Source organism: Pelophylax lessonae (genome assembly GCF_965119305.1).
Source record: "Pelophylax lessonae genome assembly, chromosome: 8".
NCBI classification, from domain to species: Eukaryota; Metazoa; Chordata; class Amphibia; order Anura; family Ranidae; genus Pelophylax; species Pelophylax lessonae.
This window is the reverse complement of record NC_138775.1, coordinates 295,407,751-295,479,839: the sequence shown is the minus strand read 5'-3', so window position 1 is coordinate 295,479,839 and position 72,089 is coordinate 295,407,751. Positions and strand designations below refer to the sequence as shown.

Below are 72,089 nucleotides of genomic sequence, written 5' to 3'. Positions count from 1 at the left end.
ATGTAGCAGAAAACAAATTGGCCTTAAATGTTAAAGAATTTTGATTTTAAATTTTTTTTTTTTTTTTTTTCTTGGAGAATGTCATATAGCAGAATGTGAAAAATATTGTGTTGTTTGTTTTTTTTTTTTTTTTTTCAAAATTGTTGCTTGTTTTTTGATTGTTGCGCAAAAAATGAAAATCGCACAGGTGATCAAATACCACCAAAAGAAATCTCTATTTGTGGGAAAAAAAGGACGTCAATTTTATTTGGGTACAGCGTCGCACGACTGCGCAATTGTCCGTTAAATTAACGCAGTGCCGAATCACAAAATATGGCCTGGTCATTAAGGGGGCAAATCCTTCCTGTCTTAAAGTGGTTAAGGGGCATTAAATACCGGGAGTGCATTATGTACAGAGTGCAGAGTTTGGTGGAGTTACACACAGAGTGAAGAGTTCAGGGGAGCTCTATGTGCAGAGTTCAGGAGTGTGCTAAACACAGAGTGCAGAGTTCAGGGGTGTTCTATGCGCAGAGTTCCGGAGTGCACTAAACACAGAGTGCAGAGTTCATGGGTGCGCTACACATAGTGTGCAGAGCTCAGGGGTGCTCTATGCGCAGAGTTCCGGAGTGCACTAAACACAGAGTGCAGAGTTCATGGGTGCGCTACACATAGTGTGCAGAGCTCAGGGGTGCTCTATGTGCAGAGTTCAGGAGTGCACTAAACACAGAGTGCAGAGTTCAGGCGTGTTCTATGCACAGAGTTCCGGAGTGCACTAAACGCAGAGTTCAGGGGTGCTCTATGTGCAGAGTTTTGGAGTGCACTAAACACAGAGTGCTGAGTTCCAGAGTGCGCTAAACACAGAGTGCAGGGTTCAGGGGTGCATTACACATAGAGTGCATAGCTCAGCCTTCTTCCACAGCCGCTTACCTCTGCATCCCCCATCCACATCTCACTTTCACCTATCTTCTTTTCTAGTTCCTCTCCGCACACTGTGGGTGGCTCCACCTCTCTCTCTCTCTCATTTGCGGGGAGATCATCCAGTTGGCGTGTCCGAATCCCCACTGCGCCCCGGGCACCTGCGTCCCCCTTGTCCCTATCCTGCACTCAGTGGGAGCCTCTCAGGAGATCAGATCTATGGAAGCTGTTGGGAGACAAGCTGTAACTTGTAAACCCAGAAGCCGGAACCATGTGTTTACAAGTGAATAGTGGTGAGCAGGGAGCAGAAGACCTGAGTCAAAGGTGGTGGAACTGAGTTCCACCAAGTTCCAGCTGAAAAAAAACCCTGCCCTGCTCTGCTCTATTGGTGTAGCATGGGCCAGGTAGACCATAGAAGGTGGAGGGAAGAGGAGTAGGCGCTTGGCGCGGAGCCGCCGACCATGCCACTAGATAATCTGAGCCAGGGAGGGGAAGAGCTCATGGCCGAAAGCAACCATCATCCCTCCTGACACAAAGGTGTGCTCCGACAGTGCTGCAGAGAGGAGGAGCACACGAGCTCCGATGTCTGCGGACGATTAGGAGATGTGATGTTGGAACATTTTCCATCTGCAGTGTCAATGCTGCTGCTGTGAAGGAAGAGGAGAAGGAGCTCATCTTCTGCCAGGTAAGATCTGATTTGGGGGGAGTGCCACTACCTGACTCATACCATTGGGGGGGGGGGGGGATGAGGAGATGATTGGAAAGTGCTGGCACCTTTTCTGCCTAAAGTTCTGTGCCGGGGGGGGGGGGGGGGGCAGCTCCACCTGCACCTTCTCCTGGCCATGCCTGCTCACCTGAGATCTCTCTGCTCTTTCTCTCTGCCATGGCATGGCTCGTATTATGGGGGTTCAGGGCTGGACCAGCTCACTGAGGTTAGAGGAGCAGGGCTGCGTCCGGGGAGATAACAACATTCCGGGTCATGGCTCCGCTCCTCTCCAGGCTCTCCTCTCCTGTCTCCCGGCTCTCCTCTCCTGTCTCCCGGCTCTCCTCTCCTGTCTCCCGGCTCTCCTCTCCTGTCAAATGTATCCACTTTCTGCTCCCTTCACACTCCGCTCCAGACAAAATAACATTTTGCTGTTTTATTATATCAATACACTGCATTTTATTCTGGTACCAGTAAAGTCTGTATTCCATTCCCCTTTTTCCCCACATTTTTTTGTCTCTCTCAAATCAGGATGTGGTACCATCTTGTAGCCTCTTTCTTTTTTTCATTTGTATACAATGTAATGAACAGGAGACAGACGCTCCTGTCCAATAAATGGAAGCATAGTAAACATTGTTTACTATGTCTTAGTTATGAATGAACAGAGTCAGTGATAAAGAAAAAACCCATAAAGAAACAGCTACATAGAAATTTAACAGTTCAAGTATTGTAAAGTAAAAGTAGTCAGACTTTATTACAAAATCCAACAACAAATCCCACAGAAGGGAGTAAATTGCAAATGTAGAAAGCACTATACAGTTTAAAAACTTGGTATAGACAGCTACAGGGTGATTCATGTTATCACAATAGCCCAATATAGCCATTCCCTCAGTATTATGGTTTAAGAATGGAAAGTGGCAGTTGTAGCCAGAATGGAAAGTGGCAGTTGTAGCATCTTGGTTGTTTCTTCAACACATTTCACAGGACAGAGCCTTCTTCTTCAGAAAGAGCAGCTTTGGTAGCTATAATTGTCTACTAACATGAAAACAAACATATACCGTTGAAGCTGTAAACAACCAATGCAAGCAAATACAAGGCCATGAAGGACAAAAAGCCACATGGACGAGATCTCCAATTAGGATGACCAAATAAACAATCCAACGATGTGTTAACCACTTGCCGACCAGCCGCCGTACATAGCTGTAGCATGTAAGCAGCAGCCTTATATAGTGTGGGGCGTGAACTTAGCCCCTAAGCCATGATTGGCTAAAGGCACCCTGCCTTTGGCTAATCATTGGCTCTGACAGGACATTGTGCTGTGATTGGCCAAAGCCTACAGGTCAGGTGCAGGCTTTGGCCAACAATCAGTAATTAATTCACTGCACCAGCGCAGTGCATTATGGGGCGCTCATCGGTGGGCAAACTTCCCGCCGAGCACCCCATTTGTTCATGTGTTTGGCGAACACATGAACAGCTGGTGTTCGAGTCTAACATAAGTTCGACTTGAGCATCAAGCCCGTCCCTAGTGCCCATTAGTGTTGCCTCATCAGTGCCGCCTCATCAGTTCCCATCAGTGCCCATCAGTGCCGCCTCATCAGTTCCTCATCAGTGCCCATCAGTGGTGCCTCATCAGTTCCCATCAGTGCAACCCCATCAACGCACATCAGTGAAGGACAAAAATTAATTAATTTCTGTCCGAAAATTTAGAAAATAAGAAAAACGTTTTTTTTCTTCCAAATTTTTCAGTCTTTTTTCTTTTTTTTTTTTAGAAAAAACTTAAAAGAGTTCAAGCCGTTTCTTTGTTAATTAAAAGTCAGCAGCTATGTCCTCCTTGTTTAGATTAGAGCAAAATGATTTGGAGGTTCTCCTCCGGGATGACGCTCTCAAAAAAAACACTTTCTGTGATCTATAAGTCACTACTTCCCTCCGATCATGTGGGACTAGATGCCCTGCTAACTACGTGGCGTTCGGAGGAGCAGGACTTGGACAATGAAGACTGGGAAGATCTCTGGGAAAACCCATTTCAAGCACTAATATCGACTAAAGACTGGCTTATCCAATATAAAATAGTGCACAGAATATTTTTTTACGCCACAGCTACATCGAATATACCCTAATTCCTCTTCTTGCTGTTGGAGATGCTCTAATGACCCTGCTGGATTTGCCAATATCTTTTGGGAGTGCCCCCAGTCCCCTGTAGCTACTGGCCGGAAGAGACCCAGTTTATATCTACCATAACTACTATACAGGTCCCTGTAAATGTTGGTGTTTGCCTTCTGGGGTTAGTTGACTCTGGGGGTTAGTAGGGCGATGCGTACTCTCTTGGGTCTCTTATTATTTTATGCCAGGAAAGCGATAGTCCTCAAGTGGAAATCAGACACAGCCCATAATCTGCCCTTCTGGAAGCGTTTAATTAATACGTTTGTACCCAGTAGCGTCACGAGTGGGGTGCGGGCCGCACCAGGGTGTCCGCCGGGTGGAGGGTGACACCGTGACCGCTCTGCCTCTCTTGTCTCTTACTTCCTCATCTAACTGTGCGGGCCGCTGGGCCGGCATCGCGCCGCCGCATACTAGTAGACGTACTGTGTCAGACAGTGAGTGAGTGTGTCACTCAGTCTGCTGCCAGCCAGTGCCTAGGCTGGACTTCTTTGCTCCGCCTCTCTCTGGGCCGAGCCGAGCCGCGCCGCGCGCCCTGAGCCTCCCCTCCCTCACTCCCTGCCCTCACGTTCAGGCAGAGCGGGCGGGCGCGGAGCCAGTCGCGGTGACGTCAACGCTAGGGAGAGGAGGTGAGTAGTCATGTGCGGGCGGCCAGGCCGGGTGATGTTGAAAGCCAAGCCAGCACATTCCCCCCTCCACACTCGTTTCTGCAGAGACACGACAGAAGAGGAGAGAGATATTGACTTTCTCCTCCTCCTCCTCCTCGCACCCCTCTTCTCTGTGTCTTCCCCACCCACACTCCAATCTCCGGATAGTGCTGTGCCTGAGAAAGGGGTGTGGGTGGGAAATTTGAAGTACTGCAGGCGGCAGATCCATCTAGCTTTATGATTGCCACTATCTGAGCTTGCAGAGACCAGCCTGAGGTGAGTGAGCTCTGCACTACTATGGACTCTCCCCATTTCCCTCCCTTCTCTCCCCCATCTAGCACATAAGGCAACTGAACTCTGATGTAAGGAGGCACTCCACCGGGCTATGATTTAAGAGCAACATCCACCAGGCTATAATATAAGAGGGCACTCTGCCACGCTCTGATGTAAGGGAACACTCTCCAGGCTCTGATTTAAGGGCACACTCCACAATGTTCTGATGTAAGAGGGCACTCCACCAAGCTCTGATGTAGGGGGCAACTCTGCCAAGCTCTGATGTAAGGGGGCACGCCAGCCGGATTCTAATGTAGGAGCAACATCCACCAGGCTCTGATGTAAGGGGGCACTCTGCCAAGCTCTGATGTAAGGGGGCAGACAACCAGATTCTGTTGTAGGGGTGAACTCTGCCAAGTTCTGATGTAAGGGGGCACTCTGTCAGGCTCTGATTTAAGGGCACACTCACCATGTTCTGATGTAAGAGGGCACTCCACCAAGCTCTGATGTAGGGGGGCAACTCGCCCAGGCTCTGATGTAAGGGGGCACACCAGCCGGATTCTGATGTAGGAGCAACATCCACCAGGCTCTGATATAAGAGGGCACTCTGCCAGGCTCTGATGTAAGGGGGCACTCTGCCAAGCTCTGATGTAAGGGGTATTCTGCCAGGCTCTGATGTAAGGGGGCAGGCAACCAGATTCTGATGTAAGGGAGCACTTTGCCAAGTTCTGATGTAAGGGGACACTCACCATGTTCTGATGTAAGAGGGCACTCCACCAAGCTCTGATGTAGGGGGGCAACTCTGTCAGGCTCTGATGTGAGGGGGCACGCCAGCCAGATTCTGATGTAGGAGCAACATCCACCAGGCTTTTATATAAGAGGGCACTTTGCCAGGCTCTGATGTAAGGGGGCACTCTGCCAAGCTCTGATGTAAGGGGCACTCTGCCAGGCTCTGATGTAAGGGGGCAGGCGACCAGATTCTGATGTAGGGGTGTACTCTGCCAGGTTCTGATGTAAGGGGGCACTCGGCTAGGCTCTGAAGTAAGTGGACACTCTGCCAGGCTCTGATGTAAGTGTACACTCCACCAGGTTCTGATGTAAGGGGGGAACTGCCAGGCTCTGATGTAAGGGGACACACCATCCGGATTATGATGTAAAGGGGCACTCTGCTGGATTCTGACATAAGGGGGCACTCTGCTGGATTTTGATATAAGGGGGAACTCTGCCAGGCTCTGATGTAAAGGGACATGCTGCTGTAAGGGGGAACTCAAAGTAAGGAGGGATTGTCCGATCTCTGATGTAAGGGGGGACTCTGCAGACTCTGATGTAAGGTGGTGGCACTCTGGGGACACTGATGTAAGGGGAAACTCTTATGTATGCTGAAGACTTTGGTGTAAGGGAGGACTCTGATGTGAATGTGGCACCCATCCTTACTGCTGCACTGTATATATTGTTTTGTTTGTTACTTGCTGCTGACCCCTGTAATTTATACATTATGTTGCAATGAATAATTGGTAAATATTGGGGGTGACACCATGTTTTACCGCACCAGGTGACACTAACCTTAGTGACGCCACTGTTTGTACCCCAATACAAAGCTACTTATTTGTCCCGGGATTGCCCTAGGAAATTTGAGAAGGTCTGGCACTTGTGGACAGCCGATGGTCAGGAATCCACAGACTGAATTCACCCCCCCCCCCCCCCCGGTTTAGTTTATGATATGAATGAATTTATTCCTCTGCAGGGACTCACCCTACATTTGTTCAGGTAGGATTCTAAACACGAGTTAATATTCTTACGATACATTATCCTGATGGTTGAGAGGGAACAGGAATCTCCTTATAATTCATCAACCCTTGAAGGGATTTTATAAGAGAATGACAGAGCAAGGTGTATGGAAGGTGTGATGTTTCTTCCCCCCTCCCCTTTTTTTTGGGGGTTCTATAATAAGAGGTGTTATTACTAGTTATATTTTTTATGTGACAGCCAAAGGCGATGTTTTGTACCTATTAGGGATCGACCGATTTATATCAGGGGCCTATATGCACTTTCCCAGATATGTCGGAACCGACCCGGAGGTTGCCGACAGGGGCGTACCAAGGGGTTGGCGAGACCGGCACCTTCCAGGGGCGCAGGCCGAGGGGGGGGGGGGGAACCAGGAGACTGACTGCCTCTGACAGCCTCCCCAGCACACCTCTGGTCTTACACACACTGCTGCAGCCTCAGCATTCCTCCGGCTCTACCGATTTTTTTTTCCACTCTAGTAAACGAGCAGCTCCTGCACATGATACATCCATCCTCGCTTCCATCTCTGGTCTCTCACTCCGGGTAAGCAAGGCAAGTGGTTCCCTCATTCCTCTTTCCCTGCACCGATTCCCTCTCAGTGCCCTACATCAAGTCCTCTGTGAGTTCAGGCCCCTCTCTCTCTGTTACCCCCCTCTCTCTGTCACCCCCCTCTCTCTCTGTTACCCCCCCTCTCTCTGTCACCCCCCTCTCTCTGTCACCCCCCTCTCTCTCTGTCACCCCCCTCTCTCTCTGTCACCCACCTCTCTCGCTGTCACCCCCTCTCTCGCTGTCACCCCCTCTCTCTCTGTCACCCCCCCCTCTCTCTCTGTCACCCCCTCTTTCTCTGTCACCCCTTCTCTCTGTCACCCCCTTCTCTCTCTGTCACCCCCCTCTCTCTCTGTCACCCCCCTCTCTCTCACCCCCCTCTCTCTCTGTCACCCCTTCTCTCTCTGTCACCCCCCTCTCTGTCACTCCACCTCTTTCGCTGTCACCTCCCTCTTTCTCTGTCACCCCCCTCTTTCTCTGTCACCCCCCTCTTTCTCTATCACCCCCTCTCTCTCTCTGTCTCCCCCTCTCTCTCTGCCCCCCTCTGTCAACCCCCTCTCTCACTGTCACCCCCTCTCTCTCTCTCTCTCTTTCTCTGTCACCCCCTCTTTCTCTGTCACTCCCCCCTTTCTCTGTCACTCCCCCTCTCTCTCTGTCACTCCCCCTCTCTCTCTGTCGCCTCTCTCTGTCACCCCCTCTTTCTCTGTCACCCCCCTCTCTCTCTCTCTCTCTCTCTCTCTCTCTCTCTGTCACCCCCCTCCTCTCTCTGTCACCCCCCTCCTTTCTCTGTCACCCCTCTCTCTCTCTCACCCCCCATCTCTCTCTGTCACCCCCATCTCTCTCTCTCTCTGCAACCCCCCCTCCTCTCTCTGTCACCCCCGTCTCTCTCTCTGACACCCCCTTTTTCTCTGTCACCCCCCCTCTCTCTATCACCCCCCTCTCTCTCTATCACCCCCCCTCTCTCTCTCTGTCACCCCCTCTTTATCTGTCACCCCCCATCTCTCTCTCTGCAACCCCCCTCTTTCTCTCTGCAACCCCCCTCCTCTCTCTGTCACCCCCCCCTCTCTCTTTGTGTCAAACCCCCCTCCTCTCTGTCAACCCCCCCTCTCTCTCTCTGTCAAACCCCCCCTCTCTCTCTGTCAACCCCCCCCCCCTCTCTCTCTCTCTCACCCCTCTCTTTCTTGTTGTTCACACCTGACACAATGTTTGCCCACTAGAGAGCTCTACACTGGGCCAACAAGGGACACATCAGAAACTTTCAATTCCCTTTTATACATTTTTTTTAGTTAAGTTTTTTACTTTTTCATGGGGGGGTCGCCGGTACAGCTCCTCGCCAAGGGCGCTGGAGACCCTAGGTACGCCTCTGGTTGCCAATATTTCGGGAAAGTGCTTGTAGTGCAATGATGCCTGCAGCTAGAGGCATCACCCCGGTACCGTCCATAGCCGACGGTCGGCTGTCTTGTAATGACAACCGATATGGCTGAAAAGCCGCTCAGCTGTCATTACAAGGAGCAGGAGGGGAATTCCCCCCCCCCTCCCCTCCCACCACCTTCCACATCTCATCCGGGTCTCCCGTCCCACTGGGAGACTCGGGCAACCAGCCTGCAGGCCACCGAAGAGAAGATCCGATCAAAGCCGCATTCGGCTCTGATCGGGTCTCCATGTAAAAACCCAGAAGGGATGTCATGACATCCCTTCCGGGTACTCTGCGCCAAATTCAAAGAAATTACGGCATTCAAAACAGCCAAACTTGGCGTTTTGAAGTGCAGAGGAGGGGTTTGGGGGCCAATACCGATATGCGATGACCAAATAAAAAAAAATATCAGTCAATCACTAGACTACCTATACATCTCAATTTATCAATAAAAATAAATTTTCCAAAAAAAAAATAGTCAGCAGCTACAAAAAGTGTATCTGCTGACTTTTATTAACCACTTCCCGCAAACCGATGTACCTGTCCCTGTTCCTGTACCTCGGCTCGGGGAAGTGGTTGTAGCAGGATGATCTGCAGCTGCAGGCATCACCCCGGTACCGTTCTTTAGAGCCGGCGGTCGACTTTCAGGAGATAACAGCTCAGGAGTCGGCCGTTATTCCAGCGAGCAGGAGGAGACGTTCCCCCCCTCCCCCCCCCGGCATCTCCCATTGCCTTCCGTGGCTCTGCCCGGGTCTTTGTCCCACTGGGAGACCAGAGGAACCAGCTCGCACGTTCACCGGCTGGTTGGTGTCCCGAACAGTGCCAGATTCGGCTTTGATCGGGTCTCCAATGTAGTAATCCGGAAGCGATGCCACTTCTGGTTTACTCAGCGGCTAACAATGCCAAATTTAAAAAACTGTCAGTATTCAAAAATGCCAAATTCTGCATTTGCAGTGGAGGGGTTTGGTGTCTTTTAGACCCCAGATCCCTCCATAAAGAGTACCTGTCACTGCCTATTACTGTCACATTCCCCCCGATCCCTCCATAAAGAGTACCTGTCACTCCTATTACTGTCACATTCCCTCCCGATCCCTCCATAAAGAGTACCTGTCACTAATATTACTGTCACATTCCTCCCGATCCCTCCATAAAGAGTACCTGTCACTGCTATCACTGTCACATTCCCCCCCCCCCCCCCCCATCTCTCCATAAAGAGTACCTGTCACTGCCTATTACTGTCACATTCCTCCCGATCCCTCCATAAAGAGTACCTGTCACTGCTATCACTGTCACATTCCCCCCCCATCTCTCCATAAAGAGTACCTGTCACTCCTATTACTGTCACATTCCCCCCCGATCCCTCCATAAAGAGTACCTGTCACTAATATTACTGTCACATTCCTCCCGATCCCTCCATAAAGAGTACCTGTCACTGCTATCACTGTCACATTCCCCCCCCCCCCATCTCTCCATAAAGAGTACCTGTCACTGCCTAATACTGTCACATTCCCCCCGATCCCTCCATAAAGAGTACCTGTCACTGCCTATTACTGTCACATTCCCCCGATCCCTCCATAAAGAGTACCTGTCACTGCCTATTACTGTCACATTCCCCCGATCCCTCCATAAAGAGTACCTGTCACTGCCTATTACTGTCACATTCCCCCGATCCCTCCATAAAGAGTACCTGTCACTGCCTAATACTGTCACATTCCCCCCGATCCCTCCATAAAGAGTACCTGTCACTGCCTATTACTGTCACATTCCCCCGATCCCTCCATAAAGAGTACCTGTCACTGCCTATTACTGTCACATTCCCCCCAATCCCTCCATAAAGAGTACCTGTCACTGCATATTACTGTCACATCCCCCCCCCCCCCCCCCGATCCCTCCATAAAGAGTACCTGTCACTGATATTACTGTCACATTCCCCCCCGATCCCTCCATAAAGAGTACCTGTCACTGCCTATTACTGTCACATTCCCCCCGATCCCTCCATAAAGAGTACCTGTCACTCCTATTACTGTCACATTCCCCCGATCCCTCCATAAAGAGTACCTGTCACTGCCTATTACTGTCACATTCCCCCCGATCCCTCCATAAAGAGTACCTGTCACTCCTATTACTGTCACATTCCCCCCGATCCCTCCATAAAGAGTACCTGTCACTGCCTATTACTGTCACATACCCCCGATCCCTCCATAAAGAGTACCTGTCACTCCTATTACTGTCACATTCCTCCCGATCCCTCCATAAAGAGTACCTGTCACTCCTATTACTGTCACATTCCCCCCCGATCCCTCCATAAAGAGTACCTGTCACTGCTATCACTGTCACATTCCCCCCGATCCCTCCATAAAGAGTACCTGTCACTCCTATTACTGTCACATTCCTCCCGATCCCTCCATAAAGAGTACCTGTCACTGCTTATTACTGTCACATTCCTCCCGATCCCTCCATAAAGAGTACCTGTCACTGCTATCACTGTCACATTCCCTCCCGATCCCTCCATAAAGAGTACCTGTCACTGCCTATTACTGTCACATTCCCCCCGATCCCTCCATAAAGAGTACCTGTCACTGCTATTACTGTCACATTCCCCCCGATCCCTCCATAAAGAGTACCTGTCACTGCTATCACTGTCACATTCCCTCCCGATCCCTCCATAAAGAGTACCTGTCACTGCCTATTACTGTCACATTCCCCCCGATCCCTCCATAAAGAGTACCTGTCACTGCTATCACTGTCACATTCCTCCCGATCCCTCCATAAAGAGTACCTGTCACTCCTATTACTGTCACATTCCTCCCGATCCCTCCATAAAGAGTACCTGTCACTGCTATCACTGTCACATTCCCTCCCGATCCTTCCATAAAGAGTACCTGTCACTGCCTATTACTGTCACATTCCTCCCGATCCCTCCATAAAGAGTACCTGTCACTGCTATTACTGTCACATTCCCCCCGATCCCTCCATAAAGAGTACCTGTCACTCCTATTACTGTCACATTCCTCCCGATCCCTCCATAAAGAGTACCTGTCACTGCTATCACTGTCACATTCCCTCCCGATCCCTCCATAAAGAGTACCTGTCACTGCCTATTACTGTCACATTCCTCCCGATCCCTCCATAAAGAGTACCTGTCACTGCTATTACTGTCACATTCCCCCCGATCCCTCCATAAAGAGTACCTGTCACTGCCTATTACTGTCACATCCCCCCGATCCCTCCATAAAGAGTACCTGTCACTCCTATTACTGTCACAAGGGATATCTACATTCCTTCTCACAGCAATAAAAGTGATCAGATTTTTTTAAATTTTTTTTTTTTAGATCCATTTCTTTTTCAGGTGGCCCTCAGCAAGCGGATGGCCTAAAATTAATTTTTTCGATTTTGAGGCCGGAACTCCGCTTTAAGTGGGAAAACACACACTCCCCTGTCCCACGATGCAGCGATGCGGCCGCCTGAAGCCTCGCTTCTCTCCCTCTCCTCTCCCCGGCATCACTAGCAGGTGCGCACTGCGTGAGCCACGCTGCGCATCTTGAGTGGCTGGGCAATATTCTGGGACCTCTGACGTGTCCCAAAAGATTGCAGGGAGGGAGGGGGACAGGAGAACTTCCGCTGGAGCCGCCTAGGTGGCCCCCCCCCCAAAAAAAATGACATGCCAAATGTGGCATGTCAGGGGGTGAGGAGTCCTTCAAGCGGAAGTTCCACTTTTGGGTTGAACTTTGCGTTAAATAATGGTGATTAACCACTTCTGGACCGGAAGGATTTGCCCCCTTAAAGCGGAGTTCCGGCCTCAAAATTGAAAAAACTGATTTTGGGCCATAGCGCCATAGCGTAAAACCCCACAACACAATAATTGAATTTGAATAACGCGTTGAACTCACAAAATTCATGTATTCACCAGTGTAAACCAAACTCTAGTGATAAGTCCATAACTTATGATAAGATGTGCTTATCATAACAAACAAAGTGAAAAAGTGAAATCCACCACCGATAATTGCGCTTCTTACCAGAACACAAATTAAATAAACATATAAAAGGTGTGCGTCAAGAAGAGTGGAGCCCAGTAGCGGAAAGGCACATGTAGGTACTCCTTACCAGAAAGTGATCAAAGCAATCATATATTCCACAAATGACAGACAGGTGTACTATCCACCACCGATCTTATCGCCTCTTACCAAACTTCAATTGTGATTGCATTTGTAAGAAATCCTGGTGTTGGGGAAATATCCCAGGCTCCACACGTATTGCTCCAGGAAACAAGCCCCAAATGGGCATCACCACCATAAAATGAAAAGAGGCGCCATAGTGTAAATTCCAAGAGACTTTATTAATAGGTAAAACAAACTGTAAAACTCACATTCAGGAGAGAAATGCCGCCAGCCGGACGGCTGCGCACGTCCGCACTTCCTGGACGCTCAAGGGGATGACGTCAGCACGCCGTGACCTTACGCCGTTTCATCACAGATGACGTTTTCAAAGGTGCGGACGGCGTGCTGACGCCATCTATTTATGGAACCACAAAGCATAGCGTCCGGAAATTAGCGATGCTAGTTCAGCCATCTTGTTTGAGGGAGATGACCGAAACCAATAAAAGCTGGAAGATCACCAACAACCGGAAAACAGCTATATCAGCCATATTGACATAGGTGTAATAAGAGAGTAAACGGGTACTGAAGGGGAACATATATTAAAGTTACGTCACCCTCAGCAAACCGACCCTCAGAAGAGTAATAATATCAAATTATATGGCAAGAGTAGTTGATATTCAGAAATGTAAACAATATAATTAAAATATAAAAATGACCGCGCAATTGTCATTCAAAGTGTGACAGTGCTGAAAATCGGCCTGGGCAGGAAGGGGGTGAAAGTTCCCGGTAGCCAAGTGGTTAAAGGCTTAATTTTTAAAAAGAGTGCCTATGGCCTCCTGCACACGGGACGCTTTTGCCAACTCAGCAAGGCGCCTTTTTCCTGGCAGCTTAAAAAAACTCTTGACACTTGAAAGTCAACTCATTTAATTGGCCAGGATATTCATTTATTTTGCCCATTGAAAGGAATTTACATTTAAGCACTAAACATTTTTTTCCAGTTGTCCATGTGAATGAGACCTTAAAAAAAGGGATGCTGCTGTAATGTTCTGGTACCTTTGGGTACCCTAATTACTCTTTCATAAGTGTATGCGCCCCACCATTCTCTTTTGGTAAGGTGCGCATACACCTTTAAGACTGATGCTGTCATCACTGAGCGCCGGACTGATGGCTATTTAGATCGCCGGCTCTCACTCACATGTGTTCGTTCAAACTGCTTTGTGCCTTGATGCTAACCTGTCTTGAAGCTCTCATGCTTGCAAGCATACCTCGCTGTCGGAACCACGCTGCGCTGATCCCTGTATCCCGCTACCAGATCATCCGCTCTTGCCGAACCTCTCCTCTGCTACATTGCTATTAGTGATAAGTACCTCGTAGGGGAAACCTCTATAACTTTCATACTAAAGCTTACACTATCTAGCTCTGCATACTAAGGACTATTACTACATCTGCATTATCTAAGATTGCTAGCTCTTGAGCCTACTATCACCTGTTCTTGCACTGGGTTGATCTCTCTTGTATGTCCACCTGCTACTCTGTCATCTGCTACCATACATGATTGCTAAACCTATCTGCATCTCATCTGCTACTATCTTACTTTCAAGAACATTTCCTTTCAAGTGTCTGTCATCTACCATCTCTACCCAACCTGTCTCTTCAGCCTATCATCACTGTGTTACTATATACATGAGTCACTCTAGGAAACATCTTATTGAGTGTGTGTATTTACTTGCTGAATTGAGATCCTCCACACATGATGAGTCATTGAGAGTTGGGAATGGTGTCTCAGCGTTTCTCTACATGACTACTGAAGTGGAATATTTCTGCAGCTGAAAATCCACATCATACATAAAACGCAGGAGCGTTACAGCTGCAGAGCATGGATAGACCACGGTAAAATTGTAAAAAATATTATTTAAACCCTTAAGGAGCGCCCCCCGCGTACATATACTGCGTCGGGGTGGCCCTTAAGCACAAATTACATACCTGTAGGTGATATTGTAAAAGGGCTCTAGGGGGCGCACGCATGTGCCACCGGAAACGCGCTTCCGCTCTGGTTGGACACAGCGGGAGCCAATCAGCGGGTCCAGTGGCTGCGATCGCCGCCGCCCACCCGCGATCGTTCAGGAGAATGACAGTATGGCGGTCTGCCTATGTAAACGAGGCAGACCGCCGCTCTGTCAGACAGGAAGAGAGAGAGATCTTGTGTTCCTACTAACAAGGAGCATGAATCTCTCTCTTCCTGCAGTCAGTCCATCCCCCCACAGTTAGAAAGCACTCCCTAGGAGCACACATAACCCGTTAATCAACCCTGATGTTAACCCCTTCCCTGCCAGTGTCATTTATACAGTAACAGTGCATATTTTTAGCACCGATTACTGTATTGGTGTCACTGGTCCCCAAAAAGTGTCACTACGTGTCAGATTTTGACCGCCGCCGGGATCTTACCAGTGTGCACCATGTTACACACAGAGCAACACATACCCACCTACAGCCACGTTACACACAGAGCAACACATACCCGCCTACAGCCATGTTACACACAGAGCAACACATACCCGCCTACAGCCACGTTACACACAGAGCAACACATACCCGCCTACAGCCATGTTACACACAGAGAAACACATACCCGCCTACAGCCACGTTACACACAGAGAAACACATACCCGCCTACAGCCACGTTACACACAGAGCAACACATACCCACCTACAGCCACGTTACACAGAGAGCAACACATACCCACCTACAGCCACGTTACACACAGAACAACACATACCCACCTACAGCCACGTTACACACAGAGCAACACATACCCGCCTACAGCCACATTACACACAGAACAACACATACCCACCTACAGCCACGTTACCCACAGAGCAACACATACCCGCCGACAACCACGTTACACATAGAGCAACACATACCCGCCTACATCCACTTTACACACAGAGCAACACATACCCACCTACAGCCACGTTACACACAGAGCAACACATACCCACCTACAGCCCACGTTACATACAGAGCAACACATACCCGCCTACAGCCACGTTACACACAGAGCAACACATACCCGCCTACAGCCACATTACACACAGAACAACACATACCCGCCTACAGCCACGTTACACACAGAGCAACACATACCGACCTACAGCCACGTTACACACAGAGCAACACATACCCACCTACAGCCATGTTACACACAGAGCAACACATACCCACCTACAGCCACGTTACACACAGAGAAACACATATCCAACTACAGCCACGTTACACACAGAGAAACACATACCCGCCTACATCCACTTTACACACAGAGCAACACATACCGTCTACAGCCATGTTACACAGAGAGCAACACATACCCACCTACAGCCATGTTACACAGAGAGCAACACATACCCACCTACAGCCACATTTCACACAGAGCAACACATACCCACCTACAGCCACGTTACACACAGAACAACACATACCCACCTACAGCCACGTTACACACAGAGCAACACATACCCGCCTACAGCCACATTACACACAGAACAACACATACCCACCTACAGCCATGTTACCCACAGAGCAACACATACCCGCCGACAACCACGTTACACACAGAGCAACACATACCCACCTACATCCACTTTACACACAGAGAAACACATACCCACCTACAGCCACATTACACACAGAGAAACACATACCCGCCTACAGCCACATTACACACAGAGCAACACATACCCACCTACAGCCACATTACACACAGAGCAACACATACCCGCCTACAGCCACATTACACACAGAGCAACACATACCCGCCTACAGCCACATTATACACAGAGAAACACATATCCAACTACAGCCATGTTACACACAGAGAAACACATACCCGCCTACAGCCACGTTACACACAGAGAAACACATACCCGCCTACAGCCACATTATACACAGAGAAACACATACCCACCTACAGCCACGTTACACACAGAGCAACACATACCCGCCTACAGCCACGTTACACACAGAGAAACACATATCCAACTACAGCCATGTTACACACAGAGAAACACATACCCGCCTACAGCCACGTTACACACAGAGAAACACATACCCGCCTACAACCACGTTACACACAGAGAAACACATAACCGCCTACAGCCACGTTACACACAGAGAAACACATACCCGCCTACAGCCACATTACACACAGAGAAACACATACCCGCCTACAGCCACGTTACACACAGAGCAACACATACCCACCTACAGCCACGTTACACAGAGAGCAACACATTGCCGCCTACAGCCATGTTACACACAGAGAAACACATACCCACCTACAGCCACGTTACACACAGAGCAACACATACCCACCTACAGCCACGTTACACAGAGAGCAACACATACCCACCTACAGCCACGTTACACACAGAGAAACACATACCCACCTACAGCCACGTTACACACAGAGCAACACATACCCGCCTACAGCCACGTTACACACAGAACAACACATACCCGCCTACAGCCACGTTACACAGAGAGCAACACATACCGACCTACAGCCACGTTACACACAGAGCAACACATACCCGCCTACAGCCACATTACACACAGAACAACACATACCCACCTACAGCCACGTTACACACAGAGCAACACATACCCGCCTACAGCCACATTACACACAGAACAACACATACCCGCCTACAGCCACGTTACACACAGAGCAACACATACCGACCTACAGCCATGTTACACACAGAGCAACACATACCCACCTACAGCCATGTTACACACAGAGCAACACATACCCACCTACAGCCACGTTACACACAGAGCAACACATATCCAACTACAGCCACGTTACACACAGAGCAACACATACCCACCTACAGCCACGTTACACACAGAGCAACACATACCCACCTACAGCCACGTTACACACAGAGCAACACATACCCACCTACAGCCACGTTACACACAGAGAAACACATATCCAACTACAGCCACGTTACACACAGAGAAACACATACCTGCCTACATCCACTTTACACACAGAGCAACACATACCGTCTACAGCCATGTTACACAGAGAGCAACACATACCCACCTACAGCCACATTTCACACAGAGCAACACATACCCACCTACAGCCACGTTACACACAGAACAACACATACCCACCTACAGCCACGTTACACACAGAACAACACATACCCACCTACAGCCACGTTACACACAGAGCAACACATACCCGCCTACAGCCACATTACACACAGAACAACACATACCCACCTACAGCCATGTTACCCACAGAGCAACACATACCCGCCGACAACCACGTTACACACAGAGCAACACATACCCACCTACATCCACTTTACACACAGAGAAACACATACCCACCTACAGCCACATTACACACAGAGAAACACATACCCGCCTACAGCCACATTACACACAGAGCAACACATACCCACCTACAGCCACATTACACACAGAGCAACACATACCCACCTACAGCCATGTTACACACAGAGCAACTCATACCCACCTACAGCCATGTTATACACAGAGCAACACATACCCGCCTACAGCCACATTATACACAGAGAAACACATATCCAACTACAGCCATGTTACACACAGAGCAACACATACCCGCCTACAGCCACGTTACACACAGAGAAACACATATCCAACTACAGCCATGTTACACACAGAGAAACACATACCCGCCTACAGCCACGTTACACACAGAGAAACACATACCCGCCTACAACCACGTTACACACAGAGAAACACATACCCGCCTACAGCCACGTTACACACAGAGAAACACATACCCACCTACAGCCACATTACACACAGAGAAACACATACCCGCCTACAGCCACATTACACACAGAGAAACACATACCCGCCTACAGCCACGTTACACACAGAGAAACACATACCCACCTACAGCCACGTTACACACAGAGCAACACATACCCACCTACAGCCACGTTACACAGAGAGCAACACATACCCACCTACAGCCACATTACACACAGAGCAACACATACCCACCTACAGCCACGTTACACACAGAGCAACACATACCCACCTACAGCCACGTTACACAGAGAGCAACACATACCCGCCTACAGCCATGTTACACACAGAGAAACACATACCCACCTACAGCCACGTTACACACAGAGCAACACATACCCACCTACAGCCACGTTACACAGAGAGCAACACATACCCACCTACAGCCACGTTACACACAGAGAAACACATACCCACCTACAGCCACGTTACACAGAGAGCAACACATACCCACCTACAGCCACATTACACACAGAGAAACACATACCCACCTACAGCCACGTTACACACAGAGCAACACATACCGACCTACAGCCACGTTACACACAGAACAACACATACCCGCCTACAGCCACATTACACACAGAGCAACACATACCCGCCTACAGCCACGTTACACACAGAACAACACATACCCGCCTACAGCCACGTTACACAGAGAGCAACACATACCGACCTACAGCCACGTTACACACAGAGCAACACATACCCGCCTACAGCCACATTACACACAGAACAACACATACCCACCTACAGCCACGTTACACACAGAGCAACACATACCCGCCTACAGCCACGTTACACACAGAACAACACATACCCGCCTACAGCCACGTTACACAGAGAGCAACACATACCGACCTACAGCCACGTTACACACAGAGCAACACATACCCGCCTACAGCCACATTACACACAGAACAACACATACCCACCTACAGCCATGTTACACACAGAGCAACACATACCCACCTACAGCCACGTTACACACAGAGAAACACATACCCGCCTACAGCCATGTTACACAGAGAGCAACACATACCCGCCTACAGCCACGTTACACACAGAGAAACACATACCCACCTACAGCCACATTACACACAGAGAAACACATACCCGCCTACAGCCACATTACACACAGAGAAACACATACCCGCCTACAGCCACGTTACACACAGAGAAACACATACCCACCTACAGCCACGTTACACACAGAGCAACACATACCCACCTACAGCCACGTTACACAGAGAGCAACACATACCCGCCTACAGCCATGTTACACACAGAGAAACACATACCCACCTACAGCCACGTTACACACAGAGCAACACATACCCACCTACAGCCACGTTACACAGAGAGCAACACATACCCACCTACAGCCACGTTACACACAGAGAAACACATACCCACCTACAGCCACGTTACACAGAGAGCAACACATACTCACCTACAGCCACATTACACACAGAGAAACACATACCCACCTACAGCCACGTTACACACAGAGCAACACATACTGACCTACAGCCACGTTACACACAGAACAACACATACCCGCCTACAGCCACATTACACACAGAGCAACACATACCCGCCTACAGCCACGTTACACACAGAACAACACATACCCGCCTACAGCCACGTTACACAGAGAGCAACACATACCGACCTACAGCCACGTTACACACAGAGCAACACATACCCGCCTACAGCCACATTACACACAGAACAACACATACCCACCTACAGCCACGTTACACACAGAGCAACACATACCCGCCTACAGCCACATTACACACAGAACAACACATACCCACCTACAGCCATGTTACACACAGAGCAACACATACCCACCTACAGCCACGTTACACACAGAGAAACACATACCCGCCTACAGCCATGTTACACAGAGAGCAACACATACCCGCCTACAGCCACGTTACACACAGAGCAACACATGCCCGCCTACACTCATGTTACACACAGAGAAACACATACCCGCCTACAGCCACGTTACACACAGAGAAACACATACCCGCCTACAGCTGTCTGCATGTATTTAGATGGCAGTACGCAGCACCAGGTCTCCCAGGCACCAAAATACGCAATGTGTTTATGCTACAAGTAGAGCTGTGAATGAGATTCACCGACACGGTGCAACATTTCATCAACCTCATTTATTGAGCCGATGGTATAAATACAAAATAGAGATTTGTTACAGACAACACACAAGACGATTCTTCAAGTAAAAAAACATTCGGCTGTGATAAAATTCCTGAATAAATCCCTCCAGGAGATCTGCGGCGCTTGGAATCACTGCTCGGATCTGTGGCAGCGAATCACCTTCCCGATAATAGCGGGGAAATTATGTTTTATAAGGAATCTGCAGCCATAATATTCGGCCACAATTGGCTTCTGTTCTGTGTCCATCGAGGTGCTGCCATAAGTTCCCCCCAGTTCATGCAGCGGGAGATCCATCAACCACCACCATCACTTGAGTTCATTGTTTGTGGACTCCATGGCTACAAACTTCATCTCATTATTCACCGTTGCAGAGGTGATGCTGCCGTCCCGGACTTTATTCCGGAACATGAAAGGAAAGGCCTTCTTGAAGGACTTCCGAAAACTGGCGCCCATGAAGCCGTAGACGATGGGGTTGATGGAGGAGTTGGCATAAGACATGCAGTTGGCCCAGGTTTTGATCTTGTAGGTGGCGTAGTTGGCCTGGAACCCTGGGTAAAAGCCCTGGAACAGGCTGAAGAGCTGGATGGGGCCCCAGCAGATTGTGAAGAGCAGGACGATGACAATCACCATCTTCGAGATTTTACTCCTCATGGCGATGGTCCTCTCCGACAGGAGCTGCACCTGGTGAGGAAGGAATGGACATTCAGCATTTGGAAGGAGGGAACGTAGAGCAGTGGTGGTCAACTTCCTAGATAATGAGGGGGTCCACTGTGGCACCTGACATCCCTAGGGGGCCCCATAATGCACTGCGATGTTGCAGTGCATTGATTGCTGATTGAACAAAGCATGCACCTGACCTTTATGCTTTTGCCAATCACAGCACAATGTCCTGTCAGAGCAATGATTGGCCAAATGCAGGCTGCCTTCAGCCAATTATGGCTCAGGGGCTTAGTCCACGCCCCACACTATATAAGGCTGCTGCTTACACGGCAGCCGTGTATAGTGTGTGATAATAGAGATTAGGCAGGTAGTTAGTGGATAGTGAGTTCAGTCAGGTTAGTGCAGTCAGTGTAGTGTACAGGCATACCCCACTTTATAATGTATGAATATGTTGTAGTCTTGGGTCTCCTCTCGGTGCTCCCCAAGTTTTGTGTCCCTGTCACTTATAGTTTAGGAGCAGTGCCATGCCAAGCTTACCAAGATTTCCCATAGACGCCAATGTTAAAGACAGGGTAGCAGTGCCATGCCAAGCTTACCAATATTTCCCATAGACGCCAATGAGCACTGAAAGCGGAAAATTGGTCTGGGCAGGAAGGGGGTGAAAGTGCCCTGTATTTAAGTGGTTAAGGGGAACCCTATGACAGAATTAAAAAAAAAAAAAAAAAAAAAAACGGTGTGGGGTCCTCTCCAAGATGTATACCAGGCCCTTTGGGTCTGGTATAGATTTTAAGGGGAACTCCACACCAAAAAAAAAAGGGTGTGGGTGCCTCCCAAAATCCATACTAGGCCCTTATCTGAGCATACAGCCTGGCAGGCCAGGATGGGGGGAGGAAGCGCCCCCCCCCCTCCTGAACCATACCAGGCCACTTACCCTCAACACAGGGAGGGCGCTTTGGGGTGCCCCCCAAAGCACCTTGTCCCCATGTTGATGGGAACAAGGACCTCTTCCCAACAACCCTGGGCTGTGGTTTTCAGGGTTTGTGGGTGGGGAGCTTATCGGAATCTGAAAGCCCCCTTTAACAAGGGGTCCCCAGATCCTGCCCCCCAAAATAGAAAAAAAAATCAAAAACACTTCACCTCTACAGAGGCTACCTGCTGTTTGCCCGATCCTCAGCTTTGAGATTTATTTTATAGCCAAGGGGCCACGCGGTTACGTCACCCAGTGGCACCGCCCTCTTCTGACGTCACGTGACGTCATGTGATGTCAGAAGGGGGCGGTGCCACAGGGTGATGTAACTGGGTGGCCCCTTGCTTATAAAAGAACTGTCAAAGCTGAGGATTGGGCAGACAGCGGGTAGCCTCTGAAGAGGCGAAGCGTTTTTTTAAATTTTTTTCTATTTTTCGGATCCGGCGGGCGGCATGATTGACGATGGATTTACATCGAGGGACACTATTGTTTTTTTTTTTTTTTCTTTTTAATAAAGGACTTCTAAAAAAACTGTGTTCTGTGGTTTTTAATTTTTTTCACTTTTTTGGTGAATGGGTAGGGGTACGATGTACCCGATACCCATTCACATGGGGGGGGGGGGCGGGATCTGGGGGCTTCCAGATTTCGATAAACCCCCACCTGCAGACCCTGACAACCACAGCCCAGGGTTGTCAGGAAGAGGCCCTTGTCCCCATCAACATGGGGACAAGGTGCTTTGGGGTGGGGGGCAGAACCCACCTGCCTCAAAGCACCCACCCCCCCATGTTGAGGGCATGTGGCCTGGTATAGTTCAGGAGGGGGGGGGGGCCTTGCTAGTCCCTACCCCTTTCCTGACCTGCCAGGCTGCATGCTCGGATAAGGGTATGGTATGGAATTTGGGGGGACCCCACGCCATTTGTTGTTTTTTAAAATTTTGACATGTTTTTATGTTTTTTTATCTGTATTGCTGGGAGCCGACAATATATTACAGCCGCAAACAAGTTTAAATTACGTTTTTTTCCTTTAGAAATGTCAGTATTGCTGCAGCAGGCTCCATACATCGTACAGATGCGCCACATTACAGGCACATTAACCACTTGCCGACCGCCGCAAGTACATATACTGCGGCGGTCAGCCCCTCACAGGCAAAGTGACGTACCGGTACGTCACTAGCCTGTGAGGCTCTGGGGAGGGAGCGCGCGCCGCCGGAGGCGCGCACCCGCGCGGTCACGGACCCCCCGCGCGTGTGAGCAGCGGACCCGATGTCCACCGCTTACTCACGATCGTCCGTGACAGCAGGAGAAAGGCAGGCGGCTAGTGTAAACAAGACGCCTGTCATTCTCCCCTGTGTAGAAACAGTGATCATACGGTTCTACTATGTAGGACCGTTGATCATTGTTCCTACACTTCAAGCCACAGCCAATCACAGTTGGAATCACGCCCCTAGGGACACACACAGCCCCTCCCTCTCAAATAAAGTTAACCCCTTCACTACCAGTGTATTTTTACAGTAACAGTGCATATGTATAGAACTGATTACTGCAGTAATGTCACTGGTAACCCCAAAAGTGTCAAAAATGTCAGTCAAGGGTCCTATCTGTCCGACGCAATGTCGCAGTACCGCAAAAAAAATCGCAGATCGCCGCCATTACGCGTTAAAAAAAAAAAAAAAAAACAACAAAAATGACAAAAATCTTTCCCTTTGTTAGTAAACGCGATAACTTTTGCGCAAACCAATCAAAATACGCTTTTTGCGATTTTTTTTTACCAAACATATGTAGCATAAAACAAATTGGCCGAAAATGTTAAAAAATTTTGATTTTTACATTTTTTTTGGGGAATTTCATATAAAAAAATGTGAAAAATATTGTTATTTTTGCAAAATTGACGCTCTTTTTTTGTTTATAGCGCATGATCAAAAAATCACACAGGTGATCAAATACCACCAAAAGAAAGCTCTGTTTGTGGGAAAAAAAGAACGTCAAATTCGTTTAGGTACAGCGTTGCACGACCGCGCAATTGTCCGTTAAAGTCACACAGTGCCGAATCGCAAAATACCCCCTGGTCAGGAAGGGGGTAAAATCTTCCGGGGCTTAAGTGGTTAAGGGGACCCCACCCAGGCATGATATTTAAAGGAATTTTTCATTTTTATTGTTTTACTTTAAGCATCATTAAAATGCAATCGTTTTGAAAAAATGTTTTTGCATTGATACATGTCCCCCAGGGCAGTATCCGGACCCCCATACACTTTCTATGGCAATAACTTGCATATAAGCCTTTAAAATAAGGACTTTTGAATTTTCATGTTTGTGTCCCATAGACTTTAATAGAGTTTGCATGTTCGCTAGAACTTTTTCCCCCTGTTCGAGATGTTCTGGTGCAAACCGAACAGGGGGGTGTTCGGCCCATCACTAATCAGGAGGTATCTTGGACCTTTGCAGAGGGACCACTGCTTCCACACAAAGGGTCCTTCTCTGCCGCATACTGGCAGGGGGTGGATTTTTCAACTCAGGCAAATTTTGAAGAACACCTTCTGTTGAGCTGATTTAAGCTGAAGGTTCAATAGAGCTTTCATTATCAAACTTCAGTTGTATAGACATTTTTGAGGAGAAAAAATGTTTTGGGACAAAGTTCCAAAATGTGTTGCCAAACCACAGATAGGCGTGTTCTGGGAGGGACAATGATGACACTGGGTGGGACAATGATGACACTGGGTGGGACAATGATGACACTGGGTGGGATAATGATGACACTGGGTAGGACAATGATGACACTGGGTGGGACAATGATGACACTGGGTGGGGTAATAATGAGACTGGGTGGGACAATGATGACACTGGGTGGGACAATGATGACACTGGGTGGGACAATGATGACACTGGGTGGGACAATGATGACACTGGGTGGGGTAATAATGAGACTGGGTGGGACAATGATGACACTGGGTGGGGTAATGATGACACTGGGTGGGACAATGATGACACTGGGTGGGACAATGATGACACTGGGTGGGACAATGATGACACTGGGTGGGATAATGATGACACTGGGTGGGACAATGATGACACTGGGTGGGATAATGATGACACTGGGTGGGATAATGATGACACTGGGTGGGACAATGATGACACTGGGTGGGGTAATAATGAGACTGGGTGGGACAATGATGACACTGGGTGGGACAATGATGACACTGGGTGGGATAATGATGACACTGGGTGGGACAATGATGACACTGGGTGGAATAATGATGACACTGGGTGGGACAATGATGACACTGGGTGGGATAATGATGACACTGGGTGGGACAATGATGACACTGGGTGGGACAATGATGACACTGGGTGGGATAATGATGACACTGGGTGGGACAATGATGACACTGGGTGGGGTAATAATGAGACTGGGTGGGACAATGATGACACTGGGTGGGACAATGATGACACTGGGTGGGACAATGATTAGACTTGTTGGGACAATGATGACACTGGGTGGGACAATGATGACACTGGGTGGGGTAATGATGACACTGGGTGGGACAATGATGACACTAGGTGGAATAATGATGACACTGGGTGGGACAATGATGACACTGGGTGGGATAATGATGACACTGGGTGGGACAATGATGACACTGGGTGGGACAATGATGTCATACCTGGTAATTATTGTCCATTGGCTCTACCACGGGCCGTCCCACTCTCTTCAGCATCAGGGAGTAGCAGAGGCAGATGGTGAGCAGAGGCAGCAGGTAGACGGCTAGGAACTGGTAGAGGATACAAGCCTTCTTCATGGTGTCCGTCGGGAACTGCTCTATGCAGTAGGTGCGGGGACCGTACCAGTAACCTTTCTGGATCTTCTGGTAAGGGATGATGGGGGTGGAGAGCAGGAGGGAGCCTGTGTGTGAAGACCAGACATTGGGATGAGACATCTACAGAACATCTACAAAACTTCTGTAGAACATCTACAGAACATCTACAGAACTTCTGTAGAACATCTAAAGAACTTATACAGAACTTATACAGAACATCTATAGACTGTATATATATATAACCTATACAGAACTTCTACAGAACAACTACAGAATCATTACAGAACATCTACAAAACTTCTACAGAACATCTACAGAACTTCTACAGAACAACTACAGAATTTCTACAGAACATCTACAAAACTTCTACAGAACATCTACAAAACGTCTACAGAACAACTACAGAACTTCTACAGAACATCCACAAAACTTCTGTAGAACATCTAAAGAACTTATACAGAACTTATACAGAACATCTATAGACTGTATATATAACTTATACAGAACTTCTACAGAACAACTACAGAATTTCTACAGAACATCTACAAAACTTCTACAGAGCATTTACAAAACATCTATAGAACTTCTACAGAATATCTATAAAACTTCTACTGAACTTTTACAGTACCTAAACAGAACACCTACAAAACATCTATAGAACTTCTACAGTACCTATACAGAACACCTACAAAACATATATAGAACTTCTACAGAACATCTATAGAACTTGTACAAAACATCTACAAAACTTCTACAGAACTTCTTTAGAACATCTACAAAAAATATATAGAACTTCTACAGAACATCTACAGAACATTTATATAACTTCTACAGAACATCTATAGAACTTATATAGAACATTTACAAAATATCTATAGAACGTCTACAGAACATCTATAGGACTTCTACATAACTTTTACAGTAGCTATGCAGAACACCTACAAAACATCTATATAACTTCTACAGAATATCTATTTATTTTCTACAGAACATCTAAGGCCCCGTTCACACTGGGGCGACGCTACTTTGCCGGGCGACCTCATAGGTCGCGGCGCGCTGCTCGCACCGCGACCTCGGAGCGGCCGGCACGGACTTCATAACATTGAAGTCTATGCAGGTCGCTCCGGGTTGCCCCAAAGAAGCTCCGGACCCTTTTTCTAAGTCGGAGCGACTTGTGTCGCTCCTATTTGAACGGGTCCACAGCTTCCCTATGGAAGGCGACCTGTCAGGCGACCAGGTCGCCTGGCAGGTCGTCCCAGTGTGAACGGGGGCTAAAGAACATCTACAGAACTTCTACAGTGCTTCTATAAAAAATCTACAAAAAATGTATAGAACTTCTACAGAACATCTACAGAACATTTATAGAACCTCTACAGAACATTTACAAAACATCTATAAAACGTCTACACAATACCTATAGAATTTCTACAGAACTTTTATAGTACCTATACAGAACACCAACAAACCTTTAGAACTTGTACAGAACATTTATAGAACTTGTACAGAACATCTATATAATTTCTACAGTACTTCTACAGAACATGTATAGAACTTCTACAGAACATGTATTGAACTTCTACAGAACATGTATAGAACTTCTACAGCACATGTATAGAACTTCTACAGAACATGTATAGAACTTCTACAGAACATGTATTGAACTTCTACAGAACATGTATAGAACTTCTACAGAACATGTATTGAACTTCTACAGAACATGTATAGAACTTATACAGAACATGTATAGAACTTCTACAGGACATGTATAGAACTTCTACAGAACATGTATTGAACTTCTACAGAACATGTATAGAACTTCTACAGAACATGTATAGAACTTCTACAGAACATGTATTGAACTTCTACAGAACATGTATTGAACTTCTACAGAACATGTATTGAACTTCTACAGAACATGTATAGAACTTCTACAGGACATGTATAGAACTTCTACAGAACATGTATAGAACTTCTACAGAACAACTACAGAATTTCTACAGAACATCTACAAAACTTCTACAAAACATCTATAGAACTTCTACAGAACTTCTACATAATGCTGGCCATACACAAAAAATGATAAAACTCATTTTCGAAAATCGAGCACTCGGCGGTGAGAGCAGATGATTGTACCATCATGTAATGACTGAATTTTGATTGATAAATCTTTCAATGGACAAAAATGAATCAGTTTTTCATTCAGTTTGTCACATATGCCGGGTGCAAACAGTTTGGGCGAGAAACACATTAACCTCTCAATTTATCATTAGTTCGGCAGAATTTTCCAAACTGTTCCTTCGATTTTTTCGAAGCACTGAAAAGTTAAAACTGATTTTCTTCTTGTGCCCAGTAACTGGATGAAAAATGAACGAATGCACCAAATGACAGATTTCCGAACGATTTTTCGGCTAGTGCATGGCCAGCATTTTCCTATTCCCTTCTCCTCTATCCCCAACATATTGGGGTTTATTTATAAAACATTCCTTGCACAAATGTCAGAAACACTTGTAAAAGTTGAACTTAGGGAGTGATTTACTAAAACTGGGGAGTGCAAAATCTGGTGCAGCTGGGCATAGTAGCCAATCAGCTTCTAACTTCAGCTCGTTCAATCAAGCTTTGGCAATCAAACCTGGAAGCTGATTGGCTACCATGCACAGCTGCACCTGATTTTGCACTATTCAGTTTTAGCAGTGCCGGGACAAGGTCATCCAGCTTCCAGGGCAAGGATGCCAAACTCCGCCCCCCCTTCCCTTCCCTTAGGGTTAGCATCAAGGCGCCCCCCCATCCCTGCAATAAACTAGGGCCGCATGCAGAGCTCAGATATGCAGTGCAGGATTTGGTCTTATTTATGTGTTCATGCATGAACGTTTATTTATTATTATTTATTTATTTATTATTTTTTTTATTTATATATTATTATTTATTATTTATTTTTTATTTATGAGTTCATGCATGAACTTTGTAAACTTTTTTTATTTTCAGCAGCGCAGCTAAGAACAGGCCGGTCGACTATATAGAAGGAGTGTGCTGGCTGAAAATTAAAATACAAAGCATTGATATGTAACGACTCCTTTTAGCCACTTCTGGACCGGAAGGATTTGCCCCCATAATGACCAGACTATTTTTTGCAATTCGGCACTGCGTTACTTTAACGGACAATTCGTGCGACGCTGTACCCAAAAAAAAAATCGATGTCCTTTTTTTTTTTTCCACAAATAGAGCTTTCTTTCGGTCAAATTTGATCACCTGTTTTTTATTTTTTGCGCTATAAACAAAAAAAAAAAAAAAACAATATTTTTTACTTTCTGCTATAAAACATTCCTAATAATTTTTTTTAAAAAAAATCGAATTTTTCTTTTGGTGATATTTGATCACCTGTGCAAATTTTTTTTTTGGGCTATCTATAAACAAATATAAAGACAATTCTAAAAAAAAAAAAAAGAACACAATTAAAAAAAAAAAAAACAATCATTTTTAATTTCAGCTATAAAACATTCCAAAATTTTTATTTTTATTTTTAAAAAAATCTAATTTTTCTTTTGGTGGTATTTGATCACCTGTGTGATTTTTTATTTTTTGTGCTATTAAAAAAAAAAAAAGAGAAACAATTCTAAAAAAAAACACAATTTAAAAAAAAAACAAACAATCATTTTTAATTTCAGCTATAAAACATTACCAATATATTTTTTTTAAAAAATCGAATTTTTCTTTTGGTGGTATTTGATCACCTGTGCGATTTTTTATTTTTTATGCTTTAGACAAAAAAAAAAAAGTAGTGACAGTTCTGGAAAAAAAAAAAAACAATATTTTTCACTTTCTGCTGTATAACATTCCCAAAAATAAAAAATAAAAAATCTATTTTTTTCATCCTTTTAGACCAAATTTGTGTTCTGCTACATATTTTGTTTAAAAAAATCACAATAAGCGTATTTTGATTGGTGTGCGCAAAAGTTATCGCGTCTACAAACTAGGGGAAATATTTATGTCATTTTTATTTATTTATTTTTAATAGTAATGGCGGCAATCTGCAATTTTTAGCGGGACTGCGACATTGCGGCGGACAGATCGGACCCCTAACTGACATTTTTGACACTTTTTGGGGGACCAGTGACATTACTACAGTAATCAGTGCTAAATAATATGCACTGTTACTGTACTAATGACACTGGCAGGGAATGGGTTAACCCATCAAAGGGTTAAGTGTGATCCTAGGGGGAGCTTTCTAACTGTAGGGGGAGGGACTTGTGAAATGATCATAGAGACCTGTGATCCTATATAGAAGGATCACAGGCGCTCTGTGATAATTCCAGGGAGAAGAACGGTCTGCTGTGTTTACAACATCCGACCGTCCTTCTCTCTCAGCGGGGAGCGATCGCGGGTGTCAGGCAGCAATCGGAGCCACCGTTCCTGTGGATCGGTATCCCTGCTGCCTAGTGGGGGTGGGAGCACACTCGCCCTCAGGAACACTCCTCCGAATCAACGAGCCAGCCTGCTGCAGTATATATGCGGCGGACGGTCGGCAAGCGGTTAAAGGGATAAGTTCTATTTCTCTAGATATACAGATATATTTGTCAGGCTGGATAAGCACCCCTCTATAAATCCTGGTGCTCCCTAGACATGTGCGTTCCGGATTGAAATTTGTTATTTGGAAATTTGGATGAATGAACTACCTACGTATAGTAACAAATATAAAGGAATCCGAAATAACAAAACTAAATTTTGGATGACATTCGAATGCTTTTCAAATCTAATTCGAATAGTTTTCTAATCAAATTCGAATTTCCGAAGAGAATAAAATAGAGTATAAAATAAAGGGATAGAATGTTACAGAACGGAACAGAAAATACAAGAATAGAGTAAAACAGAATAAAAAAATATGATAAATAAAAGGACAGAATAAAATAGAATAGAAGAAAAGGAATAGAATAAAATAAAATACAACCATCTTCTAGAATAAATTTGAATACAATAGAAAATAATAGAATAGAAAATAAAATAAAAGAACAGAATAATAAAAACAACAGAATAGTATAGAAAGAATATAACCATTTCCCAAAATTTGAATAAAATTTTTTTTGAAAAGAATTGATTAGAATAGAATAGAAAATAAAAGAATAGAGTAAAACAGAATAAAATAGAAAAAAATAAAAGAACAGAATAAAATAAAACAGAATATAAAGGACTAGAATAGAATAAAAAATAGAATAGAATAAAATAGAATATAACCATCTTCTGGAATAAATTTGAATACAAAAGAAAATAAAAGAAAAGAATAGAATTAAAAAAAACAACAGAATACAAAAGAAAGAATATAACCATTTCTCAAAATTGGAATAAAATATATTTGAAAAGAATAGATTCAAATAGAAAATAAAGGAATAGAATAGAATACAATAGAATAGAATAAAATAGAATATAACCATCTTCTAGAATAAATTTGAATATAATAGAAAATAATAGAATAGAAAATAAAAAAAGAATAGAATAAGAAAAAAAAACAGAATAGAAAGAATATAACCTTTTCCCAAAATTGTAATAAACTAAATTTAAATAGAATAGATTTTAATAGAATACAAAATAAAAGAATAGAATTGACTAGAAAATGATAGAATAAAATAGAAAAAAACAATAAAATAGAAAGTATATAACTTGAATTGGAATAGAATAAAATAGAATAGTAAATACAATAATTGAATAGCAAAGAATAGAGTAGAATAAACAATAGAAAAGAATATAACAATATAGCCATTTTCTGAAATTTGAATATAATAGAAAATAATAAAATAGAAAATAAAAGAAAAGAAAAGAATAGAAAAAAGACTAGAATAGAAAATAAAAGAATGGAATAGTAATAATATAATTATCTTCCAAAATTAGAATAGAAAAGAATAGAATAGAAAATAAAAGAATAGAATAAAATAGAATATATTATCTTCAAGAATAAATTTGAACACAATAGAAAATAATAGAAAATAAAATAAAATAAAAGAATAGAATTAAAAAAAAAAAAAACAACAGAATAGAATAAATATAACCATTTCCTAAAGTTTGAATAAAATATGTTTGAAAAGAATAGATTTGAATAGAATAGAAAATAAAAGAATAGAGTAAAATCCAAAAAAATAGAATAAATAAAGGAACAGAATAAAATAGAATATAAAATAAAGGAATAGAATAGAATAAAAAATAGAGTAGAATAAAATAGAATATAACCATCTGATATATATGATATATCCATATACCATATGATATATAACCAATATTACCATCTAGAATAGACTTGAATACAATAGAAAAGAATAGAATAGAAAATAAAAGAAAATAATAGAATTATAGAATAGAATAGAAATTCCCGAAATTTGAATAAAATACATTTGAAAAGAATAGATTAAAATAGCATAGAACATAAAAGAATAGAATTGACTAGAAAATAATAGAATAAAAATAGAAAAAAAAAACAATAGAAAAGAAAGTATATAACCGTCTTCTGAAATTCAAATTTTTAATGGAATAAATTAGAATTTGAATTTAATCAAAAAAGAATAGAATAGAATAAAAATTGAAATAATTAAATAGAAAAGAATAGAATAGAATAAACAAAAGAAAGGAATAAAAATAATTTAACAATAAAACCGTTTTCCGAAATCTGAATACAATTGAAAAGAATAAAAAGGAAAATAAAAGAAAAGAATAGAAAAAAAGAATAGAATAATAATATAATTATCTTCCAAAATTTGAATAGAAAATAATAGAATAGAAAAGAAATAATGTAACCATCTTCCAAAATTTGAATAAACGTAACGAATTCCCAAAGCGAATTAAACAAATTTAACTCAATGAATTTATGGAAATCGAAACAAAACAAATGTTCTTGTTCTGCACATGTCTAGTCCACCCCCTCCCCCGCATTGTGTGAAATGGCGCCCCCTGTGGATCTCAGGCACATACATGTTGGTAGGAATGGGACGGTGATTTTGTACCTATCCAGATGCAGATGCTGACAATCATGGCCACCCTCGGGGTTCGATGCCGCAGAGATCTTAGCGGATACAATGTGGCGTAACATCGGTCGGCGCTCATCGCTGTCAGCGTTATACACGTGGCCTGGACCGTCACCTGCAGCCATAGAGACAGAATATTTTCTATTATATACAATGTATGGAGATACGGGATCAGTCATTGGAGGAAAGATCCGTCTGTCGCTTCTCAGAGATTTGTCAGCACAATACAGGAATGAAACAAGTAACCATTAACGGCTTCCATACCACGCCGATTCTGGCACTCCGCTCCTACATGTAAAAATCATCAATTGTATGCTAGAAAATGACTCAGAACCCCCAAACATTACATATGTGTTTTTAGCAGAGACCCTAGGGAATAAAATGGCGGTCGCTGCAACATTTTACGTCAGACGGTATTTGTGCAGCAATTTTTTAAACACGTTTTAATCATTTAAAAATAAACAAAAGAGTAAAATTAGCCCAATTTTTTTATATAATGTGAAGATGATGTTACGCCGAAGAAATAGATACCCAACATGTCACACTTTAAAAATACGCACGCTGGTGGAATGGCGCCAAACTTTGATACTTAAAAATCTCCATAGGTGACGCTTTCAAATATTATACAGGTTAGCAGTTTAGAGTTACAGAGGAGGTCTAGGGATAGAATTATTGCTCTTGCTCTAACGTTCGCGGAGATACCTCACATGTGTGGTTTGAACACTCCGTTTACAAATGTGTGTGGGCGCGACGTACGTATGCGTTCGCTTCTGCGTGCGAGAACGCGTGCACTTTACATTTTTTTTATTTCTTACAGTGTTGAATATATGACCATGAATATATATATATGTATGTACACTGCTCAAAAAATGAAAGGAACACTTTGAAAACACATCAGATCTCAATGGGGAAAAATCTCATGCTGGGTATCTATACTGGTATGGACTGGGTAATGTGTTAGATCTATACTGGTATGGACTGGGTAATGTGTTAGGATCTATACTGGTATGTACTGGATAATGTGTTAGGATCTATACTGGTACGGACTGGGTAATATGTTAGGATCTATACTGGTACGGACTGGGTAATGTGTTAGGATCTATACTGGTACGGACTGGGTAATATGTTAGGATCTATACTGGTATGGACTGGGTAATGTGTTAGGATCCATACTGGTATGGACTGGGTAATGTGTTAGATCTATACTGGTATGGACTGGGTAATGTGTTAGGATCTATACTGGTATGGACTGGGTAATGTGTTAGATCTATACTGGTATGGACTGGGTAATGTTCTAGGATCTATACTGGTATGGACTGGGTAATGTGTTAGGATCTATACTGGTATGGACTGGGTAATGTGTTAGGACCTATACTGGTATGGACTGGGTAATGTGTTAGGATCTATACTGGTATGGACGGGGTAATGTGTTAGGATCTATACTGGTATGGACTGGGTAATGTGTTAGGACCTATACTGGTATGGACTGGGCAATGTGTTAGGATCTATACTGGTATGGACTGGGTAATGTGTTAGGATTCATACTGGTTTGGACTGGTTAATGTGTTAGGATCTATACTGGTATGGACTAGGTTATGTGTTAGGATCGATACTGGTATGGACTGGGTAATGTGTTAGGATCTATACTAGTATGGACTGGGTAATGTGTTGGGATCTATATTGGTATGGACTGGGTAATATGTTAGGATCTATACTGGTATAGACTGGGTAATGTGTTAGGATCTATACTGGTATGGACTGGGTGATGTGTTAGGATCTATACTGGTATGGACTGGGTGATGTGTTATGATCTATACTGGTATGGACTGGGTGATGTGTTATGATCTATACTGGTATGGACTGGGTAATGTGTTAGGATCTATACTGGTATGGACTGGGTATAGTGTTAGGACCTCTACTGGTATGCACTGGGTAATGTGTGGTCTGTACACCCGCCGTGCCCATTATGAGCCAAAACAAAGTTTGGTGGAAACACCCAAAATTCCTAGGAGGACAGGAACAGAGTTCTGGAAGGGAGATCTCAGCACTGAAGTTCCCAGAAAGTCTTAGAGAACCAGCAGGTGACTAATCCAATGTGCCTCCACCTTAAACCCATCTAGTCAATGCTGGGGAAGGAACCCCTTTAAATGAGCCCCTTAGCAGTCCCCTCCCCCCACCGCACCTACCTGCTGTAAATAGGCCACAAACTTGCACATGAAGTCTCCGAACACCCAGCTGGGCAGCGGGTAGAGGGTGGCGGTGAACGGGACGCAACACACTAAGAACATGATGTCGGTGGAAGCCAAGTTAGCTGCAGACACAGACAGAGAGGGGGACATTTTACTGATTACATTTCTTCATAAAGGAGAATCAAAGTACAACTATTGCAGGGTTAGAACCCCGATCAAGTTTTTTTTTTGGATCCCAATGGGGAGATTTCGCTTCACTTCCTGTCCCATAGCAGAAACGGGAAGTGAGAGGAAATCCCTTCAAAGCTAGGGAATCCCTAATTGGAAGATTTACACTTTCAATGAGAACAGGATACAGGACAAATAGGAGAGGAGGAAACGGGGACACAGACAGCAATAAAAACCTGACAGGGGTTCTATTTCCTCTGCACTCCATCTAAAACTAAAACAAAAATTAAAAAAAAAAATGAACATCATTAAAAAAATGTTAACTAAATTTAAACTTTTTTAAATTAAATTTTCCAATACCAAAAAAACAAAAAACGTTTTGTTTTAGTTATACTTTCAGGCCAGAATATTGCTGCTGTACCATTACTGGTCACCAGGAGGCAGTGCAGCATCACAGTCAGACTGATCCCTGCTCCATCCTCCTCTGGATGCATCAATCTATTTAGATATTCAGTTCTATTTCAATCACCATACTATAAAGCAGGGGTCTCCAAACTGTGGCCTTTTAAATGCTTTTATCCGGCTCTTGGGCCGCCCCACCTGTTTGTATACCTCTATGTTAAAAGGGCAACGAAGCAGAAAATGGTCCCCTCCTCACCTGCACATTCCTCCCGAGGACAACCACGATCCATCCCACTGCGGAATTTCAAATTGCCCCGAACATAGAGCCTCCCATGGAAGCACAACCAGGCCAGATCCCTGAATTTAAGGGGGACTCTAGCCAAATTAATCAGTCTTAACCCTTCCCTCAAAATTGGGCCTGGGCAATCCCTTAAGGCCAGTGGGTCATGAAAGACTTCGCTCAAGACTCGGCTCATAAGGACTTTCCTCGGAGCGGATCTGAGATCTTCAGCCGACAGTCGCCACTGCCGCAGCAACTTCAGACACGGAGCGACATAGGCTGGGAGCTGACCACGATGACCCCTGAGATTCTTCACTTGGCCACCTTCTTCCCAAAGTCGCAGAAAGGGCCTAAACCAAGATCTAAACATGCCTGCCCATCCAGGAGGCTCCACTGCAAGCATACTACCAATGTTAAACTTGAGAAATAGCAGTGAAAAGAAAAGAACGGGGTTAACCATACCTAAGCCACCCTCCCTCCTGGATAGATAGGTGACATTCCTCTTGATGGGGTTCAGTCTGTTCCCCCACAGCATCTGGAAGAACACACTATAGATCCTAGCATAGAGAGACACTGGCAAGATGCAGACAAAGCTGACATACAACAAGAACGGTATCAGGTGGGTCTTGATCAGATCAACCCTTTCCCTCAGAGATAAGTTCCATCTCCTCCAGCTGACCACCTTAGTATAGGCAACTTCCAGCCTGCCTTCCCAGTTTTTGAGGCCATAATCGCCAGGTCCAAATTCAATGCCTAATATCTTAATTTTTTCCTGGGGCACTGGAAAGGTGTCCGGGAGATCAAACCCCTCACCTTCCTTTCCCATCCAAAAAAGTCACTCTTTTCTTGATTGATCTTGGAGCCTGATGCTTCAGAGTACCGTGATGTCAGAGAGACCACCTCCTCCGCTTCATCTGTCCCAGTGACAATCACTGACACATCATCCGCATAGGCAACAACCCTCAAAGGCGGCTCACCCGGGATTACCAATGGTACCCCACAAAACATGCTGCTCTCTAGCCTCCTGATGAAGGGGTCGATTGCAAACACATAGAGCAGGGGACTCAGGGGACAACCCTGGCGCACCCCAGAGCCAACCTCAAAGGACTGTCCAACCCAACCATTAACAAGAGGGAAGCTTTCTGCCTCCTTATACAAAACTTTTAATCAATCGACAAAACCACCCGGCAGACCGTACTTACTAAAGACCAACCACAGGTACTCATGGTTGACACGATCTAAAGCCTTTGCCTGATCCAATGCCAGTAGATACTTTCCCCAGCCTGCAGCCCTGCACTGCTCCAAGGCCTCCCGGACAGCTAAAACTGCTGTGAAGGTGCTCCTACCCTGGATCGAACAGTGCTGATGGCGAGAAAGCAAAGACTCTGCTACTGCTGATAGGCACCAGAAAAGTATCTTCGCCAGCACCTTTCTATCGACATTGAGAAGGCTGATGGGGCGCCAATTCTCAATCATCGAAGGATCTTTACCTTTTGAAAGAAGAATCACAGCTGAGAGTCTCATGGAAGGGGGAAGCACCCCCTCAGCAAGACAACTGTTAAAAACCTCTACCAAATGCGGGGCCAGAATAGACTTAAAGGCTTTGTAAAACTCAGCCGTCAGACCATCTGGTCCAGGTGACTTTTTGATGGCAAGCTGTTCAATTGCCCTCATCACCTCTTCAACTGTGATCCCTTCTGTCAAATTCATCAAAGGGACATCTCCACCATTTAGACCTGGAGTAGAGTCCAAAAAGCTTTCCATCTTGTCTCGGTCAAGCTCTTTCCTCCCAAGAAGTTCAGCATAAAAAGACCTCACGACCTCCAGGATCCCTGACCTGGACTTTGTCAAGGAACCTGTACTATCCTTAAGGCCAATGACCATCTTAACAGCTACACCCTGTTTGCAGTTCTGGTAAGGGTCAGGCGAGTGGTATTTCCCATAGTCCCGCTCCAGAACCAAAGAGGTATGCCGGTCATATTGACACTTCCTGAGGAGGATTTTCACTTCAGAGATTGCCCCAGGATCTCCTCCTCTTGAGACAAGAATATCCAGCTTCCTCCGCAAACGTTGGTAGGTCATGTATCTATTAAACTGTTTTTTATTGGCTAGGCCCCTGAAGAATCCAGCAATCCTCTTTTTGGTCAGCTCCCACCACTCAGCCTTGCTGCTACAAAAGTCCAGGATGGTCACCTGTGCCTGAAAGAATTCCTCAAAGGATTGTCTAACATGTTCTTCCTCAAGGAGAGTCGAATTTAATCTCCAGATGCCTTTGCCCCTCTGAGGGAAGTCTGAAGCATTCAAGACCACAGATAGCATACAGTGATCAGAGAACTCCACTGCCTGCACCACTGGGGGTGAGAAAGCAGAGGCCTCCTTAAAAAAAACCTATTTATCCTACTCTGACTATTACCTCGATGAAAGGTGAACCCTGTGTCATCCGGGAGGTGCTTAATGTGCACATCCACAAGACCAGCATCCCTAACCATACTATTTAAAAAACGCTATCATATCCCAGCCTGTCATTGAAGTCCTTCCTGTCCTTGGGCCTAGTCACAGTATTAAAGTCACCTCCAAAAACCACTTGCCGGGATGTAAAAAGAAATGGCTTGATCCTTGTAAAAAGGCATTTCCTGTCCCACTTTGTGTGCGGCCCATAAATATTAGTTAGGCGCAGGTCCTGCCCTCCCACAAGAACGTCTAAGACCATACATCTCCCAATCTCCACCTCAATAACCCGCCGGACAGTTACCATGCTGGTTTTAAACAACACCGCCACCCCGCCGTAAGGCTCGGCCGCAAGAGACCAGTAAGATGGACCATACCTCCACTCTCTCTTGGCCATATGAATATCTGCCAAGGAGGTGAGCCTAGTCTCCTGCAAAAATAAAATTTCAGCATCTAATTGGCTGAACAAAAAGAAGGCCATAGAACGAGCTCTTACTGACTTAATACTGGCGACATTTATTGTCACCACTTTTAACGGAGGGGGAACCGCCATTCAGGGCCGGTGCTAGACTATTTTACGCCCTAGGCAAGACCAGCTACTTGTGCTCCCCCCCCCCGCCCCCAAAAAAATAAAAAGGGAAGGAGTTAAAAACTCCTCTATGTCATACCCAGTGACCATGATCTGATGGCTCCTCTATGTTATGCTGTCATACCCAGTGACCCCCATATTCCTCAATGTCACACCTGGGGACCCTAATGTCCCTCTATGCCACACCAAGGGACCCCGATGATCCTCCATGTCACACCTGGGGACCCTGATGTTCCTCCATGTCATACCCAGAGACCCTGATGTTTTTCCATGTCACACCTGGGGATCCTGATGTTCCTCCATGTCACACCTGGGGACCTCAGTCCCCAATGGCACACCCAGGGACCCCAATTCCTCATTGCACACCTGGTGACCCCGAAACCCTGTTACACCCGGTGACCCCTATCCACCCATGGCACACGTGGTGACCCTGATTCCCTTTCACACCAGGGAACCTCCATGTCACACCCAGGGACCCTGATCCCCTGTTCTGGGGACATTCACTGAGCGGTATGAAGAGAGTGGCCCGCACTCTGCCCTCCTTCACCGTGATCCTGCTGATTCCTTCTTCTAGGATGCTCCTCTTCTGGACCACAGTGCTCACCACAGCTCCAACCGTCTCCTGGTGAAGGGAGAAGCAGCAGTCCGAGAACTCCGCACGTCCCTAATCCCAAACCTCCTCAGACCATTCCGGCGCCTCGTCATTTCTACTCCAGTAAAGGTGCCACCCTCCAGTGCCAAGCTTGGGGTCAGGTTCAGCTCTCCTCCGCTCCCTGCTTAATACCGACCCAGGGAAATGAACGGCTGCCCACCAGCTCAGTGCAGAGAGTCACTTCCTGCCCAGGGTTTAAACCATTCAGCTCCAGCCAAAGAGGATCATCATGCAGGCAGCACTCCTGTGGGCTCCCTTACTGCCTCTTGGGCCCCCCCCCAACAGTGGTGGAAAGCCAGGGCCTGGTAGTTCAGCCACTGCACCAGACACCTGGCGTCTTCCTCTGTCCATTATTCCTCCACCACTGCCGCCCCCTCCCCTCAGCTCACAAGGATCATTAATGATGGACAGAGAGTGCCAACTCATGGCTGCGACCCTAGGGTGCAATGCGCCCTAGGCGGCTGCCTAGTTTGCCTAGTGGAAGCACCGGCCCTGCCGCCATTTGGGTTATTGGGTGGATTGCTTCCTAGCTCCCCTCTGCTGCTCATCACCAGATGCCTCTCTCTTTCTTGAAGCCTCCTCCAATTCCATTTCTGAATCAGAATTTTGTTCCGAAGAAGCTCCAGGTGAGGAAATATCCCATGTGGAAGCCCTAGAACGGTTGGGGGACAGGCACTGGGGCTTCCTGTCCCTGTTCCGTCCTCACCGCCTGTCTCTTCTGCCTCACAACCCTCCTTCTCTCCTCCAGGTACTGCAGGTCAGACTCCGAGATGTTTTCATCTCTTGCTTTTTTCTTGGAAGTTTTCACAGCAGACTTCTTTACAGAAGAAGCAGCAGCACCCTTTTTGGTACCCTCTAACACTCCTGGTGGGGGGGGGGTCCTTCCCTTAAGCTAGGCCTAGGAGGAGAAGACTCATGGGGCATAACTGACTTGTGGGGCACAGACTTGGAAGGTTCTGACACAAGAGGAACGGGTACAGTAGGCTGGGGGGACACAGAGACAGCCACAGAAGGAATACCTACACACAGGAGGGTTGGCCACAGAAATTGGGGAAGGATCCTGAACAGGACCAGGGGAGTCAGTCACCGCAGAGGAGGATGGTACACCAGGGGCTTCATCCTCCATCCTGTCCAGCCTCAACAGTTCATCTACTACCTCCTTCCCATATTGTGCCAGGCTTCCGGACATCGGCTGTAGGGGTGGCTAAGGCTCAGGCACAGGTTGCACCTTATCGCCTGGGTGCAGTCCCTGGCCACATGACCCTGTCCCCGACACACTGAACATATTAATGCTGAACAGGAGGAGCTAAAATGCCCCTTTTCTCCACAGCGGTGACACAGCTTTGGCTGACCAGGATAAAAAACAGTCACCCTATCCCTCCCTATGAAAGCCGAGGAGGGCAGGTGACGGACAATATTCCCATCCCTGGCCAACCTGATCGTTACTGACCAACCCCCAGTCCAGATGCCACGTTCATCAAGGATTTTATTTGGCGTTTTCAAAACCTCACCATAATTCTTTAACCAGACCTCTAAGTCCCAAGTCAAGACCCTCCGTCCTGGTGAAGCTTATTGTGTACTCCCGGCTCCCAGCTACGTGTATTAGGGCATAAAGGTCTTTTGCCCCAAAGCACATCTCCAAAATCATATCCACCACCACACGCCGTGTTGGAGGGATTGCACCACCTTCCCATTTAGGATTAACCACATTACGCCTTGGACCCCCAGCAGAAGCCAGAGACCCAAGACCAGAACCAGGGGTGCTCAAAGTGGCAGTTTGTGGTGGAAAACTCTGCTTGGAAGCAGAGTTCTTTTTTGACTGCAGCCCTGGCTTAATAATATTACCAGGTGCAGAGCGTACCACCTGAGCAAATGAAGGTTTATCAGGGCCAAGGCCCCACACCGATGTAACTTTAGCTGGTATATTACTATTATTATTATTATCATTATTATTAACTGCTTGTACTGAGCCAGCAGGATTGTCCATTACACACATATTTGTAGGATGGTCCATCACACCTGTATTGGAAGAAATGTTACAAGCATTATTTATTATCACAGTTTCTGCTGTAGTACCACAGGTGTCCTGATGCTGCACTGTAGAGTCCTGCACAGCAGCTGTGACTGGACAAACATTCTTGGGCTCAGCAGGGTAATTGGGTTGTTCTGGCTCTTGTAGTTCCTCTGCTGAAATGTCATTTTTTAAATGCAATCTTTTCTGAGAGGAAATATCAGCAACCAAAGTATTGCTGGATATAATATTACCAGCCCGGGTGTCATTGGGCAAACCATCAGCATTAGTCAAGGTGCCAAATGGTACAAAAATAGTTTTATCAATCACTTGGGGCTTGATAGGTTTTACCTTATCAGGCACATTATCAGGTAAGTTCTCATCACCAAACATCAGCTGATCTCCTCCACTGCCTGGATCACTCTCAGCGTGCCTCCTGAGCCCTGAGAAGGCAATGGGCTGCTTACCTCACCTTGGGGGGGGGGGGGCAGGGGGGGTCAGAACTGGGGGTCTCCTCCTCCACCGCCATCTTTGCCATCCTTGCAAATCTCCTGTCATTGCAAAACTTCTCCTTGAAAGGCCCCTCTCTGCCTTCCATCATGGCCACAATAGATTCCTGGTGTTGAACCCGGACCTTAGCCAACTGGATTTCCTTATCCATAGATCCATGGTTGCGGCTGTACAAACCTTCACGCTCCTTTCGCAGACGCTTCAGCTCCGCTCTGAGTTTGTAGAGCTGGTCTCTCTCCCTATTCAGGACCTTGATCCCGGCCACCACTCGCTCCCAAATGGACTCAGCATCCTCATCCTCACCAGGGGCAGAGAGATCACCAACCACGGGCTGCACAGGAGCAGGAATGCAATCCATCCGCCCAGGAGCTGGCTGAGAGCCTCTAGCAGGAGTGGCCCCGCTGGCCTCCCCAGATAGGAGCCAGGAGGGCTGGGAGGGATTTTACCACACTCCCCTCTCACACAGATCACCTGGAGCAGCTCCAGACACTCAGCAAGAGATCCTCCCTGCAGCCACACCCGAAGTTGAATGATGGGAAACTACTCCTCCCACTGACACTAATGATGGGGCACTATTCCTCCCACTGACACCAATGATGGGGCACTTTTTCTCCCACTGATACCAGTGATGGGGTACTATTCCTCCCTCTGATACCAATGATGGGGTACTTTTCCTCCCACTGACACCAATGATGGGACACTATTCCTCCCACTGACACCAATGATGGAGCACTATTCCTCCCACTGACACCAATGATGGGGCACTATTCCTCCCACTGACACCAATGATGGGGCACTATTCCTCCCACTGACACCAATGATGGGGCACTATTCCTCACACTGATACCAGTGATGGGGTACTATTCCTCCCTCTGATACCAATGATGGGGTACTTTTCCTCCCAACTGACACCAATGATGGGACACTATTCCTCCCACTGACACCAATGATGGGGCACTATTCCTCCCACTGACACCAATGATGGGACACTATTCCTCCGACTGACACCAATGATGGGACACTTTTCCTCCCACTGACACCAATGATGGGACACTATTCCTCCCACTGACACCAATGATGGGGCACTATTCCTTCCACTGACACCAATGATGGGACACTATTCCTCCCACTGACACCAATGATGGGGCACTATTCCTCCCACTGACACCAATGATGGGGCACTTTTCCTCACACTGATACCTATGATGGGGCACTATTCCTCCCACTGACACCAATGATGGGGCACTATTCCTCACACTGATACCTATGATGGGGTCCTATTTCTCACACGGATGCCAGAAATGGGAAACTATTCCTCCCACTGGCACTGCTACTCCAGCGATCTCCACTAGCTTCCAGGTCCAGTGCTGAGGGGCTGCCCTACTGCAATATGAATCCAGGAATTTGGATGCGTGGACACCATTCAGGGAATACTTTGCATCTTCTGAATGAATGCAAAGCATTCTCTAATTGTTTAAGGTGGAGAGCATGACATCACCAACCCCGCCTTTCCACCTCATCCAATCATCATTAAAATTGAGTTTGCTTTGAGATTAAACTTCCACCATGATGAAATAATGAAAATAAATATTTTCTTGCAAAATTAATTTTACGAAATTGACTCCTTATCCCTAATGCTGTTTGCACAAGTTTTCTGTGTAGGACCAAAACACTGGATTATGTGCATATTAGGCCCTCATCACATGGGTGACAACTTTTACCTCCCTTCAAGGTGGATCGATGGTTGAACAGTTTGCAGGTATGCAGATGGTAATCCTACCATCTCACAAATGCCTATTATTGTGCGTTTCCAAGGGAGATTTTACATACTAAATTATATATATACTATATTAAATACTGAACCACAATAGTGTGTCAAGCATTTGGCATGCAGTAGTACCCTGGTCACACTATTTGGCACATTTGACAGGCAGTTACCGCCCTGGTCCCATTAATTGGCAAAGCGGTTGCACCCTGTTCCTATTACTTGGCATGTTTGACAAGTGGGATCACCCTGGTTCCCCTAATTGGCAAAGTGGTTGCACCCTGGTCCCATTAATTGGCATGCTTGGCAAGTGGTTGTGCTCTGGTCCCATTACTTGACAAATCTGGCATGCAGTTGTACCCTGGTCCCTTTACTTGGCACATCTGGCAAACGGTTGCGCCCTGATTCCATTAATTGGCATGTTTGGCAAGCAGTTGCACCCTGGTCCCCCTATTTGGCAAAGTAGTTGCACCCTGGTCCCATTAATTGACATGCTTGGCAAGCGGTTGTGCACTGGTTCCATTCATTGGCACGTTTAACAAGCTGTTGCACCCTGGTGCTAATAATTGGCATGTTTTGCAGGCAGTTGTACCCTGGTCGCATTAGTTGACATTTTTGGCAATCGGTTGCACCCTGGTTCCAATAATTGGAACGTTTGGCAAGGGATCGCTCCCTGGTCCCACTAATTGACATGTTTGTCAAGCAGTTGCACCCTGGTCCCATTAATTGGCACGTTTGGCAAGTGGTTTCACCCTAGTCCCATTATTTGTCATGTTTGGCAAAAGGGTGGCACCGTGGCGCCATTAATTGGAACGTTTGGCAATTGGTTTTGCCTTGGTCCCATTCATAGGCACATTTGGCAAGCAGTTGCTCCCTGGTCCTATTAATTGGCACGTTTTGCAAGCAGTTGCACCCTGGTCCCATTAGTTGGCATGTTTTGTAAGGAGTTGCACCCTGGTCTAATTAATTGACATGTTTGACAAGCGATTGTGCCCTGGTCCCATTAATTGACATGTTTGGCAAGCGGTTGTTAAATTTCCTGCATCTCGTGCGTTTGGCAAGGGATTGCTCCCTGGTCCCACTAATTGACATGTTTGGCAAGCGGTTGCACCCTGGTCCCATTAATTGGCACGGTTGGCAAGTGGTTTCACCCTAGTCCCATTATTTGTCATGTTTGGCAAGGGGTTGCACCGTGGTCCCATTAATTGGCACGTTTGGCAATCGGTTGTGCCTTGGTCCCATTCATGGGCAAATTTGGCAAGCAGTTGCACCCTGGTCCTATTAATTGGCGCGCTTTGCAAGGAGTTGCACCCTGGTCCAATTAATTGACATGTTTGACAAGCGATTGTACCCTGGTCCTATTACTTGGCACATTCGGCAAGCGGTTGCACTCTGGTCCCATTAATTGACATGTTTGGCAAGCAGTTGTACCCTGGTCCTATTAATTGGCTTGTTTAACAAGTGATTGTGCCCTGGTCCCATTACTTGGCACATCTGGTAAGCGATTGCACCCGAGTCCCATTAATTGACACGTTTGCCAAGCGGTTGCACCCTGGTCCCATTAATTGGCACATTTGGCAAGCGGTTACCCCTGGGTCCCATTGTATTAAACGTTTGGCAAGCGATTACACACTGGTCCCAATAATTGACCTGTTTGGCAAACAGTTGCACCCTGGTCCCATTAACTGGCATGTTTGGCAAGCAGCCTTCCAAAACTGACGTGCCAGGTTAAATTTCCTGTACCTCGGCCGTCGTGACATGAATGGACCTGAGCGTCTATCATGTTAATTTGTGCAAAATGAAAAGTTGACCTAAATCAGACCAGCTGTATTCAAAAAGCAACTGGATCTGCTTCATAAACAAAGTCGTGATCATGCTGTATGCCATCGATGACATCACCATCCAAAAGATGCGCCGCTCTTCTCCAATAACCCTGACAACCCCGACATTCCCACCACTTATACCAGAGCGCTCCGAACATCAAAGGGATAATATGTCTTAATGGGAGACGTTTTCAGCTTCCTCGCTGTCACATTGCTCCCAAGAAGCAGATGCAGCAATTTGCATGTAATGCTCATAATTGTCCCCATATTTCCAACACACGACATACGAACAATCCCAGGGTTCCCTGGGGACATCGAATTTCCTCAACTGCTCTTTCGCAGAAATGTGCAAAATAATGCAAATGCTGCGGGAGGGTAAACAGATCTTTAACATTCTAAATGGTATTCCGCCTGCCATCCGCGCCGAGGTAGCGATGCCATTTCATGGGTGGAGAGGTTCAAAAACGGCGGCGCTGAAAACACATCAGGCTCTGTGTTGTCGCACCGGTCAGGACATCTGCGGGGGGGAGACAGAGGCTATTTCTGTCCTGCCTGATTTTATGCAGCTTTTCATGCATTGCTGCACTTGTTCAGCGGGCTCGGAGCCAACTGACAGCTGGGCGGATGATGGCTGCGAGATAATTGGAAATACTCGATGTCCTGTGCTGGTGCTGTTCCAATCCAAAGTGAAAATTAAACGTGTGTGTAGGCAGGTGCAGTCTTTGTTCTCTACTGCAGGTGGCGCTCAGCCAGAGTTGTGCTGCAGCTGGAGAGGAAGTCAAGAGAAACCTGGTTTCTCAATGGGTTCTTTGGTCCCCTACACAGCGTTCTGATTAGCTAAGCTGCATGCAGGTGACCCTGGTGGCCATCTTGGGTAAGCAGAGCCTATTTTAAGTACCTGCCCCCAGGCTTTGGCGCGCTTTCTTACCAGTAGATAGGGTGGGGAACAGTTCACCCATCTGTCAGGGAGAGTGAATAGTGGTAGGGAAAGTTTCCTGATGAGTAGGTGTCAGGGATGTCGTGGCAGAGCCTGACGTGTAGAGGAATGTCTCACCGGATAAAGAGCCTGGAACTATGTGCGATCCCAGGACAGGGATGCTGACAGGATATCTTAGCAGGACACAGGTTCACCAGAGGCGCGGAGTCTTAAGTGCTAGCCGGTATTCACCAGGGCCCCTGATGGTGGGGATGGATTTGGCTGCGTGCTAACACCAGGTCGCGGTCCTCCAGATTCCCCAGCCAGGCCAAGAGCAGGTCCAGGTCCAATAGCCGGTAGCGGATAAGCAGATCAGGGTGAGGCAGAAGAGTAGTCAAGATAAGCCGAGGTCAGGGCGGGCAGCAGGTAATCAAGGTCGAAGGCAAGCCGGGTCAGATGATCAGGAACAGCAGGTAATTTCAGGTACAGTAGACAGAAGAGCTGAAGATCACACAGCAAAGATTCAGTGTGACCACTCCCCTTAAATAGGACGTTTGGCGCCAATTATGATAGGTAGCCTCGAACTATTCCTTGGTAGCCTCTAACTATTCAAGGCGCCTCTGTGTACGCGCATGTGCATATGCGTTCACCGGTTTGCGGCCCCAGTGAGCCTGCGCATTATAGTGAATCCCTGACAGTAGGGATAGCCTAGGGACACTCCATCCTTCATTGGCATCTTCTCCATTGGGCTCAGAGTGGCCAGGCCACATTCCGCCCTCGGAGACAGATGCAGGTGCATCAGAACCTACTCCAGTCTACAAGTTTGAACAGAACCGTGAGTGTTCCCAGCAGTGTTAATTTTGGCAGCAAATTTCAATTTAGTTTTAGTCTTAGTCTTAGGACTAAAATGGCATTTTAGTTTTAGTCCCATTTTAGTCTTCTGCAAGTGTTTTAGTTTTAGTCGTATTTAGTCGACTAAAACTCCAATATATTTTAGTCGACTAAATGTCTTACATTTTAGTCGACTAAAGCTCATTTTAGTCATCTATAATCGAATGGGTGTAGTTCAATTGTAATTTGTAATGCATTATTTAAGCATTTCTCTACAATTTCCAAACATATTATATACTACTGCTGGTCCTGGAGTGAAAAATCTAATATTCAAAATCTAAATTTTCATTTAGTTTTAGTTAAGTCTTTTGACTAAAATGCCATTTTAGTTTTCGTCGTATCTTAGTCTTAAGACTAAAATGCCCTTTTAGTTTTAGTCGTATTTTAGTCTTAAGACTAAAATGCCATTTTAGTTTTAGTCGTATTTTAGTCATCTGAATTATGTTAGTCGACGAAAACGTTTTAGTCGGTTTTAGTCGACGAAATTAACACTGGTTCCCAGTGCCATCTTAAGAGCATTAAAGAGCCCCAGGCGATGCAGTGCACTGGGGCCTCTCCTACACAATCACCTACGAGAATAAAAATGCAAATTATCGATAAGGTGATATATTTTGGTACAGCAGTGCCAGGCTAATGACAGCTTCCAAGTTCGGCGGCTGGGTCAGGTGAACACACACACGGACGGGAGTCAGACTCGACTGTCCTGTGTGTGCCTATTCCCGTGCAGGCAGACAGGCATTCCTGCAGTTGTGGGCTCCCCCTCCATGGCCCAAGTGGCCTGACAGCAGCACAGGGCCGACAGGCGCTTGCCACCTGAACGCTTAGCTATGTAAACAAGGCAGAGCGCCGTTCTGCCATTCCACCGAACGATCGGCGGGTCTCGAGGCCGCTGGACCCGCTGATTGGCTCCCACTGTGTCCAATCACAGCGGGAGCGGCGCTCCAGCAATGCGCATGCGCCCCCGACATCTCCTGCACAAAATCAGGAACATGTGATTTTGCGCAACCGGGCCGCTCTGCCGGAGTGTATATGCGGCAGGTGGTTCGCAAATGTTTAAAGCCGCATTTACCCAAAAGCAAACATTTATTATATTGCAGCTTACCAATTCTTAGATGTGATTGTTTGGGTTCGTTTTCTTTTTTTAGATTTTCTTTCTTCTATTTGCATCTGGTGATCCAGCCAGTTTTTCTGTTGTTTTTCAAAAGAACAAGCTCTCCAGCAGATATATCAGTTACAGAGATGAGACAAACCATTTACCACTGGCAGGGGTGCTTACAATGATCAGCTTTATTTTATTTATGTAAAATCTTTACAAAGAAAAATAAAACTGCTTGTGTAACTGTTTATAAAGTGTGAGCTGGAGTTCAGCTTCAGTTTGTTAGTTTCTTTACATCTTCTGCCCCTCCCCAGGCTGACAATGCTGCTTTCCAAACGTGACCTCTGTGCTCTTTCCTCCAGAGGGGGGCGCTCTAATACAGGAGGTGTGTTACTGGCCAGATCAGCAGGTGAAAACAGAGAGGAAAAAGCCAAAGAAAAGGAAACAAATGCAGCCGCCAGATCTAATGATTGGTAAGCTGCAATATATGACATTTTATTTTTGGGGGTTTAATACTGATATTGGGAGGGGTGTCCGGTATTAGGCTTGGGGTCAGGGGCGTAACTACAGGGGTTGCAATCCCAACCGGGCCCCATGCTCCAGGGGGCCTGTGCAGCTCCCCTGTACACCTGGATAGGAGGGGCGGCGGGGGCAGCATGTCCTCACTGTCCTCCTTTTTCCTCCTGTAGCTGCAGGAGGAAAATGGAGGAGATTGGTTCCTCTGTATGCTGCCCCCGCCACTCCTCCTATCCAGTTCACTTGTGTTCTGCTGTCTCTGGGCTCCTGTGTGCTCCCCTGGTCCCCCCCCCCCCCTTACTGTGCTGCCCCCCCCCCCTCCACTGTGCTCCCTTCCCTCTCCTGCCGGCTGCTGCAGGGGATGTGTCACAATAGAGAACCAGGAAGAGGTCGGTAAATATGTAATTTACCAGCTCCTTCCTTTTCTGAATGGACAGAGTCATAGTCAGCGACATTGTAAAAAAATAAAATAAAATTATAAAAAATAATTAAATAATTAAAATACCAAAAAATAAAAACTACTGACACCAGTGGGTGAACTTCCAAGATCACAAAGGTCCCACTTTTGACTGGGCCCTGGCTTTCCACCACCGTGGGGCCCCAAGATGGCAGGAAGGGGGCCCACTGCAGAACTTGTAAAGGGTCCTGCTGCGGGACCGTAATAAAGGGCCCCGCAATGAGAGTAAAGGGCCCCAGGATCGGTGGGAAGAGCCCCAGGCTAGAAGGGAAGGGGTCCGGGGGGCCCTTCCTGGTTTCTTGCACCGGGCCCCGAAGGTTCTAGTTACGCCTCTGGTTGGGGTAGATAATTGTACCCTCCCTTTATGTTTTTACATCTGTTTTTTGCCATGCCCAATATTATATGTCCTGCAAATTTTACTGCCAAACACATATCGGAGGCTAAAATGTACTCATGAAAAATGTTGTCACCAGAACAGGGATCCCCATTGGAAGATTCCCTTTTATTTCTGTTCTGGTGATCAACATTTTGGATTGTTCCTTACAGTCTGTGAGGTCACCAGAATTGGAAACAAAGAAAAAGAATTGGAAACAGTATTTTAATTGAGGTCTGACTAAAGATCTATATAGAGAAAACATGACCCCCCTTTCCTCCTGCTGGTGATCCCTCTAGCGATATGAAGATCTACAGTACATAGAGGAAACGCGTTAGGACATGTATGTCTGGTTCCGTCGAACAATAAAGAAGTTTTCCCGCATTCCAGACGAGCGGAGATTTCTTGCTATGAATCCGCTTAACCTCTTCCTGTCCATGCTATAGCCGAAAGACGGCTACAGGCGCAGACCTTAATTGCCGGGGGGGGGGGGGGGGGCGTCCATGTACGTCCTCCTGTGCATGAACTCCCTGTGTGCTCCCTGCGGAGCATGTGCGGCTCGCTCTGTGATTAGCGAGTCCATGGGACTCGGCTGATCACAGATCGGAGAAAGGGGCTGGTCCCTTACCACGTGATGAGCTGTCAGCCAATGACAGCTGATCATGTGATGTAAACAGCCGCCGGCGATCAGCTGTTTTTTTCTCCTCACTCTGTCAATGTGCAAATGCTGTCAGAGGGACATCGGACCCGAAGAGGAGAGGGGCACCTGTGCCCACCAGTGCCAGCTACCAGTGTCCACCAATGCCCACCAGTGCCACCTACCAGTAACCACTAGTGCCACCTATCAGTGCCCACAGCGCCACCTACCAGTGCCTTCCAGTGGCACCCATCAGTGCCCACCAGTGCCAATCAGTGCCCCATCATGAGTGCTGCCCATAAGTGTCACCTACCAGTGCCTTTCAGTGCCACCTATCAGTGCCCATCAGTGCCACCTATTAGTACCCATCAGTGCCCATGAGTGCTGCCAATTATTGCCCTTCAGTGCCACCAACCAGTGCCCTTCAGTGCCTCCCTTCAGTGCTGCCCATCAGTGCCCATCGATGCCAGCCATCAGTGCCACCCATCAGTGCCACCTATCAGTGCCCACCAGTGCCTCCTTATCAGTGCAGCCTTATCAGTGCCCATCAGTGTTGCCTATAAGTGCCCATCAGTGCCACCTATCAGTGCTCATCAGTGCAGCCTATCAGTGCACATCAGTGAAGGAGAAAAATTACCTGTTTGCAAAACTTGATAACAAATTATAAAAACTGATTTATTTATTTTTTTCAAAATTTTCGGTCTTTTTTTGTTCAGCAAAAAATAAAAGCTCCCAGTAGTGATTAAATACCACCAAAAGAAAGCTCTATTTGAAAAAAATGATAAAAATTTCATTTGGGTACAGCGTTGCATGACCGCGCAATTTACATTTAAAGTGCAACAGCGCTGAAAGCTGAGAATTGGTCTGGGCAGGAAGGGGGGTTTAAGTACCCGGTAGGCAAGGGGATAATGTATCTGACAGGTAGAGGGGAGGCATTTCTACCCTTTGTTTCTGTTGGCTGTTTCGTTATTTTCATCGCAGAGCAAGAAAGTTTCTCAGTGTGTCTGAAAGCTACAATTATATTATATACTGTAAAGCTGTTTTCTGTAGAGTCGCCTCTGAGTCCATCTACCCGCCGCCGCATGCTGGCGGTATACTTTGTTTTTGATTGACTGCATCTCACAGTGCCTAGCGTTCCAATACCGTCTCCTGCACACCGTAATGAAAGCAAATTCACTTAGCATGGCTCCGTAACCAAACTGATCTCAACTGTCGTGCATAGCTGTGGGAGATCGTCAGTTGACATCCATTAGACCTGAATACTCGTCCTTCAAAGCGCAGCCGCCATTCTGTATCTCTGGAAGCCGCTCCTGAACTGAATCTGATCTCAGTGTTATTTTTGGTGGTTCGGTTCTCAGACTTGCTTGAGGCCAATTGGCCTGTATTCGGCAGCTCCCCCCCCCCCCCCCCTTCTCCACATCCTCCCCCAGAAGAGGACATTCACCCAAGTTTAGAAATCTAAGTGTGATAAGTCAAAGAAAAAGTCAGAAGTCTCTATTGTCATAGGCATGCGCACAGGGTGTGCCGGATGTGCCTGGGCACACCCTAATCACCCCATGCGGTGCAGATTCTCCCTGCTGCCGGGCACCCCCTCCACTCCGCCCCCTCCCCTAGAAGAGGAAATTCACCCAATTTAAGAAATCCAAGTGTATTAAGTCAAAGAAGTCCAAAGTCTCTATTGTCATAGATGTGCGCACAGGGTGTACTGTATGTGCCTGGGCACACCCTACTCCCCCCGTGCGGTGCAGATTCTCCCTGCTGTCGGCACCCCCTCCCCTAGAAGAGGACATTCACCCAAGTTCAGAAATCTAAGTGTAATAAGTCAAAGAAAAAGCCCAAAGTCTCTATTGTCATAGATGTGCGCACAGGGTGTGCTGGATGTGCCTGGGCACACCCTAATCACCTCATACAGTGCAGATTCTCCCTGCTGCCGGGCACCCTATCCACTCCGCCCCCTCCCCTAGAAGAGGACATTCACCGGAGTTCAAAAATCCAAGTGTATTAAGTCAAAGAAGAAATCCAAAGTCTCTATTATCATAGATGTGCGCACAGGGTGTGCTGGATGTGCCTAGGCACACCCTAATTACCCCGTGCAGTGCAGATTCCACCTGCTGCTGGGCACCCCTCCTCTCTGCCCGTTCCCCCAGAGGAGGACATTCACCCAAGTTCAGAAATCCAAGTGTGTTAAATCAAAGAAGAAGTCCAAAGCCTCTATTATCATAGACGTGTGCGCAGGGTGTGCTGGATGTGCCTGGGCACACCCTAATCACCCCGTGTGGTGCAGATTCCCCCTGCTGCGGGGAACCCCTCCACTCTGCCCCCTCGCCTAGAAGAGGATATTCACCCAAGTTCAGAAAACCAAGTGTAATAAGTCAAAGAAGAAGCCCAAAGTTTCTATTGTCATAGATGTGTGCACAGGGTGTGCTGGATGTGCCTGGGCACACCCAATCTCCTCATGTGGTGCAGATTCCCCTTGCTGCGGGGGACCCCCTCCACTCTGCCCCCTCCCCTAGAAGAGGACATTCACCCAAGTTCAGAAATCGAAGTGTAATAAGTCAAAGAAGAAGCCCAAAGTCTCTATCATCATAGGCGTGTGCACTGGGTGTGCCGGATGTGCCTGGGCTGGGCTGGGCCCCCTCCCCCCTACAGCAGTGACAGCTTCCCTCCTCTCACTCTGGCTGCTGCAGTAGATGTTTCAAGATGGAGAGCGAGGGGAAAGACTGGTAAATATGTAATTTACCAGCCCCTTTCTATTCTGTTCTGCAGTGGCGGAGCTAGACTTTTAAAACAGGGGTGGCAAAGGGGTGGCTAGGTATTATTTTGGGGGGTCAATATACAAAGTGTAATTTAGTGTCAGATTCGTCCACCGCAATGTCGCAGTCCCTCTAATGATCGCTGCCATTACTAGTAAAGACAGGATACAGGTGGTGGTGATCAGAGGATACAGACAGGATACAGGTGGCGATCAGAGGATACAGACAGGATACAGGTTTGCCCCCAATGATTATTGCAGAGTGCCACAGCAATGCCCCCAATGATTATTGCAGAGTGCCACAGCAATGCCCCCAATGATTATTGCAGAGTGCCACAGCCTTGACCCCAATGATTATTGCAGAGTGCCACAGCCTTGCCCCCAATGATTATTGCAGAGTGAGACAGCAATGCCCCCAATGATTATTGCAGAGTGCCACAGCAATGCCCCCAATGATTATTGCAGAGTGCCACAGCAATGCCCCCAATGATTATTGCAGAGTGCCACAGCAATGCCCCCAATGATTATTGCAGAGTGCCACAGAAATGCCCCCAATGATTATTGCAGAGTGAGACAGCCTTGCCCCCAATGATTATTGCAGAGTGAGACAGCAATGCCCCCAATGATTATTGCAGAGTGAGACAGCCTTGCCCCCAATGATTATTGCAGTGAGACAGCAATGCCCCCAATGATTATTGCAGTGAGACAGCCTTGCCCCCAATGATTATTGCAGAGTGCCACAGCAATGCCCCCAATGATTATTGCAGTGAGACAGCCTTGCCCCCAATGATTATTGCAGTGAGACAGCAATGCCCCCAATGATTATTGCAGTGAGACAGCCTTGCCCCCAATGATTATTGCAGAGTGCCACAGCAATGCCCCCAATGATTATTGCAGAGTGCCACAGCAATGCCCCCAATGATTATTGCAGAGTGCCACAGAAATGCCCCCAATGATTATTGCAGAGTGAGACAGCCTTGCCCCCAATGATTATTGCAGAGTGCCACAGCAATGCCCCCAATGATTATTGCAGAGTGCCACAGCAATGCCCCCAATGATTATTGCAGAGTGCCACAGCCTTGACCCCAATGATTATTGCAGAGTGCCACAGCCTTGCCCCCAATGATTATTGCAGAGTGAGACAGCAATGCCCCCAATGATTATTGCAGAGTGCCACAGCAATGCCCCCAATGATTATTGCAGAGTGCCACAGCAATGCCCCCAATGATTATTGCAGAGTGCCACAGAAATGCCCCCAATGATTATTGCAGAGTGAGACAGCCTTGCCCCCAATGATTATTGCAGAGTGAGACAGCAATGCCCCCAATGATTATTGCAGAGTGAGACAGCCTTGCCCCCAATGATTATTGCAGAGTGAGACAGCCTTGCCCCCAATGATTATTGCAGTGAGACAGCAATGCCCCCAATGATTATTGCAGTGAGACAGCCTTGCCCCCAATGATTATTGCAGAGTGCCACAGCAATGCCCCCAATGATTATTGCAGTGAGACAGCCTTGCCCCCAATGTTTATTGCAGTGAGACAGCAATGCCCCCAATGATTATTGCAGTGAGACAGCCTTGCCCCCAATGATTATTGCAGAGTGCCACAGCAATGCCCCCAATGATTATTGCAGAGTGCCACAGCAATGCCCCCAATGATTATTGCAGAGTGCCACAGCAATGCCCCCAATGATTATTGCAGAGTGCCACAGAAATGCCCCCAATGATTATTGCAGAGTGAGACAGCCTTGCCCCCAATGATTATTGCAGAGTGCCACAGCAATGCCCCCAATGATTATTGCAGAGTGAGACAGCCTTGCCCCCAATGATTATTGCAGAGTGAGACAGCAATGCCCCCAATGATTATTGCAGAGTGAGACAGCCTTGCCCCCAATGATTATTGCAGTGAGACAGCCTTGCCCCCAATGATTATTGCAGAGTGCCACAGCAATGCCCCCAATGATTATTGCAGAGTGAGACAGCAATGCCCCCAATGATTATTGCAGAGTGAGACAGCAATGCCCCCAATGATTATTGCAGTGAGACAGCCTTGCCCCCAATGATTATTGCAGAGTGCCACAGCAATGCCCCCAATGATTATTGCAGAGTGAGACAGCCTTGCCCCCAATGATTATTGCAGAGTGAGACAGCCTTGCCCCCAATGATTATTGCAGTGAGACAGCCTTGCCCCCAATGATTATTGCAGTGAGACAGCAATGCCCCCAATGATTATTGCAGTGAGACAGCCTTGCCCCCAATGATTATTGCAGAGTGCCACAGCAATGCCCCCAATGATTATTGCAGAGTGCCACAGAAATGCCCCCAATGATTATTGCAGTGAGACAGCAATGCCCCCAATGATTATTGCAGAGTGAGACAGCAATGCCCCCAATGATTATTGCAGAGTGCCACAGAAATGCCCCCAATGATTATTGCAGAGTGAGACAGCCTTGCCCCCAATGATTATTGCAGTGAGACAGCCTTGCCCCCAATGATTATTGCAGAGTGAGACAGCCTTGCCCCCAATGATTATTGCAGTGAGACAGCCTTGCCCCCAATGATTATTGCAGAGTGCCACAGCATTTGCCCGCAATCATTGCAGAGTGCCAGCGTCCCCCCCCCCCCCCCCCCATGAGACCGGCTTACTTACCTCACGGACGGACGGTCATCACAGCAGCTTATCATCGGTCCGCGGCTCCCTGCATCTTCTCAGTCCTCCCGCCGGCGCCTCCTCGACCAATGGCACGGCATTTGCCATTCGGCCAATCAGGAAGCGGGAGGACCCGCTCCCTGATTGGCCGGAGGAGGATCCATGTGACAATAGCGAATTTTCATTCGCTATTGTCACAGAATGGGCGGGCTCGGCTTCGGGACGCACTGTTCTGCTGCTCCCTGACCCTGGCCGCCAGCTTAGAGGGATCAGCCGGTTCTGCGAACCGGCTGATCCCATCCCACCACTGCCTGTGATTCCTCCGCTGCCAGCCTGGATCGGGGTGGCAACAGGGGTGGCAGGGACTTTTTCTGGGGTGTCAATTGACACCCCAGCTAACCCTCTGGCTCCGCCACTGCTGTTCTGTACTGATCCCTCCTGTGTCCATTCATCACTGAAGCATAGTAAATTGTGTTTACTACGCTTCAGCTTGTGAATGAACAGGAAGTCACTCAGCACAGCTCACTTGCCATTCCTTCGATATCCAGTGAAGCTGAGGCTGCAGAGAAAGAGACTTGGGTGTCTCTGTCCTCAGTCCCGTTCTCTGTCTCAGAAGTGAGACATCAGGGGTCTGTTCAGATTCCTGATATTACACCAAAGCCCCCCACTGGGGGCTAAAAAAAAAAAAAAAGGGTATGTGTGTTTGAGCTTTGGGGTACACACCCTAAAGCAATAGGCTGTGCACACCTATTTCTATTGTTCAGCTGGTTAAAACAAGCAGGGCAAACGACTACGCGTTTTGGGGGCCACACACTCATTGGGGAATTTTAAATGGACTCCAAAGTACTCCTGCGGGCGGGGGATGTTATAAACAAAAGGCAGTGATAATGTTCACAGAAGAAGTGGCAATTCTACCATTTCACCCAGCCCTGATGAATGGGGATGATGGGGCCCCCAAAACACGTTACATGTCTTCTGTCCGGCTTTTCTAACCACTCGAACCATAAAGGCTTTGGACTCCTAAAGATTTTTTATTTGCACTCTTTGACCTATTACACTTGTTTCTGCCTTATACCTGTTTTAGCTGTTGCCTGAGACCCCTCAGCTTGACTGACACCAGGTTCCCCAATCCAATTATCTATTTTCGGACGTTTTTTATGGACCAGGGGGTCTCCAGACTTTTTAACCACTTTACCACCGGAGGATTTTGCTATCTTCCGTCCAGGCCACTTTTTGCGATTCGGCACTGTGCGACTTTAACTGACAATTGCGCAGTCATGCAACGCTGTACAAAAAAGCGTCCTTTTTTTCCCACAAACAGAGCTTTCTTTTGGTGGTATTTGATCACCTGTGCGATTTTTACTTTTTACGCTATAAACAAAAAAAGAGCGACAATTTTGAAAAAATAACAATATTTTTCACATTTTTTTTATATGAAATTCCCCCCAAAAAATGTAAAAATCAAAATCCTTTATCATTTTAGTCCAATTTGTTTTTTTTTACATATTTTTGGTAAAAAAAATCGCAATAAGCGTATTTTGATTGGTTTGCGCAAAAGTTATTGCGTTTACTAACTAAGGGAAAGATTTCTGTCATTTTTGGTGTTTTTTTTTTTTAACGAATAATGGCGGCGATCTGTGATTTTTTTTTGTGGGACTGCGACATTGCGGCGGACAGATCGGACCCTTGACTGACATTTTTGACACTTTTGGGGGTACCAGTGACATTACTACAGTAATCAGTGCTATATATATGCACTGTTACTGTAAAAATGACACTGGCAGGGAAGGGGTTAATTTTTATTGGAGAGGGAGGGGTTAATGTATGCCTGGTGCTTACTGACGTGTGTGGGGGGAGGTGACTGAGTGGCACAGGGACAGATCGCATGTTCAGCTATGCTGAATCCTACAATCTGACCCTGCCTGTCACTTAGGAGATCCGCCCGCTTTGTTTACACAAGTGGGCGGATCTCCACACTCGATTCCCAGACGATCGGGGCCCAACTCCCGCTGTGACTGAATACAGCGGGAGCGAGCCTCCGGCGGCGCGCGTGCGCCGCCCACAACGGGAGGAGTCCAGCGACGTAGGTCTATGTCGCTGGACGGAATCGAACCACTTTGCCGCAGTAGCACCAATGTGAGCGGTCGGCAAGTGGTTAAACAAAGGGCCAATTGACTGTCCTTCAGACTTTAGGGGGAGTCTCATTAGGAATGGCTGCTAGGAGCTTCCGAAAACATTAATTCACGCAAACATCATTTGCTGCTCAAGAGTTTTTAGGAAGCTTGGCCAAACCTAAACTGATGAAACTTTTCAGAAGTTCCTCATCTATAATGGAGACATTGTCCATGGTAACCAATTGGATTCATATAGAAGCCTGTGATATATGATGGTAAGTAGTACCAACATCCAGAGTGTATATATTATCAAGGGGCGGTGCACTGATATACTCCTCCATACATATTATACTTCTAATTTGTCCATTTCTATAGCCTACTATAGTGTCTCCCATGTCCGCCGGGGAGGCAATTTGGTGGTCGGGCCTTTTGACTGTGATCCATGGTGGCTTTCAGCTTCAGGTGAGGCAGCTCCTCCCATCTATTTATATTTCCTTGTTGTATTTGGAGACATTTGATACTAATTCACTGTTTATCATTATCAGAATATGCGTAGTGTTTAAAATATCCTCCTGAAGAAGTGGTTTTTACCACGAAACATGTCGAGGAACATACGCCTGGATTTCTGAAAATCCCTTTTGGGATAATCACATGTTTAATTTGTTTCTGTTTCTGTAAATTTACTTGTATTTTTGTAGTACATTTGTGTGTCTCCTTGTGCTATGATTTTTTAACATTTTGAATAAAATATATCGATTTTTTATCTTTTGTATCTATTACTATGGTACCCTTAAAGTCCTAATTTTGTTTTTTTTCCCCCTCCCCATTCTCCTTTCCCCTCGGACCAACCAATTGGATTCATTCTTTTAGCAATCAAAAAACCTAAAAAGCCGGTATTGGCAGTAGATCCTGTTCTCTAGTTAGGTAGTTGGATACATTGTTTCCTGTCTAATCACACGGCTGTGTTTCCGGTTGGGTAGTTGATTCTTTGTTCGTTTTTCCATAGCTCAGGGGTTGGACTAATTCCCAGGATGCCACTGCCCCTTCTTTAAAAAAAAAATTAATTTATGTTTTGTCTATATCCTTGCATTATTTATATCTCCACGCCATCATGTGATATCTAAACCAAGAGATTAGCAGAAGCTGTTTGCCTTCAGGGTCTCTTTTTGAATAAAACTCCATATGTCCATCTAAAGAAAAAAGGTGAAGAGCACCGGAGTTGGCACCTTAAAGACTCATTAACATGTGTGTGTACATTTCAGCTTAAACTATAGAGCTCTATTAACACAAGGTTATACAAGGTCACATGGAACTCAGATGGAAGGAGGAGAGGAGTCACATGAAACAGAGACAGGGAAAGAAGAAGAGTCATATAGAACAGGGTCAAGGGGGAGTCTCATAGAACAAGGAACAAAGGAAGGAAAGGGGCCACATGGAAAAGGGACAGAGAGACAGAGAGATAGTGATTTGGCAAACTCTGTCAATCTATTCATAACTGCAGTATTTACAGTGCTTTGCGAAAGTATTCGGCCCCCTTGAACTTTTCAACCTTTTGCCACATTTCAGGCTTCAAACATAAAGATATAAAACTGTAATTTTTTGTGAAGAATCAACAACAAGTGGGACACAATCATGAAGTGGAAGGAAATTGTTTGGATATTTCAAACTTTTTTAACAAATAAAAAACTGAAAAATTGGGTGTGCAAAATTATTCAGCCCCCTTAAGTTAATGCTTTGTAGCGCCACCTTTTGCTGCAATTACAGCTGTAAGTCGCTTGGGGTATGTCCCTATCGGTTTTGCACATCGAGAGACTGAAATTTTTGCCCATTCCTCCTTGCAAAACAGCTCGAGCTCAGTGAGGTTGGATGGAGAGCGTTTGTGAACAGCAGTTTTCAGTTCTTTCCACAGATTCTCCATTGGATTCAGGTCTGGACTTTGACTTGGCCATTCTAACACCTGGATATGTTTATTTGTGAACCATTCCATTGTAGATTTTGCTTTATGTTTTGGATCATTGTCTTCTTGGAAGACAAATCTCCATCCCAGTCTCAGGTCTTTTGCAGACTCCATCAGGTTTTCTTCTAGAATGGTCTTGTATTTGGCTCCATCCATCGTCCCATCAATTTTAACCATCTTCCCTGTCCCTGCTGAAGAAAAGCAGGCCCAAACCATGATGCTGCCACCACCATGTATGACAGTGGGGGATGGTGTGTTCAGGGTGATGAGCTGTGTTGCTTTTACGCCAAACATAACGTTTTGCATTGTTGCCAAAAAGTTAGATTTTGGTTTCATCTGACCAGAGCCCCTTCTTCCACATGTTTGGTGTCTCCCAGGTGGCTTGTGGCAAACTTTAAATGACACTTTTTATGGATATCTTTAAGAAATGGCTTTCTTCTTGCCACTCTTCCATAAAGGGCAGATTTGTGCAGTATACGACTGATTATTGTCCTATGGACAGAGTCTCCCACCTCAGCTGTAGATCTCTGCAGTTCATCCAGAGTGATCATGGGCCTCTTGGCTGCATCTCTGATCAGTCTTCTCCTTGTATGAGCTGAAAGTTTAGAGGGACGGCCAGGTCTTCGTAGATTTGCAGTGGTCTGATACTCCTTCCATTTCAATATTATCGCTTGCACAGTGCTCCTTGGGATGTTTAAAGCTTGGGAAATCTTTTTGTATCCAAATCCGGCTTTAAACTTCTCCACAACAGTATCTCGGACCTGCCTGGTGTGTTCCTTGTTCTTCATGATGCTCTCTGCGCTTTAAACGGACCTCTGAGACTATCACAGTGCAGGTGCATTTATACGGAGACTTGATTACACACAGGTGGATTCTATTTATCACCATTAGTCATTTAGGTCAACATTGGATCATTCAGAGATCCTCACTGAACTTCTGGAGAGAGTTTGCTGCACTGAAAGTAAAGGGGCTGAATAATTTTGCACGCCCAATTTTTCAGTTTTTTATTTGTTAACAAAGTTTGAAATATCCAATAAATTTCGTTCCACTTCATGATTGTGTCCCACTTGTTGTTGATTCTTCGCAAAAAATTACAGTTTTATATCTTTATGTTTGAAGCCTGAAATGTGGCAAAAGGTCGAAAAGTTTAAGGGGGTGAATACTTTTGCAAGGCACTGTATATCCCAGTGATGCCCCCGTAGATTATAGAAGGACCATTCTGTACAGAGACATCTTGATCTAATGTGTGCCTTCCACATGTATTTGATGAATGATGCATCTGCAGTAATCAGATGTTCTCCATGCATCACCAATCTGCTGGGTGAAGAGATCAGCAGTGTAATGGAAGTGAAGAATTATTACCAGGTGCAGTCCTGCAGAAGGATAATACAACACATCCCGACTGTCATGGATCAGGTTGGTCATGCAGCATTTGGCATCACACAATGAGATGACGGCATGGACTGAGAATTTAGAGAGCCCAATTCAGAAGGGAGAAGTTCCTTTTGTATCCCTAATGTGTTAATGGTTTAGCTGATCTTCCCATGAACTTATATTTTTATCTCAGCTTTTTCCTAGTATTAACATTGTCTAAATCTACTGTGTGGATTAGTAGTCAAGGAGGTATCGGACTTAGAGGGCTTTTGGCCGGATCTCACGTCTATAAGTACCTGCAAACAGGGCTGGGGCACTTATCGATTGGACAGGCTTGAAAACCTATCCAAATGACCAGATACACAATTGTCACCCCTCCTCCCCCCACTTCTGACCCTACCCTTTCCAATCTATTAATTTATTATTGTTGGCAAAGGCGACCTCACAAGTTTATGGAGGTCTCTCCAATGTTCTGAAGACAATGGGTGGTGAGACTGTACCTGCACCAACCATACCTTAGTGAAGAGACTCAGAAATCTTGGTAAAGGGGATTATATTTTAGAAACTGTAATTCAGGTGTATAGAGTGGGGACCTCCAAACTTTCCAAACAAAGGGCAGTTTACTGTCTATCAGACTTTGAAGGGACCAGAATGTGGCCAGCGTGAGTACAAAATGCTCTAGTGTCAACGGGGATTAAACAATGTCCTGTCATTGGTATTACTGGGAGGATTATTGCTCCACTGTTGGTATCAGGAGAAGGAATAGTGCCCCATCATTGGTGTCAGTGGGAAGAATAGTGCCCCATCATTGGTGTCAGTGGGAGGAATAGTGCCCCATCATTGGTGTCAGTGGGAGGAATAGTGCCCCATCATTGGTGTCAGTGGGAGGAATAGTGCCCCATCATTGGTGTCAGTGGGAGGAATAGTGCCCCATCATTGTTGTCAGGTGGAGGAATAGTGCTCCATCATTGTTGTCAGGTGGAGGAATAGTGCCCCATCATTGTTGTCAGGTGGAGGAATAGTGCTCCATCATTGGTGTCAGTGGGAAGAATAGTGCCCCATCATTGGTGTCAGTGGGAGGAATAGTGCCCCATCATTGGTGTCAGTGGGAGGAATAGTGCCCCATCATTGGTGTCAGTGGGAGGAATAGTGCCCCATCATTGGTGTCAGTGGGAGGAATAGTGCCCCATCATTGTTGTCAGGTGGAGGAATAGTGCCCCATCATTGTTGTCAGGTGGAGGAATAGTGCTCCATCATTGGTGTCAGTGGGAAGAATAGTGCCCCATCATTGGTGTCAGTGGGAGGAATAGTGCCCCATCATTGTTGTCAGGTGGAGGAATAGTGCTCCATCATTGGTGTCAATGGGAGGAATAGTGTCCCATCATTGGTGTCAGTGAGAAGAATAGTGCCCCATCATTGTTGTCAGATGGAGGAATAGTGCTCCATCATTGGTGTCAGTGGGAGGAATAGTGTCCCATCACTGGTGTCAGTGGGAGGAATAGTGCCACATCATTGGTGTCAGTGGGAGGAATAGTGTCCCATCATTGGTGTCAGTGGGAGGAATAGTGCCCCATCATTGGTGTCAGTGGGAGGAATAGTGCCCCATCATTGGTGTCAGTGGGAGGAATAGTGCCCCATCATTGGTGTCAGTGGGAAGAATAGTGCCACATCATTGGTGTCAGTGGGAGGAATAGTGTCCCATCATTGATGTCAGTGAGAAGAATAGTGCCCCATCATTGGTGTCAATGGGAAGAATATTGTCCTTTGTTGAGGTCAGTGGTAGAAATAGTGCCCCATTGTTGATATCAGTGACAGGAATTATGCACTGTTGTTGGTGTCAACAGGAAGAAACAATGTCCCCAATACCAAAGGGTCAGTCAGTGCAGTAACCTTTTATTTGTGTTAGCATTCGACTGAGCTCATCCCTAGTTAGAGTCACATTTAAGGGCTTAATTTTATGGCTAAGGTCAGAGTTTGGTTTTTAAGGTTATGGCTAGGGTCAGAGTCAAGGATTTAAGACTATGGTTAGGGTCAGAATTAGGGGTTTAAGGTTATGGTTGGGGTCAGTATTAGGGATTTAGGTTTATGGCAAGAGTCAGAGTTAGGAGTTTCATTTTATCGTTGGGGTCAGAGTTAGGGGTTTAAGGTCATGGCTAGGGCTAGAGTAAGGGAGTTGCTATGGTTAGAGTCAAATTTGGGGGTTTAAAATAATGGTTAGGGAAAGAGTTAGAGGTTTAAGGTCATGGCTAGGGTCAAAATTAGGGGTATAAGGTCATGTTTAGAGAAAGAGTTAAGGGTTTAAGGTCATGGTTAGAGTCAAAATTAGGGGTTTAAGGTCCTGGTTAGGGTCAAAGTAAGAGGTTTAATGTCACGGTTAGGGTCAGAGTAAGGGGTTTACTATGGCTAGGGTCAGAATTAGGGGTTTACGGTTATGGTTAGGGAAATAGTTAGGGATTTAGGGTATAGTTAGGATTTAAGGTTATAGTTAAGGTCATGCTTAACGGTTTAGGGTAGGGTGAGGGTCAGGGTTAGGGGTTTACTCTTGTTAGGGTCAGAATTAGAGGTTTAAGGTCATGTTTTGGGAAAGAAGGGTTTAACGTCATGGTTAGGGTCAGAATTAGGGGTTTAAAGTCATGTTTAGGGTCAGAGAAAGGGGTTTAATGTAATGGTTAGGGTCAGAGTAAGGGGTTTACTATGGTTAGGGTCAGAATTAGGGGTTTACGGTCATGGTTAGGGAAATAGTTAGGGATTTAGGGTATAGTTAGGATTTAAGGTTATGGTTAAGGTCATGACTATCTTTTTAGGGTAAGGTGAGGGTGAGGGTCAGGGTTTAGGGTAGGGTTAGGGGTTTAGGGCATGCTTAGGGCCAGAGTAAGGGGTTAACTCTTGTTAGGGTCAGAATTAGAGGTTTAAGGTCATGTTTAGGGAAAGAAGGGTTTAACATCATGGTTAGGGTCAGAATTAGGGGTTTAATGTCACGGTTAGGGTCAGAGTAAGGGGTTTACTGTGGTTAGGGTCAGAATTAGGGGTTTAAAGTCATGGTTAGGGTCAGAGTAAGGGGTTTACTGTGGTTAGGGTCAGAATTAGGGGTTTACGGTCATGGTTCGGGAAATAGTTAGGGATTTAGGGTATAGTTAGGATTTAAGGTTATGGTTATGGTTATCGGTTTAGGGTAGGGTAGGGTGAGGGTCAGGGCTAGGGGATTAGGGTAGGGTTAGGGGTTTAGGGCATGCTTAGGGCCAGAGTAAGGGGTTTACTCTTGTTAGGGTCAGAATTAGAGGTTTAAGGTCATGTTTAGGGAAAGTAGGGTTTACTTTCATGGTTAGGATCAGAATTTGGGGTTTAAAGTCATGGTTAGGATCAGAGTAAGAGGTTTAATGTCATGGTTAGGGTCAGAGTAAGAGGTTTAATGTCATGGTTAGGGTCAGAGTAAGGGGTTTTCTATGATTAGGGTCAGAATTAGGGGTTTACGGGTATGGTTAAGGAAATAGTTAGGGATTTAGGGTATAGTTAGGATTTAAGGTTATGGTTAAGGTCAGGGTTATGGGTTTAGGGTACGGTGAGGGTCAGGGTTAGGGGTTTAGGGTATGGTTAAGGCCAGAGTAAAGGGTTAAGGATTATGGTTATGGGTGTAAGGTTATGGTTAGGGCCAGAATTTGGGGTTTAGGGCATGGTTAGGGCCAGAGTAAGGGGTTAAAGATTATGGTTAGGGGTTTAAGGTTATGGTTAGGGCCAGAATTAGGGGTTTAGGCTATGGTTAAGGTTATAGTTAAGGGTATAAGATTATGGTTAGGGTTTCAAAGTTAGGGTTTTAAGGTTATACTTAAGGTCAGCGTTAGGGGTTTAGGGTAGGGTTAGGGGTTTAGGGTAGGGTTAGGGTCAGGGTTAGAAACAACAGCAAGGTGTCCCAAGTGCTAAGCCCTATTTGGATTCACACTGTCCCTATGGTATGGCTCACCCAGTGCAGCCGTCACAGTTAGTATATGGAGGTACTAAAATAGGCAGGCAACAGAAAGGACAGCGCTATCTGGAGGGATGATGACCACTATTTCCTTGTAAGTGACGAAGGCCAATGGAAAGTCTCAATACACTTTATTGCACACAATTGCGTTAAAACCTTTAGTCAATAAAAGCCATTACAGTACCAGGCCGGTGGGTCCAGATGTACGAAGGTTGATGGCCACTTGAGCCGGTGTAGCAAGGTAAAGCAAAAACCGCCCTGGTGTGCAGGCTTGCAGCAGCTCGCACAGAGCTACGGACATACGGGAGACAAGCCGGGTGCCTCTGGTGCTCCCATGTGACGTCACCGCAGCGCAAGGTGGAAGTGCCGGACCGGAATGAGATGCCTGTTGACCAGCCTGGTACGCAGAGGGGAGAAGGGCTGCCGGGATAACGCGTTTCACGCGCATGCACTTTGTCAAGTCACGGAGATGTCGGCAACAACAGAATTTAGAGCCCATTGAAATGGGGGGGGGGGGGGGCGTGGAGTGGGCAGTGCTAATTGTTGACCTAATCTGCCATTAACCCTTGTACATCTGAACATACAAAAGGTAGTTAGTAGCATAAAAACAAATGTAGCAGGTGCCAAATATAGGCACTTGCATAAAATTCATTTTAATCAGAAGAATGTCTTAATGATAATAGTAACAACAAAACAAAAATAAAAATAATTAAAAAAAAACATAATAATAAATTGGAAGATAAACATGAAATTTAAATAGAAAAAAACTGTTGGCATAAGCAGGGTAAGGAAATCGCATCGACGAGTTGCCGAGACTACAGTATACCAAAAAAAAAAAAAAATATATATATATATATATATATATATATATATATATACACAGATGCATATGGACATCTAGACACAAGCATGTCTAATGTGTAATTGAAGGGTTAGGGGTTTAGGGTATGAATAGGGCCAGAGTCAGGGGTTTAGGGCATGTGCTAAATGCCCTGTGCTGAGTTCCTGGGTCTGTTCACTTGCTGTGCCCATTATGAGAGGTTCCCTCCATCCCTGTGCTAAGATCCCGGGTCTGTACACCCGCTGTGCCCATTATGAGGGGTTCCCACCATCCCTGTGCTGAGTTACCAGGTCTGTACCCCCACTGTGCCCATTATGAGGGGTTCCTTCCATCCCTGTGCTGAGTTCCCGGGTCTGTACACCCGCTGTGCCCATTATGAGGGGTTCCCTCCATCCCTGTGCTGAGTTCCCGGGTCTGTACACCCGCTGTGCCCATTATGAGGGGTTCCCACCATCCCTGTGCTGAGTTCCCGGGTCTGTACACCCGCTGTGCCCATTATGAGGGGTTCCCACCATCCCTGTGCTGAGTTCCTGGGTCTGTACACAACGACTGTGCCCATTATGAAGGGTTCCCTCCATCCCTGTGCTGAGTTACCGGGTCTGTGCACCTGCTGTGCCCATTATGAGGGGTTCTCACCATCCCTGTGCTGAGTTCCTGGGTCTGTACACCTGCTGTGCACATTATGAGGGGTTCCCACCATCTCTGTGCTCAGTTCCCGGGTCTGTACACTCGCTGTGCCCATTATGAGGGGTTCCCACCATCTCTGTGCTCAGTTCCCGGGTCTGTACACCTGTTGTGTCCATTATAAGGGGAGCAGAGGAAGATGTTTTGGCAGGGAGATTCCAAGATTCTAAAGAAGCCAGGGGGTGGTTTAGCCTCTGTGCCTGTGTGGGTTTCCTCCGGGTTTTCTGGTTTCCTCCCACACCCCAAAAACATGCTGGTAGGTTAATTGACCCTAGTATGTGTATGCATGAATGTGAGTTAAAGACCTTAGAGTGTAAGCTCCTTCGGAGCAGGGACTGATGTGAATGTACAATATACATGTAGAGTGCTGCGGAAAATGATGGCGCTTTTATAAGTACCTGAAATCAATTTAAAAAATAAATAAATAAAACATCGCTTTTTTGTGGACTCATCCTTTAATAAAACATTTTTGCCCAAAGCTCTTCCAGAAACTCACCGATGTAGAAGTTGGTCGCCGTACGCATCTGCCTGTGCTTCGATATGACATAGATGACCAGAGAGTTCCCAATCAGCCCCACCAACATGATCAAGGCGAAGAAGAGGGGCACCAGCCAGGCGTCGGTGAGAAACGGCGGCGGTCCGGTCTCAGTCCGGTTCACCAGCGATTCGTTGAGTCTGCTGCCATTCCCCATATAGGTTCCATTGATGTATTCCCAGGGAAGGTTAAGCATCTCGTCCAGCATCTGCTCGCCCAGCGCCATCAACGAAGATCCCCCCCACCAGCTCCAATAAAAAACAAATTAGTAGAAAAATCAAGAAACGTTCGATCACAACCGGTACGCCGTATAATCCTTCTTCCTTTTTAGAAAAACATTTTCAAAAAGTCAAACAAAAAGCATAAAAATTAGGCAGACTTCAGCTTCACTGCCTGGGTCGCTGCAACGCCGACGAATTGGATCAATCACCTATCCTCCAGGAAGGTCGGAGATTGGTCGGTGCTCCTTGGCCGCTGTCTATCGGAGAACATGCTTCCCCGGGCAGACTTTCATTCTCTGCCTCTGCTCAGAACTGGAGGGAATGACAACTCTCCGCTGATTTATAGTGAGAGACGCACGTGGAAGGCGAGCGCGCGCGCGGCAGAAAGAGAGAGAGAGATGCAGATCCTCGTACACCGTTGCCCGGCAACAGCATCAGCATCCCATTTGTTTTCTTTTTTTTTTTTTTTGTCTTGATGGGACGCATTATAGCACTCCGTACGTCACAAACAGAAACAAAGCCTCCAATCGGCAGCGATAATTAATCTCGTCATTGTTTTACAGAATGAACAGGCGCAAGCAGGGCCGGGTTTACAAGGGGAGCAAAAGTGGCAATTGCCCCGGGCTCCCTCTGATAGAAGGGGCCGCCCTCTGTACAAAAACTACATACAATATAAATAAATTATATATAAAATAATAAATAATAAAAAAAATAATATACAGTATCTCACAAAAGTAAGTACACCCCTCATATTTTTGTAAATATCGAAAAGAGACCGACCAATAAGATACGCCGCACATCATCCACTCCATCAAGAACCAGCGGGGGGGGGGGCGTCCTTCCTGGATTTATGGGTCACGATATATACAGTATCTCACACAAGTACAACCCTCACATTTTTGTAAATATTTTATTCTGTCTTTTCATGTGACAACACTGAAGAAATGACACTTTGCTACAATGTAAAGTAGTGAGTGTACAGCTTGTATAACAGTGTAAATTTGCTGTCCCCTCAAAATAACTCAACACGCAGCAATTAACGTCTAAACCGCTGGCAACAGAAGTGAGTACACCCCTAGGTGACAATGTCCCAATTGGGCCCAATTAGCCATTTTCCCTCCCCGGTGTCATGTGACTTGTTAGTGTTACAAGGTCTCAGGTGTGAATGGGGAGCAGGTGTGGTAAATTTGGTGTTATCGCTCTCACTCTCTCATACTGGTCACTGGAAGTTCAACATGGCACCTCATGGCAAAGAATTCTCTGAGGATCTGAAAAAAATAATTGTTGCTCTACATAAAGATGGCCTAGACTATAAGAAGATTGCAAAGACTCTAAAACTGAGCTGCAGCGCGGTGGCCAAGACCATACGGTGGTTTAACAGGACAGGTTCCACTCAGAACAGGCCTCACTATGGTCCACCAAAGGAGTTCAGTGCACGTACTCAGCGTCATATCCAGAGGTTGTCTTTGGGAAATAGACGTATGAGTGCTGCCAGCATTGCTGCAGAGGTTGAAGGGGTGGGGGGTCAGCCTGTCAGTGCTCAGACCATACTCCGCACACTGCATCAAATTGGTCTGCATGGCTGTCGTCCCAGAAGGAAGCCTCTTCTAAAGATGATGCACAAGAAACCCGCAAACAGTTTGCTGAAGACAAGCAGACTAAGGACATGGATTACTGGAACCGTCTCCTGTGGTCTGATGAGACCATGTCCCCTCCACCAAATGATTTGGACCAGTTCAAAAAGCAAGCTCCATAAAGACATGGATGAGTGAGTTTGGGGTGGAGGAACTTGACTGGCCTGCACAGAGTCCTGATCTCAGCCCTATAGAACACCTTTGGAATGAAATAGAGTGGAGACTGCAAGCCAGGCCTCCTCTCCAACATCAGTGACTGACCTCACAAATGCGCTTCTGGAAGAATGGTCAACATTCCCATAGACACTCCTAAACCTTTGGGACAGCCTTCCCAGAAGAGTTGAAGCTGTTATAGCTGCAAAGGGTGGGCCAACTCAATATTGAACCCTAAGGACTAAGACTGGGATGCCATTAAAGTTCATGTGTGTGTAAAGGCAGGCGTCCCAATACTTTAGGTACTATAGTGTATCTTATCTTATACTTATTCAACCTGTTCCACTCACTTCACCCTCCTTAGGCTACATGTACACTGACAGCTCCTAAACTTAAATTTAGGAGCTTTTGCATTTCTTTTGCCAAAGCTCCTAAACTCAACGCCATAAAATCCTATGTACACATAGGCTTTTAGCAGTTTAAGAGCTGCCCCGTTTAAGTGAGGTTAAACCTCCGTCTCCTGAATGTGGAAGAATTGCATTCAGGTTAGGAATGTTTTGACTGCCGGCCGTGGGAAAAGGCGAAATGAGGCATTTTGCCACATTTTGTGTTTTTCCGTGGCCACGGTCAGGGTAGATTAGTGTACATGCACATGTAGCCTTACAGCGACTCTGCAGCTCAGCTCTTGACGTTTCCCCCTCCTGAGAATGACTCAGTAGCTCAGCTCTCCTTGCTGCACTCTCCTAATCACTCAGCAGCTCAGCTCTCCCTGCTTAACCCTCCTAAGTATAACTCAGCATCTCAGCTCTCCCTGCTTTCACCTCCTAAGAATAACTGAGCATTTCAGCTCTCCCTGCTTTCACTACCTAAGTATAACTCAGCATCTCCGCTCTCCCTGCTTTCACCTCCTAAGAATAACTCAGCATTTCAGCTCTCCCTACTTCCTTCTCCTAATGACTCAGCATCTCAGCTGTCCCTGCTTCCCCCTCCTAAGAATGACTCAGCATCTCAGCTCTCCCTGCTTCCCCCTTCTAAGAATGACTCAGCATCTCAGCTCACTCTGCTTTCCCCTCCTAAGAATGACTCAGCATCTCAGCTCTCCCTACTTCCTTCTTCTAATGACTCAGCATCTCAGCTCTCCCTGCTACCCCCTCCTAGGAATGATTCAGCATCTCAGCTGTCCCTGCTCCCCCCTCCTAAGAATGACTCAGCATCACAGCTCTCCCTGCTTCCCCCTTCTAAGAATGACTCAGCATCTCAGCTCACTCTGCTTCCTCCTTCTAAGAATGACTCAGCAACTCAGCTGCCCCTGCCCCCCCTCCTAAGAATGACTCAACATCTCAGTTCTCCCTGCTCAACCCTCCTAAGAATGACTCAGCATCTCAGCTCTCTTTCTCCCTCCTCCTAGGAATTACTCAGCATCTCAGCTCTCCCTGTTCCCCCCTAAGAATTACTCAGCATCTCAGCTCTCCCTGCTCCCCCCTCCTAAGAATGAGTCAATATCTCAGTTCTCCCTGCTCAATCTTCCTGAGAATGACTCAGCATCTCAGCTCCCCTTGCTTCCCCCCTCTAATGACTCAGCATCTCAGCTCTCCATGTTTCCCCTCTTAAGAATGACTTCGCTATCCCTGCTTCCCCCTCCTAATGACTCAACATCTCTCCCTGCTTAGCCCTCCTAAAAATGACTCAGCATCTCAGCTCTCCTAGCTTTCTCCTACTAAGAATGACTCAGCATCCCAGCTGTCCCTGCTTTTCTCTCCTAAGAATGACTCAGCATCTCAGCTGTCCCTGCTTCCCCCTCCTAATGACTCAGCAACTCACCTCCCCCTACTTAACCTTTCTAAGAATGACTCAGCATCTCAGCTCTCCCTGCTTTCCCCTCCTAATTACTCAGCATTTCAGCTCTCCTTGCTCCCCCCTCCTAAGAATAAATGAGCATCTCAGCCGTCCCTGCTTCCCCCTCCTAAGAATGACTCAGCATCTCAGCTGTTCTTGCTTCCCCCTCCTAATGACTCAGCAGCTCGGCTCTCCCTGTTCCCCCCTCCTAAGAATGACTCAACAGCTCAGCTCACTCTGCTTCCCCCTTCTAAGAATAACACAGCAACTCAACTCCCTCTGCTTCCCCATCTTAAAAATGACTCAGCAGCTCAGCTCTCCCTGCTCCCCCCTCCTAAGAATGACTCAACATCTTAATTCTCACTGCTTCCCCCTCATAAGAATGACCCAGCAACTCCGCTCTCCCTGCTTCCCCCTCCTAAGAATGACTCAGCAGCTCAGCTCTCCCTGCTTCCCCCTCCTAAGAATGACACAGCAACACAGCTCCCCCTGCTTCCACTCTCAGCAGCGACTCAGCAGCTCAGCTCCTCTTGCTTCTCCCTCTCAACACCTCACTTCCCAATGCTTTCCTCTCCCAACAGTGATTTAGCAGCTCCCCTTTTCTGTAGAAACCTTGCAGCTCAGCTCCCC

The 72,089-nt window shown here is 46.4% G+C and overlaps 1 protein-coding gene across 1 annotated transcript; it reads right to left on the bottom strand.

Annotated features, from left to right (window-relative positions):
- Positions 1-20,593: 20,593 nt before the first annotated feature.
- On the bottom strand, positions 20,594-67,850 carry LOC309561382 (G-protein coupled receptor 54-like). Its single transcript, XM_082265264.1, has 5 exons — positions 67,577-67,850; positions 35,210-35,334; positions 33,003-33,138; positions 25,870-26,108; positions 20,594-21,265 (listed from the first exon to the last, which is right to left on the bottom strand). The coding sequence occupies exons 1-5, from the start codon at positions 67,839-67,841 to the stop codon at positions 20,891-20,893; spliced, it is 1,140 nt and encodes a 379-aa protein (XP_082121390.1). The 5' UTR covers positions 67,842-67,850; the 3' UTR covers positions 20,594-20,890.
- Positions 67,851-72,089: the final 4,239 nt, after the last annotated feature.

Excerpts from the sequence above, each read along its gene's own strand:
- LOC309561382 (XM_082265264.1), bottom strand. The coding sequence starts at position 67,841 with ATGGCGCTGGGCGAGCAGATGCTGGACGAGATGCTTAACCTTCCCTGG. Across the intron at positions 35,335-67,576 it reads GGCGACCAACTTCTACATCG|CTAACTTGGCTTCCACCGAC; the intron begins GTGAGTTTCTGG and ends CTGTGTCTGCAG. Across the intron at positions 26,109-33,002 it reads CAGCATCTGCATCTGGATAG|GCTCCCTCCTGCTCTCCACC; the intron begins GTACAAAATCAC and ends CTTCACACACAG.